Source organism: Clarias gariepinus, chromosome 8 (genome assembly GCF_024256425.1).
Source record: "Clarias gariepinus isolate MV-2021 ecotype Netherlands chromosome 8, CGAR_prim_01v2, whole genome shotgun sequence".
Taxonomy (NCBI): Eukaryota; Metazoa; Chordata; class Actinopteri; order Siluriformes; family Clariidae; genus Clarias; species Clarias gariepinus.
The window spans coordinates 7,844,567-7,916,655 of record NC_071107.1 but is presented as its reverse complement, the minus strand read 5'-3'; the positions used below and the strand labels follow the sequence as shown (position 1 = coordinate 7,916,655).

The 72,089-nt window shown below is 37.2% G+C and overlaps 2 protein-coding genes across 2 annotated transcripts; both read left to right on the top strand.

Moving 5' to 3' along the window:
* The first annotated feature begins 17,928 nt into the window (after window positions 1-17,928).
* Window positions 17,929-39,446, top strand: LOC128528828 (uncharacterized). The gene is made up of 61 exons (XM_053501980.1): window positions 17,929-17,976; window positions 18,077-18,172; window positions 18,283-18,384; window positions 18,929-18,995; window positions 19,129-19,262; window positions 19,406-19,524; window positions 21,059-21,120; window positions 21,220-21,290; window positions 21,410-21,476; window positions 21,601-21,737; window positions 21,850-21,968; window positions 22,290-22,351; window positions 23,679-23,749; window positions 23,869-23,935; window positions 25,290-25,426; window positions 25,547-25,665; window positions 25,986-26,047; window positions 26,146-26,216; window positions 26,336-26,402; window positions 26,525-26,661; window positions 26,785-26,903; window positions 27,220-27,281; window positions 27,381-27,451; window positions 27,571-27,637; window positions 27,738-27,874; window positions 27,998-28,116; window positions 28,435-28,496; window positions 28,596-28,666; window positions 28,786-28,852; window positions 28,977-29,113; window positions 29,237-29,355; window positions 29,870-29,931; window positions 30,031-30,101; window positions 30,221-30,287; window positions 30,407-30,543; window positions 30,655-30,773; window positions 31,092-31,153; window positions 31,253-31,323; window positions 31,443-31,509; window positions 31,610-31,746; window positions 31,869-31,987; window positions 32,306-32,367; window positions 34,910-34,980; window positions 35,095-35,161; window positions 35,281-35,417; window positions 35,533-35,651; window positions 35,973-36,034; window positions 36,133-36,203; window positions 36,323-36,389; window positions 36,509-36,645; window positions 36,757-36,875; window positions 37,200-37,261; window positions 37,361-37,431; window positions 37,551-37,617; window positions 37,737-37,873; window positions 37,986-38,104; window positions 38,424-38,485; window positions 38,584-38,654; window positions 38,774-38,840; window positions 38,963-39,099; window positions 39,436-39,446. Exons 5-61 carry the CDS (start codon window positions 19,196-19,198, stop codon window positions 39,444-39,446), a joined length of 5,094 nt encoding a protein of 1,697 aa, XP_053357955.1. The 5' UTR covers window positions 17,929-17,976; window positions 18,077-18,172; window positions 18,283-18,384; window positions 18,929-18,995; window positions 19,129-19,195.
* A 5,157-nt stretch (window positions 39,447-44,603) lies between these two features.
* On the top strand, window positions 44,604-47,052 carry LOC128528606 (uncharacterized). The gene is made up of 7 exons (XM_053501559.1): window positions 44,604-44,760; window positions 44,882-44,924; window positions 45,302-45,480; window positions 45,626-45,753; window positions 45,857-45,918; window positions 46,025-46,280; window positions 46,395-47,052. Exons 1-7 carry the CDS (start codon window positions 44,718-44,720, stop codon window positions 46,503-46,505), a joined length of 822 nt encoding a protein of 273 aa, XP_053357534.1. The 5' UTR covers window positions 44,604-44,717; the 3' UTR covers window positions 46,506-47,052.
* The last annotated feature ends 25,037 nt before the right edge of the window (window positions 47,053-72,089 follow it).

The following is a 72,089-nucleotide window of genomic DNA, read 5'->3' as shown; positions in this document are numbered from 1 at the left end:
CTCTAAGGTGATATGCGCTGCAGAGATCCAGTTTCATGAAGAATTGGGCCCCCTGCAGATGGTAGACATCAGGGGCAGAGGTAGCGCTTCTTAATAGTGATGTCATTTAGCCCTCTGTAATCAATGCAAGCCCGTTGGGTCCCATCTTTCTTGGCCACGAAGAAGAAGCCAGTCCCTGCATCTGATGAGGATGGCCTAATGATGCTGGTGGCTAATACCTTGAACATATATTTATCCATGGCCTTCCATTTGTGTTGGGAGAGTGAAAACAGACACCCCCAGGAGGAGCTGTGCTGGGAAGAATGGGAATTAACCAGTCATAAGGATGATAAAGGGGAGAGAGCCTTCCTGAGACTTGGTAAACAGGGCCTTGAGGTCGATGTAGTCATGTGGAATGACAGAGAGGTCAGGAAACTTTTCAGTTGGCCTGAGGCTAGGGTAGGGCAAAGGGCAGATTGCAAGCAAGAGGCCAGGCAGAGGTGGCTCCATTCGAATGGTGTTGTTTCTCCAGTCTATGTGTGGGTTGTGGCGGACAAGCCATGGACACCTGAGAACCAGCTGGCACTGAGCCTTGTTCATGATGAGGAAGGAAATCTCTTTGGAGTGGTTTCCAGAGAAGGGTTGGGGGTTGGGTAGACGAGGTTCATGCCGAGCTGGGAGTGTGAGAGTCGAAGGGTGTGCAGAGAATACCAGACAAGATTTGGGATATCTGTAGGAGGCTCTTCTGCTGAGAGCCCTGCTGGACAATGGTCTGTTGAAGCTTGGCCTCAGATCGACTATTAGCTCGGAATCTGAGCTAGGTTTGACGACCCAGCCTGGGGTGAGAAGCGTCTGCTAGGTCTGTCATGGCCGCAGTGTGTGTCACTGGTGGAGACAGGGAAGGAAAGAACCCAATAGAAGACACTATAGCAATGAGGAAGAATGAGCGTTGTTTGCCTGGTAAGGGTCAATAATCAAAGATCCAGCTGCGAAAACAATCAAGTCCGGAGATGTTCAGTACTGGTTTTGCTGAATCTCAGCTCTCACATTAATTAAGATGTTTATGGCATATGTGAGATGAGCCTTTGTGTCCTTTTTGGTCAGCATTGGGTTTTACTCTCACATGGATGCCATTTTTGCCCAGTCTCTTTTTTATTATTGCATGAACACTGAACTTAACTGAGGCAAGTGAGGCCTGCAGTTCTTTAGATGTTGTTCTGAGTTGTCGTTTTGCTCTATTGTCTATTTTGGTAGGCAAGGCAAGACATTATTTGCATATGTTTAAAAATTTTGCATGTGCTTTTTCATTATATTAAGTAAAATTTCCTGCTTTAATGTTCAATATTTAATACATTATAGAATACATTAAACTGACTACATCTAACAATTAATTTGACATAATTTTGACATAAGCGGAAACCATGTGGTCTTAAACATGGAAGCCATTTTGTAAATAGTTATGATTTTTATCTAAATTGTTATTGGTATTACTGTCATTGGTGTTACCAGGAAAAGAAGTAACACCAGTTACAATATGTATTGCTTTTAAATAAGTTCTAGGTGTAAAAGAAGAAATACATTTTAGGGGATTTTTATCACCCAATCATGGGTTGTAGCACAGCTGTTATCTTCACACATTCATATATAAATAGGAATAAAATTCATGAAACAGATAAGTCTGGCCATAGCACAGAGAGACAGTGCTGGTTAAAGTGGTAAATGAGCTACTACTCATTATAATGCTATGGTGTCTGATGACCCCACTACACTAGAACCTAGTGAAATCTTCCTGGTTTCACTGATCTCAAGTTAAGTTCAAGTTCAAGTAGGCTTTTTTGTCATTACAACCATATACAGTTAGTACACAGTGAAACGAAACAACGTTCCTCCAGGACCAAGGTGCTACATGCAACATAAATTTACAACATAAATTAACAGAGACACTAAACTAGCTAACCAAGAGGCCTAGTTAACTGGCTAGCAGAGATAGGACAGAGAGACTAAACATAAATTACAACATAAATTAACAAAAACTAACTAGCTAAGTATAACATTTTTATAGACATCATAAAGTGCCCGTGCAAATGTGCAAACAAGAGCAACAACAAAGTGACAGTGCGCAACCACGACATAACAGAACATAAAATATGGTGTTAAGGTAGTGGGTAAACGTAAACATTTTCTTAAAACAGCAGCAAGAATTGAGGAATTAGTGCAAAAATTAGTCCAGTAATGATCATTGTGCAAAAAGATAAACAGTGAAGCATTTACAGGTTGGTGTGTACGATAATTTGGTGGTGTAGGTCAGTGTGTCTGCACTTGTGTTGATTAGTCAGTCCAGTCCCAATATTTTGAGGTAGTTGAGTTAAGCTGTGTGATAATGTTTGTGTGTGTGTGTGTGTGTGTGTGTGTGTGTGTGTGTGTGTGTGTGTTTATCAGTCCAGTCCCTTTTTGTTGAGGAGACGGATGGCTTGTGGAAAAAAGCTCTTGCACAGTCTGGATGTGTGTGCCCGAATGCTTCGGTACCTTTTTCCAGATGGCAGGAGTGTGAAGTGTGTGTGAGACGGTGTGTCCGATCAGCCACAATGCTGGTGGCTTTGCGGATGCAGCGTGTGGTGTAGATGTCTTCAATAGAGGGGAGAGAGACCCCGATGATCTTCTCCGCTGTTCTCACTATCAGCTGTAGGGTTTTGCGGTCCGATATGGCACAATTCCCAAACCAGACAGTGATGCAGCCGCTCAGGATGCTCTCGATAGTTCCTCTATAGAAGGTGGTCAGGATCGGTGGTGGAAGCTGGGCCTTCCTCAGTCTTCTCAGAAAGAAGAGACGCTGTTGGGCTTTCTTGTGTAGGGAACTCTCTCAGGTATGCTCTCACCAGCATACCTGAGTATACTTCTAGTGTTTTATATTTCAGCAGGCCTACTTTAATCAAAGGATGCAGGCTGCTTGTTGTATGTCTACTATAAAAACATCAGCAGGGAAAGAAAAAATAAAAAAACAAGTTAAGGAATAGCCTTCCACTTAACATCCAGGTTTGAGCCTTTGTTTCAGAGAGGTACTTGAATGGGTAATGCCAATGTTGGCATATATCTTATCTTAGCAATATTTCTAAAATGGAAGTCTACATGAGCTTTAAATCTAAGACTGGAATGAATAATCACACTGAGGTCTTTTACTGCTGCACATGATGAAAAAAAGGCGATGCAGAGTTAGGATTATTACACTCACACTTACACTTATTACACTGTAAAACGTACCAGTAGAATCAACTTTGACGTTTGAATAATGACATATGTTACTATTTTACTAAATATCTATTCAATTATTGACGCAAGATATGTTGGGTGTTGTCTGTTTTTATTTTTCCAGTGTTATCAAACTCTTTGTAAGACTACCTGTGAATAATTCCTAGAGAGGGTGGGGCATGATTTTAATTATGGGAGTGCTACTCGTTTCGTCTCTGACACAGTTGTGACATGTATTTGAATTGTTTGTATTGATTTGCATATTGATAGTTTATACAGAGCAAACTACTTTAATATTAAATATCGGAACAATCAGTAAGACTGTTGTGTAAAAAGATTACCTTAGTTAACTGACTCTTTCCCTGTATGTACTTTTGTCACATAACTATGTTTTTTTAGCATTATTGAGAAATTCTGCTAGTCAATTTATTGTTAGAATACACTCACAGCAAAACAACTTACGTTAGGGTGTAACAAAAGTGTCTCCTCCCAAAAACGTCAACAGCCCATTTAAACATCCTGTAATTAAATCCATTTAACTTGATCTTTTCAATACGCACCTTGCAATACTTGTTTCCTCAACAGAACACTCTTACTGTATTACATAAATAATTAAAATAACATGTTCAGAAAATGATAAAGTAATACAAGTTTTTGTTCACAGACAGGAAAATGCACACAATTAACCTCGATATAATAGATAATTTTAGCATATGGTTAATCATTTATTTCAATCTTTTACTCTAACACCCTCACTATATTTAGTGGTGACTGAAATCGGGACTAATATGGAACGTTATAGCCACCTGTTTGATTCAAGATGTGTACTGAATACATCACTTTTCCTGTTTGTCAGCCTTTCAGTCAACTGTGAATATGAAGGACTTTACTGCTCCACCCCAAACAGATAATTTAGAAATGCCATTTTTTCCAGATAAAGAAGAAAAAGGAACAATTTACCAGATAGAGAAGGAAGAAGGATGCATTGTGGTCTTACATATAGTCAAGGGTAAATGTGAGAGCTGTATAGCATATGTCATGAGTAATAATATTAAAATAAAAAATTTAATGGAAATGATAATAACAAGTGAAATTATGGAAAATGCAGTACAAATTATGTGCAATTGTATTTATGAATTGTGACAACAATATAAATAGGAATAATTGAAAAGAAAACAACAACAAGTAGTTGCCAGATAGAAAAGGAAAGAAGCATAGTGTTCATGATCTAAATTTATAATCATAATTCTAAAAGTAAATGCAAAATTTTTACTTTAATCATCTGACTTGTTATGAAACACAATGAAATAGAATGTCATACAAACTTGTATTTATCACAATAAAAAGCATGGCAACTTTTACAATATTGTTGGCTACCAGCCATATTAAAAATGGCTTTATTATTTCTAAATCTTTGTGGGTTGTCATCCTATTCCAGTATGCACAACCTTTTTATACAAGTTATATAAATTGCCCACTAGGTCAACAAATGTATTTCTGTTCTGTGGTGTTCTTTTATTTTGTTACTGCATTCTTCAAATTTTTTTTGTCACTGATCTCAACAATTTGGACATACACCTGTTATTATTCAGATGAGCAAGGACAGATAATTTGTTTGAGCGACGCAAAATAGGGAGGGGCCAATGCTGTTGACGTTAAACTTCTTAATCTTTTCCACTCCTAATGTCAACCTGCAGGTTTTATTAAATCTCCTTCCAAAACTCTGAAGGAAGCTTTCTTTAAGAGATATCACTGAGTGCGTTACAGTGGACATATTATCCTTTGAGACTGGATGGTTATGACTTTGGAGAATAAACTAAGGTAAAATAACTGCCATATTTTGTATCTATTTAAATTCTTACTTTTGATGTTTTAATTCATTAATATGTGTTGTTTTTTATTTGTCCAAATAAAGCACATTGAACTTACAAATAGCTTATTCACTGTAGAGCAGCAGTTATCTGATACACAACAGTTATTGGTTTTTCCAGCTATTGCATACCACCAACCTTGCAAGCTTAAAATGATAATATGGAAAATGAGGAAAAAACTATGAAAATATAAAGTTTAACTAGTGTTGCTTTGTCTGCTTACACTTCTTGTTTTATTTAAAATTAAAGAAGCATTCACTACTATTTAATAGAAAACTACAGAATTTTAGCACATAAATGTGCTACACATATTATCTCATAGCCGGTACAGAAATCTCAATCTGTGTGACTAAATACGCAACTAACTAAAGGTGTTATCATTAAGTCACAGCTTATTTAATGATGACAATATCGGACTCAATAAACTAAGATATAATATCACTGTAAATTTATAGGTTTGCCTTCCCTAAAAATCATGGCACCAGAAAAATTACAGTCCTCACCATATGTAAGTAAAATTGATGTTTTGTTCTCTTTAAAATCACTGAAATATTTCTACAACTACACGAGTTGATTGTTCTTTTAACATTAATCAAAAGGTTATTTTGCAATTCATTTTTGATAATTTGATCAAGTTAACATTTAATTTTGGTGGGTAATTTCTTAATGATTTCTGTTGTATTCATTAGAAAAAAGTTTAGCTTTGTCTCAGGGCCTAACTAAACACTAGACAAAGTTGTTAACCCACTATATGCTTGGTTTATGAAAGAACATTTATGGTCTTTATTAGGCTACCTTTTTTCTTCAGCAGTGTATTACAATATATGTTTAAATGGTAGGAGATTTAGTTTAAAAAACACAACATGCAGGTTTTAGCTTGGCATTAATATTATTAGATTAATATTATTATATCATATTAGTATTATAACATATTAATATTACTTGATTATACCATCATTATTCTATAAGAGCTTAATTGGGAAACAATTTAACTCTTTTAGAAATAATCAATAAAAAACATCATGTGCATTAAAAATATTTAGAATTGTAATATGTTTTATTTGCAACAGTATGTATATGGTGTGTGCTTACCTGGACTGGTGCCAAAGCGTAAGTACATATTGTTTCTTTTTCGTGTGTATCTGGATGAATGTCATAATCATTGTGCACAACACAAAAATAATTTGGGAATTAGGACTGTGGGGAGTGGGTTAAATATCTACATTTAAGAGTACAATATCTCAATATTTCCTTTAACAAAATCCCTCATTTAATATTGATTGATTGCAGGACAAAAGAACATCAGAATCTGGAGACGTCTAAAATGGAACAAATAAGTATGAAGGGTAATTTTACCCAAAACAAAAATGTACCGAACAAAACTAATAGAGTGACTTTACAGCAACCTACAGCTTTACATATTTCAAATCCTACAAGAGCTAAATCAGCTTCTACCAACATTAATTCAAAAACAACCAAAGCAGCATTCAGTGCTGCAAAAGGTACTACTACAAAAACAAAGGTACCTTCCAACAACGTCTCAATAAAAACGCCATCACAAGCATCACAAAAAGAAACTACAGCAGCTTCAAGGATTATTAGTAATTTGCCAAAGAAGACTGCCTACATTAAGACTACTTCTCGAAAGTATGTTCACATTCATTATTTATTTAACAGCTCATTAAAATAGATGATTACTAATCCTCACTGTAATTTGTTAATTTTTGTCTCTAGACCTACGGTCACGGTAAAGCTGCTGTTCGACTGTGCATTTCCTATTCCAAGTGAAAGTCTGGTCCTCAATGCTATTGCAAACTTGCTGCAAGCTCGATCTGCTAACATCCCAGATTCTGTGAAAATACTGGGCTTCTATTACAATAGTATGTTTTATTTCTAATCTACAAATGTCAAATTATCTGTCAAGGTATAAAACTGTGTCAACCATACTATTAAAAAAAGAAAGAAATTGATGTTGGATTTGTTTCACAGAACTTTCAGTCAACTCTTACGAGCTTGTTCTCATAATCAGCATTGATATCATACTGCCAGAGAACCATGGCCTTAGGAAAAATATATACATGCAAATCCACACATCCATTGACAACACAGTGAGTAAACATGACCACATGTGTAGGATTTTGATTTGTAGAATATTGTATTTAATAAGCATGTATTAAAATGAAATTGATTTGTTAAATCAATTATAAATTTGAGATTTAAAATTCATAAATGATCTCTGAAATAATTGAACTGATTATTTGGTTTGACTATTGATTATTTGGTTGGTTTCACTGAAGTCTATGCTTTTCACCTCCAGCTAAACACTCTATTAAATGAGCCTGGATCAGAACCATTTGATCCACATAGCTCCTACTTTATGTAAGTTTAAATTTATTGAATCATGTTGTTCATTAACTTGTATGATTGTTATATTAAACTGTTGCTGCTCTTTCACAGGAATTTGGAAATTGATATAGAGTACAGATTTGGATGTGGGAATAGTAGACAACCAATCGGCTTTAAAAAAGAACTCAGTGGTATGTTACACCACACATTCTTGCCCTATAAATGGAGAACACAATGTTAAATAACTGTTGTAATACTTCTACATTTTATTATTTATTTTTTATTTATTTTATTTTTATCTTTTATTTTAACTACAGCAGCTTCTGCAGCAACTACAAGAAGTATAGTGACAACCAATAAGAAAAGGTACGCTCAACCTCTGATAAACATAGACTATATGACCAAAAGTATATGGAAATGACCTTTACACCCATATTTCCTTGTTGCTAATTCATATTTATTCTGTCTGTACCGTTATAATGTGCTCAACTTTTCTGGGACAGCTTTCCACTACATTTTGGAAAATGTCTGCCAAATGTTGTAAATGTTGGAGCATGGCTGTGGGGATTTCTGTTCATTTAACTACAGGAGCTGATGTTAGGTTGTTGTGGCTCCTGTTAAATGTTTTCATGAAGCTGGCTTTGTGGATCTCATAGGGGTATTGTCAAGCTTAAACAGATCTGGGTTTCTAAATTCCAATGAAGTGAAATTGTAAATCTACAGTGTACAGAGGGATGTACTGTGTGTGCTTCCTACTTTGCATCAACAGTTTTGGGGAGGCACTATATATGAGTGTGATTGTTAGGTGTCTGTAATTGAGTAATACTAAATTATTTTATTGCACAATAATGGGTAATTTAATGTATTTTGGAATCAGTTGTCATGTTTTCTCCTGTTTCAGACTCAGAAAATTGGTGACTAACATTGAAGTTGAGTTTAGGAACCTGTCCTTTGTACCTAAGAAGGATGCAGTTCTAAAAATTGCACAAGCTGCAATGAACACAAACAGCAGAAAAGTGCGAGATGTTGGAACACAAACGAATAATACTGTTAGCCTACAGAATATCACATACACACGTAAGTTTTAAAATCCTAATGTGTAAAAAACAACAATATTTTTAATTGACTGGGAAGTGCCATGATAGATAGCATTGGCATCTCACAGTTCCTGGCTCTCTGATTCCTTCCTAAGCTAAGGTTATTGTCTGTGTTATGTTTCAAAGATTCAGCTTATACTTTGTGGGCTTTCTCACATGTCCCAAAAACATGCAATAGGTCAACTGGGTATGCTAAATCATCCCTAGATGTGAACAAGAATGTAAATATCTGGGAATTTTCCTGTAATGATTGACATTCCATTCAAGGTGTATTCCTGCTGCCCTGACCAGCATTAAACTCTTTCTAAATATTATGTGACCTTAATAATAGTAATAATATTTTAATGTTATTGTTTGTCAAAAACATCTTAAATATTAGTATTAATTGGTATACTTTTTAAAGATAAGAATTTTTTTCTTTTTGTAGAAAAAACCAACAACTCATACAGTGTAAACTTTGCATTTGTTCTCAACAATTCGAGTATTTCTTCAAACACTAGTCAAAATGAAACTTACAACATCATACAAAACACAACAAACAACCTGGTGAGTTGAATATACTTTACTGGTCACAAACATTCCACATTTTTTATTAAAAAAAATAATAAATAAATGTGACAGTTTTGATATATTTAAACAACATTTGACATTTATATTTAGCTGAGTACAATATTAAATGGGGGAAATCACATAAACCTTACCTACCCACAAGCAGTCATCAGGTAAGTGATAAATCTTGAGCCTCTATTACTTTTTCCACACCAAAAAAGCTGACATATCTGACATATGATTGTTCTGTTTTTTTTTTGTTTTTTTTTAGTGGAAACTCTACCGTAGTTGTGGCATTACAACTGTATGTAGTTAATGGAAGTGATATCCAACTCCAAACTCCAAGTGCACTTCTTACACAGTTAATCGCTGCCAATCAACAGCCATTCACTACAACTACTACTACTACAACAAATACTACTACTACTACTACCAGTCCACAGAATGGTGTAACCACAACAATTGCACCAGCTGTGGTTCTCAGCACCTCATCTGGCATTCCCTGTGAGAGTTTATCACTAATATGAGTATTCTGTTGAGCTATCAAACTGCAAATTTTACTGCTGTAAAAGTGACAAACTATACCTGTTAGAGTAAGCTTTCTTTAACTACATATACATTTACCTGAACAAATTATAATGTTTTTTTCTTTTCGCCCTAAATAAACAGCTACAACTCCAGTGCAAACTACTACTACAGTATCTACATCCACAATGTATGAAAGATTTTTAAAGAGTTTAACATTTATGTTAATATCTGAGATGTATACATTTTATATAAACATTTCCTCATTTGCAATGTGATGTTGTATTTCCCTAGTGGATCAGCCAGTATCTTAGTCAACCTAGTGGTCAACACCTCCCTTTCTGCACCCAGTATGATTGTTGTGCTCAGTGCTCTCCCAGGACTGCAGCTCCCTCCAAATACCACGCTGGACTACACCCTTCAGGGTACATTCTATATTCTTATCGCACAGTATATTTAAACCTAAAGAGTTCAATGTCTGTGTGTGTGTGTGTGTGTGTGTGTGTGTGTGTGTGTGTGTGCATTGCGATGGATGTACCCCGCCTTGTGCCCTTAGCCTCCTGAAATAGCCTCCAGGCCTCCGCGACCCTAAATACAGAATAAAGTGGTATAGACGATGAGTGAGTGAGTGAGTTCAATGTCTCTCGTTAAAGAAATTATACTTATATAAATTTGATTCATTACACAGGAAATTTAAAGGCCTATACAGTTAACCTTAGATTTGATGTCAGCAATATCAGCATGCTGATAAACACTAGTGAAAGCAACTCCTTGCAACAACTGGAAAGCATCATCAATAACACTGTGAGTATACAGTATATTACCATGTGCTTGCTGAATATAATCACTTATACTGCAAGTTTGATGTTAAACCTATTTCTTATGTTAAACTTACCTTTGTGTATAAAATAACTCATGGAAAAGATGAAAACATGATAAGTTAACAACAAATCATTAAATATTGTCAGAACATGCAGTTTCTTGTTGTAGAAAGCCTGATGCTGTGCATTGCCATTTGACAGGATAATTTAACTATAAAATCTAAATATCAAAATGTTTCTGCCCAGGTAAACACACTTCTAAACAATGTTGGTGCAAGTACATCTACACCGATGTCTTCCAGCTTTTTGTAAGTCCATCCCGAAAACTGCAGTTCTGACATTACTCTGTAAAATTGTGATTGTGAAGTCATTTGTATTTTTGTTTTTATATTTTTGTATGACTATAACAGGACTACAGGGAACCAGGTTACTGGCAACATGGAATACCGTATTCCAAGCTCGCCTAGTCAGCCTACAACTGGTAGGTTCCACCACAACTTAATAACCTTCTTCAACAATATTTTATGTAATTTTCTTTTCTAAAAATTCTGGACAATAATTAATTTTATTATCTTGTCTCTTAAACGTGTGCTTTAGGCCCATCTACAACTGTTCATATGACTACAACTTCAGCTCAGAGTACTACTACAGTACTAGACTCCACACAAACTCCAAGCTCCTCCAGTCAATCTACAATTGGTAGGTTCCACCAAAATATGAAAACCTTCCTCAAAAATCTCCTGTGTAGTTTCTCCTTTAAAAAGGTTTTGAACATGCTAATGTTCTGTCTTAATATTTTATCATTAAAACCTGTGGTCCAGGTCCATCTCCAACAGTTCATACAACTACAACTCCAGAGCAGACTACTACTACAGTATCTCCGTCCACACAAACTCCACGCTCGTCCAGTCAGCCTACGATTGGTAGGTTACATCACAATATGATAACCTTACTCGACAATACCCTGTGTAATTACTCCTTCAAAAGATTTTGGACAAGCTAATGTTCTGCTTTAATATTTTATCACCAAAACCTGTGGTTTAGGCCCATCTCCAATGATTCATACCACAACAAATCCAGCACAGACTATTACTACATCTTCGTCCACAATGTATGAGGAATTTTTTTAACACTTTTTAAAATAAGTTTAACATTTCCATTAATAGCAGAGATGTATTCAGTTTGTATAAACATATTCTGTGTTTCTTTAGCAATGGATCAGCAGTTATCTCAGTCAAGCTGGTGGTCAACACCTCCCTTCCTGCACCCGATCTGGGTCTTATGTTAAGTGCTGTCACAGCAATGAAAAACGCTCAAAACAGCACTTTGCTGGACTACACCATTGATGGTATGGTCTTTCTTTTTTATCACACAGTACATTTAAACCTAATCAGTTAAATGTTTCTCCCTTAAGAAATCTATAAATCAGTCAATCATACTAATATACATGTGATTTATTTCACAGGAACTTCAAACACCTACACATTTACCATTAAATTTGGCATCAGCAACATCAGCATGCCGACAAACACTGGTCTTAGCAACGCCATCACCCCACTGCAGATCATCAATAACACTGTGAGCATATATTGACATGTGGTTAGCGGATGTCATCCCTCATATCCCAAGCTTGATGTTTAACCTATTTCCTACGTTAACTTAGATCATTACAGCCCAAGGGTTTCTGTAAAAAATAACTCAACAACTTATTCCTTAATATAATAGGAAGAATAGAAATCATATTTCATCATTTTAAAAGTACAAGTGGAAAGCATGTTGAGTTTACAATAAACATTAAATACTTTTAGAACAATAAGTTTCTTGTTGTAAAAAGCCTGATGCTGTGCATTGACATTTGACAGGATAATTTAACTATAAAATTTTAATCACAGAATGTTTCTCCTTAGGTAAACACACTTCTTAACAACGTTGGTGCAAATTCATCTACGCCAACAGCTATCAGCTTTTCGTAAGTTTATGCTGAAGACTGCAGTTCTGACATCACTCTGTAAAATTGTGATTGTAAAGTCATTTGTTTTTTAAATAATTCTGTATGACTATAACAGGACTTCAGGGAATCAGATTACTGGCAACATGGAATACCATATTCCAAGCCCGCCCAGTCAGCCTACAACTGGTAGGTTTCACCACAATTTAATAACCTTCTTGAACAAAATTCTATGTAGTTTTCTTTTCTAAAGATTCTGAACTTAACTACGATGAGTCTTATTACCTTGTCTCTAAAATGTGTGGTCTAGGCCCATCTACAACTGTTCATCCGACTACAACTCCAGCTCAGAGTACTACTAAAGTATCTCCGTCCACACAAACTCCAAGCTCCTCCAGTCAGTCTACGATTGGTAGGTTACATCCCAACATGATAACCTTACTCGACAATCTCCTGTGTAGTTTCTCCTTCAAAAGGTTCTGGAGATGCTAATGTTCTGTCTTAACATCTTATCACTAAAATCTGTGGTCCAGGCCCATCTCCTACAGTTCATACAACAACAACTCCAGCACAGACTACTACTACAGTACCTCTGTCCACACAAACTCCACGCTCGTCCAGTCAGCCTACGATTGGTAGGTTACATCACAATATGATAACCTTACTCGACAATACCGTGTGTAATTACTCCTTCAAAAGATTCTGGACAAGCTAATGTTCTGCTTTAATATTTTATCACCAAAACCTGTGGTTTAGGCCCATCTCCAATGATTCATACCACAACAAATCCAGCACAGACTATTACTACATCTTCGTCCACAATGTATGAGGAATTTTTTTAACACTTTTTAAAAAAAGTTTAACATTTCCATTAATAGCAGAGATGTATTCAGTTTGTATAAACATATTCTGTGTTTCTTTAGCAATGGATCAGCAGTTATCTCAGTCAAGCTGGTGGTCAACACCTCCCTTCCTGCACCCGATCTGGGTCTTATGTTAAGTGCTGTCACAGCAATGAAAAACGCTCAAAACAGCACTTTGCTGGACTACACCATTGATGGTATGGTCTTTCTTTCTTATCACACAGTACATTTAAACCTAATCAGTTAAATGTTTCTCCCTTAAGAAATCTATAAATCAGTCAATCATACTAATATACATGTGATTTATTTCACAGGAACTTCAAACACCTACACAGTTACCATTAAATTTGGCATCAGCAACATCAGCATGCCGACAAACACTGGTCTTAGCAACGCCATCACCCCGCTGCAGAGCATCATCAATAACACTGTGAGCATATATTGACATGTGGTTAGCAGATGTCATCCCTCATATCCCAAGCTTGATGTTTAACCTATTTCCTACGTTAACTTAGATCATTAAAGCCCAAGGGTTTCTGTAAAAAATAACTCAACAACTTATTCCTTAATATAATAGGTAGAATAGAAATCATATTTCATCATTTTAAAAGTACAAGTGGAAAGCATGTTGAGTTTACAATAAACATTAAATACTTTTAGAACAATAAGTTTCTTGTTGTAAAAAGCCTGATGCTGTGCATTGACATTTGACAGGATAATTTAACTATAAAATTTAAATCACAGAATGTTTCTCCTCAGGTAAACACACTTCTTAACAACGTTGGTGCAAATTCATCTACGCCAACAGCTATCAGCTTTTCGTAAGTTTATGCTGAAGACTGCAGTTCTGACATCACTCTGTAAAATTGTGATTGTAAAGTCATTTGTTTTTTAAATATTTCTGTATAACTATAACAGGACTTCAGGGAATCAGATTACTGGCAACATGGAATACCATATTCCAAGCCCGCCCAGTCAGCCTACAACTGGTAGGTTTCACCACAATTTAATAACCTTCTTCAACAAAATTCTATGTAGTTTTCTTTTCTAAAGATTCTGAACTTAACTACGATGAGTCTTATTACCTTGTCTCTAAAATGTGTGGTCTAGGCCCATCTACAACTGTTCATCCGACTACAACTCCAGCTCAGAGTACTACTAAAGTATCTCCGTCCACACAAACTCCACGCTCCTCCAGTCAGCCTACGATCGGTAGGTTCCATCACAATATGATAAACTTACTTGACAATCTCCTGTGTCATTTTTCCTTTGAAAGATTTTGGTCATGTCTTAATACTTTGTCACTAAAACCTGTGGTCCAGGCCCATCTCCAACGGTTCATACAACTACAGCTCCATTGCAAACTCCTACTACAGTATCTCCGTCCACACAAACTCTGCGCTCCTCCAGTCAGCCTACGATTGGTACGTTCCATCACAATATGATAACCTTACTCGACAATCTCCTGTGTAATTTATCCTTTAAAAGATTCTGGATAAGCTAATGTTCTGTCTTAATATTTTATCACCAAAACCTGTGGTTTAGGCCCATCTCCAATGATTCATACCACAACAAATCCAGCACAGACTATTACTACATCTTCATCCACAATGTATGAGGAATTTTTTTAACACTTTTTAAAATAAGTTTAACATTTCATTAATAGCAGAGATGCATTCAGTTTTTCATGAGCATATCCTGTGTTTCTTTAGCAATGGATCAGCAGTTATCTCAGTCAAGCTGGTGGTCAACACCTCCCTTCCTGCACCCGATCAGGGTCTCATGTTAAGTGCTGTCATAGCAATGAAAAGTGCTCAAAACAGCACTTTGCTGGACTACACCTTTGATGGTATGGTCTTTCTTTCTTATCACACAGTACATTTAAACCTAAACAGTTAAATGTTTCTTTCTTAAGAAATTTATAAATTATTCAACCATACTAATATACATGTGGTTTGTTTCACAGGAACTTCAAACACCTACACAGTTACCCTTAAATATGGCATCAGCAACATCAGCATGCCGACAAACATTGGTCTTAGCAACGCCATCACCCCACTGCAGAGCATCATCAATAACACTGTGAGCATATATTGACATGTGGTTAGCGGATGTCATCCCTCATATCCCAAGCTTGATGTATAACCTATTTTTTACGTTAACTTAAATCATTAAAGCCCAAGGGTTTCTATAAAATATAACTCAACAACCTATTCCTTAATATAATAGGAAGAATAGAAATCATATTTCATCATTTTAAAAGTACAAATAGAAATCATGTTGAGTTTACAACAAACATTATACTTTCAGACCAATAAGTTTCTTGTTGTAGAAAGCCTGATGCTGTGCATTGACATTTGACAGGATAATTTTACCATAACATTTTAATCACAGAATGTTTCTCCTCAGGTAAACACACTTCTTAACAACGTTGGTGCAAATTCATCTACGCCAACAGCTATCAGCTTTTCGTAAGTTTATGCTGAAGACTGCAGTTCTGACATCATGCTGTAAAATTGTGATTGTAAAGTCATTTGTTTTTTAAATATTTCTGTATGACTATAACAGGACTTCAGGGAATCAGATTACTGGCAACATGGAATACCATATTCCAAGCCCGCCCAGTCAGCCTACAACTGGTAGGTTCACCACAATTTAATAACCTTCTTCAACAAAATTTTATGTAATTTTCTTTTCTAAAGATTCTGAACTTAACTACGATGAGTCTTATTACCTTGTCTCTAAAATGTGTGGTCTAGGCCCATCTACAACTGTTCATACGACTACAACTCCAGCTCAGAGTACTACTACAGTATCTCCGTCCACACAAACTCCACGCTCGTCCAGGCAGCCTACGCTTGGTAGGTTACATCACAATATGATAACCTTATTTGACAATCTCCTGTTTAATATCTCCTTTAAAAAGTTCTGGACATGCTAATGTTCTGTCTTAATATCTTATCACTAAAATCTGTGGTCCAGGCCCATCTTCAACACTTAAAACTACTACAATTCTGGCGCAAACTTCTTCTACAGTGTCTCCGTCCACACAAACTCCACGCTCCTCCAGTCAGTCTACGATTGGTAGGTTACATCACAACATGATAACCTTACTCGACAATTTCCTGTGTAGTTTCTCCTTTAAAAGGTTCTGGAGATGCTAATGTTCTGTTTTAACATCTAATCACTAAAATCTGTGGTCCAGCCCCATCTCCAACAGTTCATACAACAACAACTTCAGCACAAACTCCTACTACAGTGTCTCCGTCCACACAAACTCCTCGCTCCTCCAGTCAGCCTACGATTGGTAGGTTCCCTCACAATATGATAAACTTACTTGACAATCTCCTGTGGAATTTTTCCTTTGTAAGATTTTGGTCATGTCTTAATACTTTGTCACTAAAACCTGTGGTCTAGGCCCATTTCCAACAATTCATACCACTACAACTTCAGCGCAGAATACTACTATAGTGTCTCCAGCCACACAAACTCCACACTCGTCCAGTCAGCCTACGATTGGTAGGTTCCATCACAATATGCTAACCTTACACGACAATCTCCTTTGTAATTTCTCCTTCAAAAGATTCTGGACAAGCTAATGTTCTGTCTTAACATTTTATCACCAAAACCTGTGGTTTAGGCCCATCTCCAACAGTTCATACCAGTACAAATCCAGCACAGACTATTACTACATCTTCGTCAACAATGTAAGAGGTTATTTTTTAACACTTTTTAAAATAAGTTTAACATTTTCATTAATAGCAGAGATGCATTCAATTTTTATGAGCATATTCTGTGTTTCTCTAGCAATGGATCAGCAGTTATCTTAGTCAAGCTTGTGGTCAACACCTCCCTTCCTGCACCCGATCTGGGTCTCATGTTAAGTGCTGTCATAGCAATGAAAAACGCTCAAAACAGCAATTTGCTGGACTACACCTTTGATGGTATGGTCTTTCTTTTTTATCACACAGTAAATTTAAACCTAAACAGTTAAATGTTTCTTTCTTATGAAATTTATAAATCAGTTAACCATACTAATATACATGTGATTTGTTTTACAGGAACTTCAAACACCTACACAGTTACTCTTAAATATGGCATCAGCAACATCACCGTGCCTACAAACACTAGTGTTAATAACACCTTGACGCAGCTGGAGACCATCATCAATAACACTGTGAGTGAACATCACCATGTGCTTAGTGGACATAATTCTTAAGAATGCATATTTGATGCATGACCTATTTCTTACCTTAATATAAGTATTTACAGCCTCAGGGCTTGTATAAAAATAGACTAATATCAAATTTAATAGGAAGAATAGATATCATATTTAATAATCTTAAAGGTGCAAGTGGACAGCATGTTGAATTTCCAATAAACATCTAATACTGTCAGAACAATAATTTTTTTGTTGTAGAAAGCCTGATGCTGTGCATTGACATTTGACAGGATAATTTAACTATAAAATTTAAATATCGGGATGTTTCTCCCCAGGTAAACACACTTCTAAACAATGTTGGAACAATTTCATCTACACCGACGTCTTCCAGCTTTTCGTAAGTTCATGCTAAAGACTGCAGTTCTGACATCAATCTGTAAAATTGTGATTGTAAAGTCATTTGTATTTTTTAAAAATATTTTTGGATCACTTAAACAGAGCTTTAGGGAATCAGATTACTGGCAACCTAGAATACCATATTCCAAGCTCGCCCAGTCAGCCTACAACTGGTAGGTTCCACCACAATTTAATAACCTTCTTCAACAAAATTCCATCTAATTATTAAATACTATGAGTCTTATTACTTTGTCTTTTTAATGTGTGCTTTAGTTCCATCTACAACTGTTCATACAACTTCAACTCCAGCTCAGAGTACTACTAGAGTAGCTCCATCCACACAAACTACGCACTCCTCCAGTCAGCCTGGTAGGTTCCCTCACAATATGATAAACTTATTTGACAATCTCCTGTCTAATTTTTCCTTAAAAAGATTCTGGTCATGTCTTAATACTTTATTACTGAAACCTGTGCTCTAGGCCCATCTCCAACGGTTCATACCACTACAACTCCAGCACAGACTACTACTACAGTGTCCCCATCCACACAAACTCCACGCTCGTCCAGTCAGCCTACGCTTGGTAGGTTACATCACAATATGATAACCTTATTCGACAATCTCCTGTTTAATATCTCCTTTAAAAAGTTCTGGACATGCTAATGTTCTGTCTTTATATCTTATCATTAAACCTGTGGTTTAGGCCCATCTTCAACACTTCATACTACTACAACTCCGGCGCAAACTTCTTCTACAGTATCTCTGTCCACACAAACTCCGCGCTCCTCCAGTCAGCCTACAATTCGTAGGTTCCCTCACAATATGATAAACTTATTTGACAAACTCCTGTGTAATTTTTCCTTAGAAGGATTCTTGTCATGTCTTAATACTGTATAAATGAAATCTGTGCTCTAGGCCCATTTCCAACGGTTCATACCACTAACACTCCAGCGCAGACTACTACTACATTGTCTCCATCCACACAAACTCCACGCTCCTCCAGTCAGCCTACGATCGGTAGGTTCCGTTATAGTATGATAAACTTACTTGACAATCTCCTGTGTAATTTTTCCTTAGAAAGATTCTGGTCATGTCTTAATACTTTATCACTAAAACCTGTGGTATAGGCCCATCTCCAACGGTCCATACCACGACAACTCCAGTGCAGACTACTACAGTGTCTTCGTCCACAAAGTATGAAGAATTTTTTTTTATTAAATTTTTAAATTGTTTAAGATTTCCATAAATTCAAGATGAATTCATTTTTATTAACATTCCCTAATATACAACATGATGTTGTACTGCTGTATTGCTGTCTCTCTAGCAGTGGATCAGCTGTTATCTTAGTCAAGCTGAAGGTCAACAACTCTACTTCTGCACCCAGTGTAAGTGTCATGCTCAGTGCTGTCATGGCACTGCAGAACTCTCCAAACAGAACTTTGGTGAACTACACCCTTGGGGGTACGTATCTTTTTTATTATTGCATAGTACTTTTAAAACTAAACAGTTTAATGTCCCCCCCTAAAAAAAATCTGTATATCAATCAATTAGAATTTTTATAGAAATGAGTCAATCATACTAATGTCATTTGATTTATTCCACAGATATTTCAAACAACACCTATGTGGTTAACCTTACATTCAGCATCAGCAACATCAGCGTGCCTACAAACACTAGTGACAGCAGCCCCTTGACCCAACTGCAGAGTAACATAAATAACACTGTGAGTATACATCATCATGTGCTTAGCGGGTATCATCCCTCAGACTGCATGTTTGATGTTGAACCCACTTATCCTGTTAAATAAACCTTTACAGACCCTTTCTTAGTGTGGGAAATAACTCATACCATGAAAAATAATGGAATGAATGATTATGATTTTAAAGGTCCAAGTGTAAAGTGTGTAAAATTATCCAATAAATAATTATGTAGGTCAAAAATGTATGTTTCTTGTTGGAGGACACTGGATACTGTGCATTAACATTTGTCAGAATCATTTAAAACTGATATTGTGATGTTTCTGCCCAGGTAAACACACTTCTAAACAACTGTGGAGTGAATTTCTCTGCACCCACGACCTCCAACTTTGTGTAAGTTTATGCAGAAGACAGCAGTTTTCCTATTACTTTGTAAAATTACAATCATGAATATATTTGTAACATAACAATATTATTGTGTCATCATAACAGAAGTTCAGAAAATCAGATTACTGTCTACATGGAATACCAAATTCCAAGCTTGCCCAGTCAGCCTACAACTGGTAGGTTCAACAACAGTTTAATAGCCTTTCTCAACAAATTTCTGTATAATTTTTTCTTGATAATGACAATGAAATTTCTAATAAGTGTCTCATTGATCTTTTGATAAATCGTGTGATCTAGCCCCACTGCCAACGGTTCATACCACGAGAACTCCGCTGCCTACTACTCAAGCGTCTCCATCCACAAAGTATGAGTGATTTTTTTTATTATTATCGATTCGAAAAGACGATAAAACTTTCTATAAATTTTTGGGATGCAATAATTTTTTTATAAAAAATTTCTAATTCATGACGTTATGCTGTGTTTCTCTAGCAATGGATCAGCTGTTATCTTAGTCAAGCTGGTGGTCAACAACTCCACTACTGCACCCAATGTGGGTGTAGTGCTGAGTGCTGTGGCAGCACTGCAGAACTCTCCAAACAGCACTTTGCTGAACTACACCCTTCAGGGTAGGTTTTTTTTTTTTTTTTATTACATAGTACATATAACCTGAAGAGTTAATTGTCCCTTTTTATAAAAGTCAGTTAATTATACTGATGTTTATTTGATTTATTCCACAGCTATTTCAAACAACGCCTATGCAGTTAACCTTACATTCAGCATCAGCAACATCAGCGTGCCTACTAACACTAGTGACAGCAGCACCTTGATCCAACTGCAGAGCAACATAAATAACACTGTAAGTGTACATCATCATGTGCTTAGCGGGTATCATCCGTCTGCGTGTGTGATGTTGAACCCCCTCATCCCTTTACATAAACCTTTACAGACCCTTTCTTTATGTGGGAAATAACTCATACTATGAAAAATAATGAAATGAATAGAAATAAGACTTTATCATTTTAAAGGTGCAAGTGTAAAGTGTGTAAAATTATCCAATAAAAAATTATGTAGGTCCGAAATGTATGTTTCTTGTTGGAGGACACTGGATACTGTGCATTAACATTTGTCAGAATCATTTAAAACTAATTTTTTAATATTGTGATGTTTTTTTAGGTAAACACACTTCTAAACAACTTTGGAGTGAATTCCTCTGCACTCACGACCTCCAACTTTGCGTAAGTTCATGCAGAAGACAGCACTCTCTCATTACTTTGTAAAATTACAATCATGAATATATACTGTATTATAACAATATTCTTGTATTATTATAACAGAAGTTCAGGAAATCAGATTACTGGATACATGGAATACCAAATTCCAAGCTTGCCCAGTCAGCCTACGACAGGTAGGTTTAACTCCAATTTGATAACCTTTCTCAAAAATTCCTGTATAATTTCTTTTGATAATGACACTAAAATTTCTAATAACTGTCATTATGATCTTTTGATAAATTGTGTGATCTAGCCCCACTGCCAACGGTTCATACCACGACAACTCCGCTGCCTACTACTCAAGCGTCTCCGTCCACAAAGTATGAGTGATTTTTTTATTATTATCGATTCGAAAAGACAGTAAAACTTTCTATTAATTTTTGGGATGCAATGATTTTTTTATAAACATTTTTTGATTCACAACATTATGCTGTGTTTCTCTAGCAATGGATCAGCTGTTATCTTAGTCAAGCTGGTGGTCAACAACTCCACTACTGCACCCAATGTGGGTGTCGTGCTGAGTGCTGTGGCAGCACTGCAGAACTCTCCAAACAGCACTTTGCTGAACTACACCCTTCAGGGTAGGTTTTTTTTTTATTTTTTATTACATAGTACACATAACCTAAAGAATTAACTGTCCCTTTTTATAGAAATCAGTTAATCATACTGATGTTCATTTGATTTATTCCACAGCTATTTCAAACAACGCCTATGCAGTTAACCTTACATTCAGCATCAGCAACATCAGCGTGCCTACAAACACTAGTGACAGCAGCCCCTTGACCCAACTGCAGAGCAACATAAATAACACTGTGAGTGTACATCATCATGTGCTTAGCGGGTATCACCCGTCAGACTGCGTGTGTGATGTTGAACCCCCTCATCCCTTTACATAAACCTTTACAGACCCTTTCTTTATGTGGGAAATACCTTATAATATGAAAAATAATGAAATGAATAGAAATAAGACTTTCTGATTTTAAAGGTGCAAGTGTAAAGTGTGTAAAATTATCCAATAAATAATTATGTAGGTCCGAAATGTATGTTTCTTGTTGGAGGACACTGGATACTGTGCATTAACATTTGTCAGAATCATTTAAAACTAATTTTTTAATATTGTGATGTTTTTTTAGGTAAACACACTTCTAAACAACTTTGGAGTGAATTCCTCTGCACTCACGACCTCCAACTTTGCGTAAGTTCATGCAGAAGACAGCACTCTCTCATTACTTTGTAAAATTACAATCATGAATATATACTGTATTATAACAATATTCTTGTATTATTATAACAGAAGTTCAGGAAATCAGATTACTGGATACATGGAATACCAAATTCCAAGCTTGCCCAGTCAGCCTACGACAGGTAGGTTTAACTCCAATTTGATAACCTTTCTCAAAAATTCCTGTATAATTTCTTTTGATAATGACACTAAAATTTCTAATAACTGTCATTATGATCTTTTGATAAATTGTGTGATCTAGCCCCACTGCCAACGGTTCATACCACGACAACTCCGCTGCCTACTACTCAAGCGTCTCCGTCCACAAAGTATGAGTGATTTTTTTATTATTATCGATTCGAAAAGACAGTAAAACTTTCTATTAATTTTTGGGATGCAATGATTTTTTTATAAACATTTTTTGATTCACAACATTATGCTGTGTTTCTCTAGCAATGGATCAGCTGTTATCTTAGTCAAGCTGGTGGTCAACAACTCCACTACTGCACCCAATGTGGGTGTCGTGCTGAGTGCTGTGGCAGCACTGCAGAACTCTCCAAACAGCACTTTGCTGAACTACACCCTTCAGGGTAGGTTTTTTTTTTATTTTTTATTACATAGTACACATAACCTAAAGAATTAACTGTCCCTTTTTATAGAAATCAGTTAATCATACTGATGTTCATTTGATTTATTCCACAGCTATTTCAAACAACGCCTATGCAGTTAACCTTACATTCAGCATCAGCAACATCAGCGTGCCTACAAACACTAGTGACAGCAGCCCCTTGACCCAACTGCAGAGCAACATAAATAACACTGTGAGTGTACATCATCATGTGCTTAGCGGGTATCACCCGTCAGACTGCGTGTGTGATGTTGAACCCCCTCATCCCTTTACATAAACCTTTACAGACCCTTTCTTTATGTGGGAAATACCTTATAATATGAAAAATAATGAAATGAATAGAAATAAGACTTTCTGATTTTAAAGGTGCAAGTGTAAAGTGTGTAAAATTATCCAATAAATAATTATGTAGGTCCGAAATGTATGTTTCTTGTTGGAGGACACTGGATACTGTGCATTAACATTTGTCAAAATCAAAATGATTCTTTAATATTGTGATGTTTTTTTCCAGGTAAACACACTTCTAAACAACTGTGGAGTGAATTCCTCTGCACCCACGACCTCCAACTTCGCGTAAGTTCATGCAGAAGACAGCACTCTCTCATTACTTTGTAAAAATACAATTATAAATATATACTGTATTATAAGAATATTCTTGTGTCATTATAACAGAAGTTCAGGGAATCAGATTACTGGATACATGGAATACCAAATTCCAAGCTTGCCCAGTCAGCCTACGACAGGTAGGTTCAACTCCAATTTGATAACCTTTCTTAAAAATTCCTGTATAATTTCTCTTGATAATGACACCAAAATTTCTAATAACTGTCATATTGATCTTTTGATAAATTGTGTGATCTAGCCCCACTGCCAACGGTTCATACCACGACAACTCCGCTGCCTACTACTCAAGCGTCTCCGTCCACAAAGTATGAGTGATTTTTTTATTATTATCGATTCGAAAAGACAATAAAACTTTCTATTAATTTTTGGGATGCAATGATTTTTTTATAAACATTTTTTGATTCACAACATTATGCTGTGTTTCTCTAGCAATGGATCAGCTGTTATCTTAGTCAAGCTGGTGGTCAACAACTCCACTACTGCACCCAATGTGGGTGTCGTGCTGAGTGCTGTGGCAGCACTGCAGAACTCTCCAAACAGCACTTTGCTGAACTACACCCTTCAGGGTAGGTTTTTTTTTTATTTTTTATTACATAGTACATATAACCTAAAGAATTAACTGTCCCTTTTTATAGAAATCAGTTAATCATACTGATGTTCATTTGATTTATTCCACAGCTATTTCAAACAACGCCTATGCAGTTAACCTTACATTCAGCATCAGCAACATCAGCGTGCCTACAAACACTAGTGACAGCAGCCCCTTGACCCAACTGCAGAGCAACATAAATAACACTGTGAGTGTACATCATCATGTGCTTAGCGGGTATCACCCGTCAGACTGCGTGTGTGATGTTGAACCCCCTCATCCCTTTACATAAACCTTTACAGACCCTTTCTTTATGTGGGAAATACCTTATAATATGAAAAATAATGAAATGAATAGAAATAAGACTTTCTGATTTTAAAGGTGCAAGTGTAAAGTGTGTAAAATTATCCAATAAATAATTATGTAGGTCCGAAATGTATGTTTCTTGTTGGAGGACACTGGATACTGTGCATTAACATTTGTCAAAATCAAAATGATTCTTTAATATTGTGATGTTTTTTTCCAGGTAAACACACTTCTAAACAACTGTGGAGTGAATTCCTCTGCACCCACGACCTCCAACTTCGCGTAAGTTCATGCAGAAGACAGCACTCTCTCATTACTTTGTAAAAATACAATTATAAATATATACTGTATTATAAGAATATTCTTGTGTCATTATAACAGAAGTTCAGGGAATCAGATTACTGGATACATGGAATACCAAATTCCAAGCTTGCCCAGTCAGCCTACGACAGGTAGGTTCAACTCCAATTTGATAACCTTTCTTAAAAATTCCTGTATAATTTCTCTTGATAATGACACCAAAATTTCTAATAACTGTCATATTGATCTTTTGATAAATTGTGTGATCTAGCCCCACTGCCAACGGTTCATACCACGACAACTCCCCTGCCTACTACTCAAGCGTCTCTATCCACAAAGTATGAGTGATTTTTTTTTATTATTATGGATTCGAAAAGACGATAAAACTTTCCATTAATTTTTAAGACGCAATGATTTTTTTATAAACATTTTCTGATTCACGACATTATGCTGTGTTTCTCTAGCAATGGATCAGCTGTTATCTTAGTTAAGCTGGTGGTCAACAACTCCACTAATGCACCCAATGTGAGTGTCGTGCTCAGTGCTGTGGCAGGACTGCAGAACTCTCCAAACAGCACTTTGCTGAACTACACCCTTCAGGGTAGGTGTTTTTTTTTTTTTTTTTTTTTTTATTACATAGTACATATAACCTTAAGAATTAACTGTCCATTTTTATAGAAATCAGTTAATCATACTGATGTTTATTTGATTTATTCCACAGCTATTTCAAACAACGCCTATGCAGTTAACCTTACATTCAGCATCAGCAACATCAGCGTGCCTACAAACACTAGTGACAGCAGCCCCTTGACCCAACTGCAGAGCAACATAAATAACACTGTGAGTGTACATCATCATGTGCTTAGCGGGTATCATCCGTCACACTGCGTGTGTGATGTTGAACCCCCTCATCCCTTTACATAAACCTTTACAGACCCTTTCTTTATGTGGGAAATACCTTAAAATATTAAAAAAAATTAAATGAATAGAAATAAGATTTTATGATTTTAAAGGTGCAAGTGTAAAGTGTGTAAAATTTTCCAATAAATAATTAGGTAGTTCCGAAATGTAAGTTTCTTGTTGGAGGAAACCGGATACTGTGCAGTTGTCAGAAGCATTTAAAACAGATTTTTCTTTACTATTGTGATGTTTCTTTCCAGGTAAACACACTTCTAAACAACTTTGGCGTGAATTCCTCGGCACCCATGACCTCCAACTTCTCGTAAGTTCATGCAGAAGACAGCACTCTCTCATTACTTTGTAAAATTACGATCATGAATTCATTTGTATCATAACAATATTCTTGTGTCATTATAACAGAAGTTCGGGAAATCAGATTACTGGATACATGGAATACCAAATTCCAAGCTTGCCCAGTCAGCCTACGACAGGTAGGTTCAACACCAATTTAATAACCATCCTCAAAAACTCCTGTATAATTTCTCTTGATAATGACAATGAAATTTCTAATAAGTGTCTCATTGATCTTTTGATAAATCGTGTGATCTAGCCCCACTGCCAACGGTTCATACCACAACAACTCCTGTGCCTACTACTCAAGCGTCTCCGTCCACAAAGTACGAGGGATTTCTTTTTTTATCTATTCGAAAAGACAATTAAAATTTCCATTAATTTCTGGGCGCATTCATTTTTTTTATAAACATTTCCTGATTCACAAAATTATGCTGTGTTTCTCTAGCAATGGATCAGCTGTTATCTTAGTCAAGTTGGTGGTCAACAACTCCACTAATGCACCCAATGTAAGTGTCGTGCTCAGTGCTGTGGCAGCACTGCAGAACTCTCCAAACAGCACTTTGCTAAACTACACCCTTCAGGGTAGGTTTTTTTTTTATTATTATAATTTTTTTTATTACATAATACATATATCCCAAAGAATTAACTGTCCCTTTTTATAGAAATCAGTTAATCATACTGATGTTTATTTGATTTATTCCACAGCTATTTCAAACAACGCTTATGCAGTTAACCTTACATTCAGCATCAGCAACATCAGCGTGCCTACAAACACTAGTGACAGCAGCCCCTTGACCCAACTGCAGAGCAACATAAATAACACTGTAAGTGTACATCATCATGTGCTTAGCGGGTATCATCCGTCACACTGCGTGTGTGATGTTGAACCCCCTCATCCCTTTACATAAATCTTTACAGACCCTTACTTTATGTGGGAAATAACTCATATTATTAAACATAATGGAAAGAATAGAAATAAGACTTTATGATTTTAAAGGTGCAAGTGTAAAGTATGTCAAATTTTCCAATAAATAATTATATAGGTCTGAAATGTAGGTTGCTTGTTGGAGCAAACTGGATACTGTGCATTAACATTTGTCAGAATCAAAATTTTTTTAATATTGTGATGTTTCTCCCCAGGTAAACACACTTCTAAACAACTTTGGAGTGAATTCCTCTGCACCTACGACCTCCAACTTCGCGTAAGTTCATGCAGAAGACAGCACTCTCTCATTACTTTTTAAAAATACAATTATAAATATATACTGTATTATAACAATATTCTTGTGTCATTATAACAGAAGTTCAGGGAATCAGATTACTGGATACATGGAATACCAAATTCCAAGCTTGCCCAGTCAGCCTACATCAGGTAAGTTCAACATCAATTTGATAACCTTTCTTAAAAATTCCTTTATATTTTATCTTGATAATGATACTGAAATTTTTAATAACTGTCATATTGATCTTTTGATAAATTGTGTGATCTAGCCCCACTGCCAACAGTTCATACCACGACAACTCCGCTGCCTACTACTCAAGCGTCTCCGTCCACCAAGTATGAGTAATTTTTTTTTATTATCGATTTAAAAAGACGATAAAACTTTCTATTAATTTTTGGGACGCATGATTCACGACATTATGCTGTGTTTCTCTAGCAATGGATCAGCTGTTATCTTAGTCAAGCTGGTGGTCAACAACTCCACTAATGCACCCAATGTAAGTGTCGTGCTCAGTGCTGTGGCAGCACTGCAGAACTCTCCAAACAGCACTTTGCTGAACTACACCCTTCAGGGTAGGTTTTTTTTTTTTATTTATTTTTTTTTTTATTACATAGTACATATAACCTAAAGAATTAACTGTCCATTTTTATAGAAATCAGTTAATCATACTGATGTTTATTTGATTTATTCCACAGCTATTTCAAACAACGCTTATGCAGTTAACCTTACATTCAGCATCAGCAACATCAGCGTGCCTACAAACACTAGTGACAGCAGCCCCTTGACCCAACTGCAGAGCAACATAAATAACACTGTAAGTGTACATTATCATCTGCTTAGCGGGTATCATCCGTCAGACTGCGTGTGTGATGTTGAACCCCCTCATCCCTTTACATAAACCTTTACAGACCCTTTCTTTATGTGGGAAATACCTTAAAATATAAAAAAAAATTAAATGAATAGAAATAAGACTTTCTGATTTTAAAGGTGCAAGTGTAAAGTGTGTAAAATTATCCAATAAATAATTATGTAGGTCCGAAATGTATGTTACTTGTTGGAGGAAACTGGATACTGTGCATTAACATTTGTCAGAATCAAAATGATTCTTTAATATTGTGATGTTTTTTTCCAGGTAAACACACTTCTAAACAACTGTGGAGTGAATTTCTCTGCACCCACGACCTCCAACTTTGTGTAAGTTCATGCAGAAGACAAGACTCTTTTATTACTTTGTAAAATTACAATCATGAATATTTACTGTATTATAACAATATTTTTGTGTCATTATAACAGAAGTTCAGGGAATCAGATTACTGGATACATGGAATACCAAATTCCAAGCTTGCCCAGTCAGCCTACGACAGGTAGGTTCAACTCCAATTTAATAACCTTTCTCAAAAATTCCTGTATAATTTCTCTTGATAATAACACCAAAATTTCTAATAACTGTCTCATTGATCCTTTGATAAATTGTGTGATCTAGCCCCACTGCCAACGGTTCATACCACGACAACTCCGCTGCCTACTACTCAAGCGTCTCCATCCACAAAGTATGAGTGATTTTTTTATTATCATGGATTCGAAAAGACGATAAAACTTTCTATTAATTTTTAAGACACAATGATTTTTTTATAAACATTTTCTGATTCACGACATTATGCTGTGTTTCTTTAGCAATGGATCAGCTGTTATCTTAGTCAAGTTGGTGGTCAACAACTCCATTAATGCACCCAATGTAAGTGTCGTGCTCAGTGCTGTGGCAGCACTGCAGAACTCTCCAAACAGCACTTTGCTGAACTACACCCTTCAGGGTAGGTTTTTTTTTTATTATTATAATTTTTTTTATTACATAATACATATATCCCAAAGAAGTAACTGTCCCTTTTTATAGAAATCAGTTAATTATACTGATGTTTATTTGATTTATTCCACAGCTATTTCAAACAACGCTTATGCAGTTAACCTTACATTCAGCATCAGCAACTTCAGCGTGCCTACTAACACTAGTGACAGCAGCCCCTTGACCCAACTGCAGAGCAACATAAATAACACTGTGAGTGTACATCATCATGTGCTTAGCGGGTATCATCCGTCACACTGCGTGTGTGATGTTGAACCCCCTCATCCCTTTACATAAATCTTTACAGACCCTTACTTTATGTGGGAAATAACTTAAACTATGAAAAATAATAAAATGAATAGAAATAAGGGCCAGGGGTAGCTCAGTGGTTAAGGCGTTGGACTACGGTTCGGAAGATCCCAGGTTCAAACCCCACAACCACCAAGTTGCCACTGTTGGGCCCTTGAGCAAGGCCCTCAACTGCTCAGAAATATAATGAGATAAAAATGTAAGTCGCTCTGGATAAGAGCGTCTGCCAAATACCTAAATGTAAAATAAGACTTTATAATTTTAAAAATGCAAGTTCAAAGTGTGTAAAATTATCAAATAAATAATTATGTAGGTCCGAAATGTAAGTTTTTTTGTTTGAGGGAACAGGAAACTGTGCATAAACATTTTTCAAAATCATGTAAAACTGATTTTTTATTATTGTGATGTTTCTTCCCAGGTAAACACACTTCTAAACAACTTTGGAGTGAATTCCTCTGCACCCACGACCTCCGACTTTGCGTAAGTTCATGCAGAAGACAGCACTCTCTTATTACTTTGTAAAATTACTATTATAAATATATACTGTATTATAACAATATTCTTGTGTCATTATAACAGAAGTTCAGGAAATCAGATTACTGGATACATGGAATACCAAATTCCAAGCTTGCCCAGTCAGCCTACGACAGGTAGGTTCAACACCAATTTAATAACCATCCTCAAAAACTCCTGTATAATTTCTCTTGATAATGACAACAAAATTTCTAATAACTGTCATTATGATCTTTTGATAAATTGTGTGATCTAGCCCCACTGCCAACGGTTCATACCACGACAACTCCGCTGCCTACTACTCAAGCGTCTCCGTCCACAAAGTATGAATGATTTTTTTATCAATTCGAAAAGACGATGAAACTTTCTATTAATTTTTGGGACGCAATGATTTTTTTTATAAACATTTTCTGATTTACGACATTATGCTGTGTTTCTCTAGCAATGGATCAGCTGTTATCTTAGTCAAGCTAGTGGTCAACAACTCCACTAATGCACCCAATGTAAGTGTCGTGCTCAGTGCTGTGGCAGCACTGCAAAACTCTCCAAACAGCACTTTGCTGAACTACACCCTTCAGGGTAAGTTTTTTAAAAAAATTATTATTGCACAGTATATTTAACCCAAAGAGCTAATTTTTCATTTTATAGAAATGAGACAACATACTGATGTTCATTTGATTTATTCCACAGATATTTCAAACAACGCCTATGCAGTTAACCTTACGTTCAGCATCAGCAACATCAGCGTGCCTACAAACACTAGTGACAGCAGCACCTTGACCCAACTGCAGAGCAACATAAATAACACTGTAAGTGTACATTATGATGTGCTTAGCGGGTATCATCCGTCACACTGCGTGTGTGATGTTGAACCCCCTCATCCTTTTACATAAATCTTTACAGACCCTTACTTTATGTGGGAAATAACTCGTACTATGAAAAATAATTAAATGAATAGAAATAAGACTTTCTGATTTTAAAGGTGCAAGTGTAAAGTGTGTAAAATTATCCAATAAATAATTATGTAGGTCCGAAATGTATGTTTCTTGTTGGAGGACACTGGATACTGTGCATTAACATTTGTCAGAATCAAAATGATTCTTTAATATTGTGATGTTTCTTCCCAGGTAAACACACTTCTAAACAACTTTGGAGTGAATTCCTCTGCACCTACGACCTCCAACTTCGCGTAAGTTCATGCAGAAGACAGCACTCTCTCATTACTTTTTAAAAATACAATTATAAATATATACTGTATTATAACAATATTCTTGTGTCATTATAACAGAAGTTCAGGGAATCAGATTACTGGATACATGGAATACCAAATTCCAAGCTTGCCCAGTCAGCCTACATCAGGTAAGTTCAACATCAATTTGATAACCTTTCTTAAAAATTCCTTTATATTTTATCTTGATAATGATACTGATATTTTTAATAACTGTCATATTGATCTTTTGATAAATTGTGTAATCTAGCCCCACTGCCAACAGTTCATACCACGACAACTCCGCTGCCTACTACTCAAGCGTCTCCGTCCACAAAGTATGAGTAATTTTTTTTTATTATCGATTTAAAAAGACGATAAAACTTTCTATTAATTTTTGGGACGCATGATTCACGACATTATGCTGTGTTTCTCTAGCAATGGATCAGCTGTTATCTTAGTCAAGCTGGTGGTCAACAACTCCACTAATGCACCCAATGTAAGTGTCGTGCTCAGTGCTGTGGCAGCACTGCAGAACTCTCCAAACAGCACTTTGCTGAACTACACCCTTCAGGGTAGGTTTTTTTTTTTATTTTTATTTTTTTTTATTACATAGTACATATAACCTAAAGAATTAACTGTCCATTTTTATAGAAATCAGTTAATCATACTGATGTTTATTTGATTTATTCCACAGCTATTTCAAACAACGCTTATGCAGTTAACCTTACATTCAGCATCAGCAACATCAGCGTGCCTACAAACACTAGTGACAGCAGCCCCTTGACCCAACTGCAGAGCAACATAAATAACACTGTAAGTGTACATTATCATCTGCTTAGCGGGTATCATCCGTCAGACTGCGTGTGTGATGTTGAACCCCCTCATCCCTTTACATAAACCTTTACAGACCCTTTCTTTATGTGGGAAATACCTTAAAATATAAAAAAAAATTAAATGAATAGAAATAAGACTTTCTGATTTTAAAGGTGCAAGTGTAAAGTGTGTAAAATTATCCAATAAATAATTATGTAGGTCCGAAATGTATGTTACTTGTTGGAGGAAACTGGATACTGTGCATTAACATTTGTCAGAATCAAAATGATTCTTTAATATTGTGATGTTTTTTTCCAGGTAAACACACTTCTAAACAACTTTGGAGTGAATTCCTCTGCACCCACGACCTCCAACTTTGCGTAAGTTCATGCAGAAGACAAGACTCTTTTATTACTTTGTAAAATTACAATCATGAATATTTACTGTATTATAACAATATTCTTGTGTCATCATAACAGAAGTTCAGAAAATCAGATTACTGTCTACATGGAATACCAAATTCCAAGCTTGCCCAGTCAGCCTACAACTGGTAGGTTCAACAACAATTTAATAGCTTTTCTCAACAAATTCTTGTATAATTTCTCTTGATAATGACACTGAAATTTCTAATAACTGTCTCATTGATCTTTTGATAAATTGTGTGATCTAGCCCCACTGCCAACGGTTCATACCACGACAACTCCGCTGCCTACTACTCAAACGTCTCCATCCACAAAGTATGAGTGATTTTTTTATTATCATGGATTCGAAAAGACGATAAAACTTTCTATTAATTTTTAAGACACAATGATTTTTTTATAAACATTTTCTGATTCACGACATTATGCTGTGTTTCTCTAGCAATGGATCAGCTGTTATCTTAGTTAAGCTGGTGGTCAACAACTCCACTAATGCACCCAATGTGAGTGTCGTGCTCAGTGCTGTGGCAGCACTGCATTACTCTCCAAACAGCACTTTGCTGAACTACACCCTTCAGGGTAAGTTTATTTTATTTAATTTTTTTATTGCCCAGTATGTTTAACCCAAAGAGCTAACTGTTCATTTTTATAGAAATGAGTCAACAAACTGATGGTTATTTGATTTATTTCACAGATATTTCAAACACCACCTATGCAGTTAACCTTACATTCAGCATCAGCAACATCAGCGTGCCTACAAACACCAGTGACAGCAGCCCCTTGACCCAACTGCAGAGCATCATAAATAACAATGTGAGTGTACATCATCATGCGCTTAGCGAGACTCATCTCTCAGATTGCATAAATGATGTTGAACCCCCTGATAAGTTCTTGCATAAATCCTTACAGAACCATTCTTTTTTTGGGAAATAATTCATATTATTAAATGTAATGCAATGAATAGAAATAAGATTTTATGATTTTAAAGGTGCAAGTGTACAGTGTATAAAATTTTCCAATAAATAATTATATAGGTCTAAAATGTATGTTTCTTTTTGCAGGAAATTGGATACTGTGTATTAACATTTGTCAGAATTATTATTATTTTTTTTAAATTGTGATGTTTCTGCCCAGGTGAACACACTTCTAAACAACTTTGGAGTGAATTTCTCTGCACCCACGACCTCCAACTTCTTGTAAGTTCATGCAGAAAACAACACCCTCACATTACTTCGTGAAATTAAAATCATAAATTCATTTGTATCATAACAATATTCTTGTGTCATTATAACAGAAGTTCAGGGAATCAGATTACTGGATACATGGAATACCAAATTCCAAGCTTGCCCAGTCAGCCTACATCAGGTAAGTTCAACATCAATTTGATAACCATTCTTAAAAAATCCTTTATAATTTATCTTGATAATAATACTGAAATTTTTAATAACTGTCATATTGATCTTTTGATAAATTGTGTGATCTAGCCCCACTGCCAACAGTTCATACCACGACAACTCCGCTGCCTACTACTCAAGTGTCTCCGTCCACAAAGTATGAGTGATTTTTTTTATTATCGATTTAAAAAGACGATAAAACTTTCTATTAATTTTTGGGACGCATGATTCACGACATTATGCTGTGTTTCTCTAGCAATGGATCAGCTGTTATCTTAGTCAAGCTAGTGGTCAACAACTCCACTAATGCACCCAATGTAAGTGTCGTGCTCAGTGCTGTGGCAGCACTGCAGAACTCTCCAAACAGCACTTTGCTGAACTACACCGTTCAGGGTAAGTTTTTTGAAAAAATTATTATTGCACAGTATATTTAACCCAAAGAGCTAATTTTTCATTTTATAGAAATGAGACAACATACTGATGTCCATTTGAATTATTCCACAGATATTTCAAACACCACCTATGCAGTTAACCTTAAATTCAGCATCAGCAACATCAGCGTGCCTACAAACACTAGTGACAGCAGTCCCTTGACCCAACTGCAGAGCATCATCAATAACACTGTGAGTGTACATCATCATGTGCCTAGCGGGTATCATCCCTCAGACTGCATGTTTAATGTTGAACCCCCTCATCCCTTTACATAAATCTTTACAGACCCTTTTTTAGTGTGGGAAATAACTCATATTATTAAACCTAATGAAAGGAATAAAAATAAGACTTTATGATTTTAAAGGTGCAAGTGTAAAGTATGTCAAATTTTCCAATAAATAATTATATAGGTCTGAAATGTAAGTTTTTTTGTTTGAGGGAACAGGAAACTGTGCATAAACATTTTTCAAAATCATGTAAAACTGATTCTTTAATATTGTGATGTTTTTTTTCCAGGTAAACACACTTCTAAACAACTTTGGAGTGAATTCCTCTGCACCCACGACCTCCGACTTTGCGTAAGTTCATGCAGAAGACAGCACTCTCTCATTACTTTGTAAAATTACTATTATGAATATATACTGTATTATACCAATATTCTTGTATCATTATAACAGAAGTTCGGGAAATCAGATTACTGGATACATGGAATACCAAATTCCAAGCTTGCCCAGTCAGCCTACGACAGGTAGGTTCAACACCGATTTAATAACCATCCTCAAAAACTCCTGTATAATTTCTCTTGATAATGACCCTGACATTTCTAATAACTGTCTTACTTTTGATAAATTGTGTGATCTAGCCCCACTGCCAACAGTTCATACCACGACAACTCCGCTGCCTACTACTCAAGCGTCTCCGTCCACAAAGTATGAGTGATTTTTTTATCAATTCGAAAAGACGATGAAACTTTCTATTAATTTTTGGGACGCAATGATTTTTTTTATAAACATTTTCTGATTCACGACATTATGCTGTGTTTCTCTAGCAATGGATCAGCTGTTATCTTAGTTAAGCTGGTGGTCAACAACTCCACTACTGCACCCAATGTGAGTGTCGTTCTCAGTGCTGTGGCAGCACTGCAGAACTCTCCAAACAGCACTTTGCTGAACTACACCCTTCAGGGTAAGTTTATTTTATTTAATTTTTTTATTGCCCAGTATGTTTAACCCAAAGAGCTAACTGTTCATTTTTATAGAAATGAGTCAACAAACTGATGGTTATTTGATTTATTTCACAGATATTTCAAACACCACCTATGCAGTTAACCTTACATTCAGCATCAGCAACATCAGCGTGCCTACAAACACTAGTGACAGCAGCCCCTTGACCCAACTGCAGAGCATCATAAATAACAATGTGAGTGTACATCATCATGCGCTTAGCGAGACTCATCTCTCAGATTGCATAAATGATGTTGAACCCCCTGATAAGTTCTTGCATAAATCCTTACAGAACCATTCTTTTTTTGGGAAATAATTCATATTATTAAATGTAATGCAATGAATAGAAATAAGATTTTATGATTTTAAAGGTGCAAGTGTACAGTGTATAAAATTTTCCAATAAATAATTATATAGGTCTAAAATGTATGTTTCTTTTTGCAGGAAATTGGATACTGTGTATTAACATTTGTCAGAATTATTATTATTTTTTTAAAATTGTGATGTTTCTGCCCAGGTGAACACGCTTCTAAACAACTTTGGAGTGAATTTCTCTGCACCCACGACCTCCAACTTCTCGTAAGTTCATGCAGAAGACAACACCCTCACATTACTTCGTAAAATTAAAATCATAAATTCATTTGTATCATAACAATATTCTTGTGTCATTATAACAGAAGTTCAGGGAATCAGATTACTGGATACATGGAATACCAAATTCCAAGCTTGCCCAGTCAGCCTACATCAGGTAAGTTCAACATCAATTTGATAACCATTCTTAAAAAATCCTTTATAATTTATCTTGATAATAATACTGAAATTTTTAATAACTGTCATTATGATCTTTTGATAAATTGTGTGATCTAGCCCCACTGCCAACGGTTCATACCACGACAACTCCGCTGCCTACTACTCAAGCGTCTCCGTCCACAAAGTATGAGTGATTTTTTTATCAATTCGAAAAGACGATGAAACTTTTTATTAATTTTTGGGACGCAATGATTTTTTTTATAAACATTTTCTGATTCACGACATTATGCTGTGTTTCTCTAGCAATGGATCAGCTGTTATCTTAGTCAAGCTAGTGGTCAACAACTCCACTAATGCACCCAATGTAAGTGTCGTGCTCAGTGCTGTGGCAGCACTGCAGAACTCTCCAAACAGCACTTTGCTGAACTACACCGTTCAGGGTAAGTTTTTTGAAAAAATTATTATTGCACAGTATATTTAACCCAAAGAGCTAATTTTTCATTTTATAGAAATGAGACAACATACTGATGTTCATTTGATTTATTGCACAGATATTTCAAACAACGCCTATGCAGTTAACCTTACGTTCAGCATCAGCAACATCAGCGTGCCTACAAACACTAGTGACAGCAGCCCCTTGACCCGACTGCAGAGCATCATAAATAACACTGTAAGTGTACATCATCATGTGCTTAGCGGGTATCATCCGTCACACTGCGTGTGTGATGTTGAACCCCCTCATCCCTTTACATAAATCTTTACAGACCCTTACTTTATGTGGGAAATAACTCGTACTATGAAAAATAATGAAATGAATAGAAATAAGACTTTATGATTTTAAAGGTGCAAGTGTAAAGTGTGTAAAATTATCCAATAAATAATTATGTAGGTCCGAAATGTAAGTTTTTTTGTTTGAGGGAACAGGAAACTGTGCATAAACATTTTCCAAAATCATGTAAAACTGATTTTTTAATATTGTGATGTTTCTTCCCAGGTAAACACACTTCTAAACAACTTTGGAGTGAATTCCTCTGCACCCACGACCTCCGACTTTGCGTAAGTTTATGCAGAAGACAGCACTCTCTCATTACTTTGTAAAATTACTATTATGAATATATACTGTATTATACCAATATTCTTGTATCATTATAACAGAAGTTCGGGAAATCAGATTACTGGATACATGGAATACCAAATTCCAAGCTTGCCCAGTCAGCCTACATCAGGTAATTTTAACATCAATTTGATAACCTTTCTTAAAAAATCCTTTATAATTTATCTTGATAATGATACTAAAATTTTTAATAACTGTCTTATTGATCTTTTGATAAATTGTGTGATCTAGCCCCACTGCCAACAGTTTATACCACGACAACTCCGCTGCCTACTACTCAAGCGTCTCCATCCACAAAGTATGAGTGATTTTTTTATCAATTCGAAAAGACGATGAAACTTTCTATTAATTTTTGGGACGCAATGATTTTTTTTATAAACATTTTCTGATTCACGACATTATGCTGTGTTTCTCTAGCAATGGATCAGCTGTTATCTTAGTTAAGCTGGTGGTCAACAACTCCACTAATGCACCCAATGTAAGTGTCGTGCTCAGTGCTGTGGCAGCACTGCAGAACTCTCCAAACAGCACTTTGCTGAACTACACCCTTCAGGGTAAGTTTATTTTTATTTTTTTTTATTGCCCAGTATGTTTAACCCAAAAAGCTAACTGTTCATTTTTATAGAAATAAACAACAAACTGATGGTTATTTGATTTATTTCACAGATATTTCAAACACCGCCTATGCAGTTAACCTTACATTCAGCATCAGCAACATCAGCGTGCCTACAAACACCAGTGACAGCAGCCCCTTGACCCAACTGCAGAGCAACATAAATAACAATGTGAGTGTACATCATCATGTGCTTAGCGAGACTCATCTCTCAGATTGCATAAATGATGTTGAACCCCCTGATAAGTTCTTGCATAAATCCTTACAGAACCATTCTTTTTTGGGGAAATAATTCATATTATTAAATGTAATGCAATGAATAGAAATAAGATTTTATGATTTTAAAGGTGCAAGTGTACAGTGTGTAAAATTTTCCAATAAATAATTATATAGGTCTGAAATGTATGTTTCTTTTTGCAGGAAATTGGATACTGTGTATTAACATTTGTCAGAATTATAATTTTTTTTTAAATTGTGATGTTTCTGCCCAGGTGAACACACTTCTAAACAGCTTTGGAGTAAATTTCTCTGCACCCACGACCTCCAACTTCTCGTAAGTTCATGCAGAAGACAACACTCTTTTATTACTTTGTAAAATTAAAATCATAAATTCATTTGTATCATAACAATATTCTTGTGTCATTATAACAGAAGTTCAGGGAATCAGATTACTGGCTACATGGAATACCAAATTCCAAGCTTGCCCAGTCAGCCTACATCAGGTAATTTTAACATCAATTTGATAACCTTTCTTAAAAAATCCTTTATAATTTATCTTGATAATGATACTAAAATTTTTAATAACTGTCTCATTGATCTTTTGATAAATTGTGTGATCTAGCCCCACTGCCAACAGTTTATACCACGACAACTCCGCTGCCTACTACTCAAGCGTCTCCATCCACAAAGTATGAGTGATTTTTTTTCTTATCAATTCGAAAAGACGATGAAACTTTCCATTAATTTCTGGGCGCATTCATTTTTTTTATAAACATTTCCTGATTCACAAAATTATGCTGTGTTTCTCTAGCAATGGATCAGCTGTTATCTTTGTCAAGCTGGTGGCCAACAACTCCACTACTGCTCCCAATATGAGTGTCGTGCTCAATGCTGTCATAGCACTGCAGAACTCTCCAAACAGGACTTTGGTGAACTACACCATTCAGGGTAGGTTTTTTATTATTATTGTGGCACAACACATTTAACCTAAAGAGTTAATCGTCCATCTTTTTAGAATTCAATCATACTGATGTTCATTTGATTTATTGCACAGATATTTCAAACACGGTCTATGCAGTTAACCTTACATTTAACATCAGCAACATCAGCGTGCCTACAAACACTAGTGACAACAGCCCCTTGACCCAACTGCAGAGCATCATCAATAACACTGTGAGTGTACATCACCATGTGCTTGTGGATATCATATCTCAGACCTTATATTTCATGTTTCACCTATTTCTTACTTTATTGTAAATCATTACAATCCCATTCTTTGTGTAGAAAATATGTAAAGATTAGAAATAATATCTGATGATTTTAATTGTATATGTGGAAAACACTTGCGTTTCCATAAAATAAGTCAATAGTCTCTGATCAGTAAATTTCTTGTTTTAGGAAGCCTGATGATTTCCATTGACATTTGTCAGGATAGTTTAACTCCAAAATTTAAATACTGTGATGTTCTCCCTAGATAAACACACTTTTAAACAACTGTGGTGCAAATTCATCTGAACCAACGACCTCCACTTTCTCGTAAGTTCTTGGAGAAGATAGCAGTTCTGACTTTGCTGTGTCAAATTGTAATTGTACAGTCATTTGTATCATTTAATACAATATTCTTTTGTCATTATAACAGAAGTACAGGCAATCAGATTACGGGCTACATGGAATACCAAATTCCAAGCTCCCCCAGTCAGCCTACAACTGGTAGGTTCCACCACAATTTGATAACCATACTCAAAGTCCTGTGTGATTTCTTTAGCTAATGATTTTATTTTTCTGTCTTATTCCTCTTTTTTTTTTTGACAAAACCTGTGGTTTATCCCCATCGCCAACGGTTTATACCACTACAACTCTAGCGCCTACTACTGCAGGATCTCTGTCTACAAAGTATGGATAATTTTTTTTATGGTTTTGAAAGAAAGATTAACATTTGTATTAATATCTGAGATGCATTTAATTTTTATAACCTTTTCTTGATATACAACATAATGCTATCTTTCTGTAGCAATGGATCGACTGTTATCTTTGTCAAGCTTGTGGTCAACAACTCCAATACTGTCCCTCCTCTAATTGCTCTTCTGCTGGCATCTCAACCTGTTAAGCTTCCTGACTCTGTCAACGTTTTGAATTCCACCCTTACTCGTATGTTTTTCTTACATTTTTCACCTTTGCTTTACGATTTATATTGTTTCTTTCAATTTTCATTTAACACATTTAAACCTATTGAAATGAATTTAATTCATTCCACAGACATTACAAACACCTCCTATGTAATAAACATTACATTCAGCATCAGCAACATCAGTGTGCCAACAAACCCCGATCTTCTGAATGATACTTACATACAGTTAGAGAGCATCATCAATAACACTGTGAGTGTACACTACCATGTGCTTAGTGGATTTTGTTTCAAGCACATTTATCTTGATCTTTACCTTTCTTACCCTGACATTAACCATGATAGACTAATATAGGAAATAACTACACCTAATTCTAATTGCTTTTGGATTTTTAAACAAAAGAATAAATTCAGAATTTTTATTTTTAACAAGGATAAAATATTGACTAAACAGCCAATTTCCTAGTGTGCATGGTCCGATGATGTCGAATTATGTTTGTCAGGGTAATTAAACTATAAAAATATATAACTTGATTTTCCTTTCCAGGTAAATGAACTTCTAAGTACCTTGAGCAATTCATCTACACTGACTAGCTCCAAGTTCATGTAAGTTCAGACAGATGATTGAAGTTCTGACATTACTCTGTAGAATTATGATTGTAAGGGGACTGAATATCATAAGCATGCTTTATTGTCCTAATAGGAGTTCAGGGAATCAAGTTACTGGCTACATGGAATATCAAATAGCATACACAAATTTGGATGGTAGGTTTCACCAAAATTTTTAAATCTTCTTTATCAAAATACTAATTTCTCTTGCTAATGATTCTGCAATTTTTCATTTCATTTTATTGCTAAATCTTTTTCACTTGTAGACTCCTCCCCAAAGAGTTATACAACTTTATCTCCAGTGCAGACTTCTACAGAATCTCCAATGTATGAGTGTATTTAATTAAAGGATATTTTAATAATATTCACTGTTAACAAATGTGTTGCATCATCAATTTAAAATCATTTCATAAAACTTTCCATTAATTTCTGGCATGCATTTATTATTTTTTTAATTCCTGAATTACAACATTCTGCTGTGTTTTTCTAGGAATAGATCAGCTGTTATCTTAGTCAAGCTGGTGGTCAACAACTCCACTACTGCACCCAATGTAAGTGTTGTGCTCAATGCTGTCAGGGCACTGCAGAACACTCCAAACAGCACTTTGGTGAACTATACCCCTCAGGGTAAGTTTTTTTTTTATTATCGCACAACATATTTAACCTAAAGAGTTAATTGTCCATCTTTATAGAAATCAATCAATCATATCAATGTTCATTTGATTTATTGCACAGATATTTCAAACACGGCCTATGCAGTTAACCTTACATTTAACATCAGCAACATCAGCGTGCCTACAAACACTAGTGACAGCAGCCCCTTGACCCAACTGCAAAGCATCATCAATAACACTGTGAGTATACATCACCATGTGCTTGTGGATATCATATCTCAAACCTCATGTTTTATGTTTCACCTATTTTTTACCTTAATTTAAATCATTACAATCCCATTCTTTGTGTAGAAAATATGTAAAGATTAGAAATAATATCTCATGATCTTAATTGTATATGTGGAAAACACTTGCGTTTCCATAAAATAATTTAATAGTGTCTGAACAGTAAGTTTCTTGTTGTCAGAAGCCTGATGCTGTCCATTGACCCTTGTCAGGATAGTTTAAGTCCAAAATTTAAATATTGTGATGTTTCTCCCTAGATAAACACACTTATAAACAGCTGTGGTGCAAATTCATCTGAACCAACGACCTCCACTTTCTCGTAAGTTCTTGTAGAAGATAGCACTTCTGACTTTGCTGTGTCAAATTGTAATTGTACAGTCATTTGTATCATTTAATACAATATTCTTTTGTCATTATAACAGAAGTACAGGGAATCAGATTACGGGCTACATGGAATACCAAATTCCAAGCTCCCCCAGTCAGCCTACAACTGGTAGGTTCCACCACAATTTGATAACCATACTCAAAGTCCTGTGTGATTTCTTTAGCTAATGATTCTGAACCTTTTATTGTTCTGTCTTTTTTCTTTTTTTTTGACAAAACCTGTGGTCTATCTCCAATGCCAACGGTTTATACCATTTCAATTCCAGCCCCTACTACTACAGGATCTCCGACCACAAAGTATGGATGATTTTTTTATGGTTTTGAAAGGAAGATTAACATTTGCATTAATATCTGAGATGCATTTATTTTTTTTTAAAAACTTTTCTTGATATACAACATAATTCTGTATTTCTTTAGCAATGGATCAACTGTTATCTTCGTCAAGCTGGAGGTCAACAACTCCAATACTGTCCCTGGTCCAATTGTTCTTCTGCTGGCATCTCAACCTGTTAAGCTTCCTGACTCTGTCAACGTTTTGAATTCTACTCATAACCGTAAGTTTTTATTAAAATTTCTACCTTACCTTTACTATTTATAATGTTTCTTTTAATTTACATTCAACGCATTTTAACTTATTAAAGTGAATTTGTTTTATTCCACAGAAATTACAAACACTTCCTATGTAATTAACATTACATTTAGCATCAGCAACATCAGCGTGCCAACGAACCGTGATCTTCTGAATGATACTTACATACAGTTAGAGAGCATCATCAATAACACTGTGAGTGTACACTACCATGTGTTTAATGGATTATGTTTCAAGCACATTTATCTTGATCTTTACTACATTTCTTACCCTAACATAAACCATGATAGACTAGTGTAGGAAATAACTACACCTAATTCTAACTGCTTTTGGTTTTTTAAACAAAATAATAAATTCAGGATTTTTATTTTTAACAAGGGTAAAATATTGACTGAACAGCCAGTTCCCTGATGTGCATGGTCTAGTGATGTAGAATTATGTTTGTCAGGAAAATTTAACTATAAAAATATATATCTTGATTTTTTCATTTCCAGGTAAATGACCTTCTAAGTACCATGAGAAATTCATCTACACCGACTAGCTCCAAGTTCATGTAAGTTCAGACAGATGATTGAAGTTCTTACAATACTCTGTAGAATTATGATTGTAAGGGGACTGAATATCATAAGCCTGCTTTATTGTCATAATAGGAGTTCAGGGAATCAAGTTACTGGCTACATGGAATATCAAATAGCATACACAAATTTGGATGGTAGGTTCCACCAAAGTTTTCTTTAAAAACTTCATCACAATACTCATTTCTCTTGCTAATGATTCTGCAAGTTTTGATTCTATTTCATTGCTAAATCTTTTTCACTTGTAGACTCGTCCCCAAAGGGTTATCCAACTTTACCTCCACCAAAGACCTCTACGGAACCTCCAATGTGAGAGTGTATTTAATTAAGAGATATTTTAATAATATTCACTGTTAACAAATATGTTGCATCATCAATTTAGAATCATTTGATAAAACTTTCCATTAATTTCTTGCATGCATTTATTTTTTTAAATAAAAATTTCCTGATTCACAAAATAATGCTGTGTTTTTCTAGCAATGGATCAGCTGCTATCTTAGTCAAGCTGGTGGTCAACAACTCCACTACTGCACCCAATGTGAGTGTCATGGTCAATGCTGTCACAGCACTGCAGAACTCTCCAAACAGGACTTTGGTGAACTACACCATTGAGCGTATGTTTTTTTTCTTTATTATTGCACAGTACATTTACCCTAAAGAGTTAGTTGTTCCTCTCTATAAAAATCAGTCAATCATACTGATGTTCATTTGATTTATTTCACAGATGTTTCAAACACCGCCTATGCAGTTTACCTTACATTCAGCATCAGCAACATCAGCGTGCCTACAAACACTACTGACAGCAGCCCCTCGACCCAACTGCAGAGCATCATCAATGACACTGTGAGTGTACATCACCATGTGCTTAGCGGGTATCATCCCTCAGACTGCATGTTTTATGTTGAATCTCTTTATATGTTTACATAAATCTTTACAGACCCTTTTTTAGTGTGGGAAATAACTCATACAATTATAAATAATGGAAGGAATAGAAATAAGACTAAATTTCCTGATAGAATGTAGAAATAAGATTATGATTTTAAAGGTACAAGTGTAGAGTATGTAAAATGTTTTAATAAATAGTTATGTAGGTCTGAAATGTAAGTTTCTTGTTGGAGGAAACTGGATACTATAGATTAACATTTGTCAGAATCAATTTGAACAATTTTTTTTTTTAATATTGTAATGTTTCTCCCCAGGTTAACACACTTCTAAAGAACTGTGGCGTAAATTCCACTGCACCCACGACCTCCAACTTCTCGTAAGTTCATGCAAATGATTGAAGTTCTGACATTACAGGGTATGATTGTAAAGTTATTTACAGTATACATCACAATATCGTTTATGATCATATCAGGAGTTCAGGAAATCAAGTCATTGGCTACATGGAATACCAATTTACAAGCTCCCCCAGTAAGCCTACAGTCGGTAGGTTACAATATACTATAATAATCTTCCTCAACAAAATCTTGCGGAATTTCTTTTAATAATGATTCTAAACTTTCTACTGTATTTTCTCATTACCTTATCACTAAAACTTGTGGTCCAGCCCCAACTCCATTCCTGACTACTACAGGAACCCCCAACACAATGTAAGTGTAATAATTTATAGATTCTACATTTATAAATTAAGAGAAAAATGCATACTAAATTGTTTTTTCTAAATGCAATGCAGGTGTGTAAACCACAGAACTGTAATAGCTCTGTAGTAGTTATTATTTCTTTCTGTAACATGAATACATTTGAATTAATAGTTTGTAATTAAAAAAAGAAATGTAATAATTTCATAAAATAATTAAAAGAATCATACAATCGCCTTTACTCAATGTCAAATATACATATTTTTTTTTATATAAATCTAATATCATTTTGTGATCACTTTGTTTAACCTCACTAAAAGGTTCTCCTTGTCATCATTTAAATCTTAATGTACTCTCACAGAACTGTCTTTTGTTCTCATCTGTTTCAGACTTGGAACTGTACTCATTAACATCTCTTTGATCTTTGAGAATTTGATCAACCTTCCTACTCGGGACATGGTCCTTAAGGCTGCTATTGTGAACTTAAAAACAAAACTCAGAACAGCACGTGATATTACGGCCCAAAAGCTGAATGAGCCTATTGTTACAAAGAACCTCACCTATTATTGTGAGTCTCTTTGCATGGAGTTTTCTAGTCTTTGATTAAATTTGATTTAAACAAATATTGTCCATCGATAACAAGAAATTTTTTTTATTTTTCTTATCTACAGTATTTATTTTGTGTTTCTTTTCTCAACTCATCTCTTATTTAGCAACGGGGAGCAACTCATTTCTTTTAAATGTGGAATTCAAGATCCACGATGTTTCTTTTTCTGCTCAGTGTAATGCAAACATCGACAACAGCACCTACACTGCAATACAGCAAGAAATCAACGCCCTGGTTAGTTAGGATAATTGTTCTAGGTCACAGGTTACTTTTCCACATTTGTTATAAAAATACTATTTTCCCCCCTCTAATCTGGTTTATTAATATTTAATTTCAGATGACTGCATTGCTGAGTGCTCCACAAACCACAACGATTAGCTTCCCATCCGCAAACTACACGTATGTAATGACCCCTCTCCTTTATTCTATGACCAACGATTAAAGCATATAGGCAAAAATTTATTATTTTAATATTATATTTTTTTTTCTTTTTTGTTGCTTTTAGGTGTAACAAAACTCAACTAGAGATCGTGGCTAATCAAACTTATAGGTATAAAGAGGGTGATATTCCATTCCCAAGTTCTTTTCTTTATACACTACTCAAAGAAAGTGGTCTGGTATACTATACCATGGCTCCTCTTGTGACCATTCAGCCAACTCCAAACCCTGAAAATGGCACCTCCAATGTTGCATGGATTCTGGGATTCATTATCCCTATTGCTATATTGCTCATTCTTTTGCCATGTTGGATCCTACTCTGTGTAAGAATACTTTAATATTTATTCAGTTAGTAATTTATTCAAATTTAAAATTACTTATTATATCCAAAGTTGGCATTATAAAGTGAAAATCTCTTTCTTTATTTTTCCCTGCAGTGTATTCTTTGTGGGTGCTGTGCAGGAGTTAGAAAACGCTGGAGCAGACGACGGTCATACAATGTTCGGTCATATGATGCTCAGTATCAAACTCACAACAGCCTCTTCTAAACCTTAATAAGACATTCTCACGTGTAGTTTTCAATTTACACTTTCTTAGTCTTTCTTTATGGACAAAAGCAGATGCTTTAAGACATGATTTTTCATACTACATGTATGTAATTAAGTCAATATTAAATCTGTTAATTCTCTGAAGTATCTCTAACACTTTAATGCTTTCTACTTTGTATTGCATCCTGTTCCTGTATTGCTGGAATTATACAGGATATATAAATAAATTAAATTCAACATTTAGGAATATGCAATATTACAAGATATTTTAATTTATTTTTCTAATTTATTTTCAAATAGTATTTCATGTTAATTTATTAAATTACTCAAATAGAAATAGCACTGTACATTTCATTTCAAATAGTGGGATGTTATATCTGTACAACTGTATTATTTACCTAAATAATTAGTATGCACTTTATCAGTATGTCAAATAACCACTGTGCCAAATGTTCTATTATGTACTCATGCTATGTATTATCAATGTCTTTAAAAATATATTATCCTCATTAATTGCCAAAAAATACCTCACCTTAATGTTTTCTTTTCTCTATGATTAAGTTCTATGATCATTTTGTTTAAAATTGTTAGGTAAAATCAATTATAAGCAACACTGTCTTATTCTGGATTATATATAAAAAAAAACAATAAAATATATCTAAAAATTAAACAATCAATAAACAGTCATAGTCAATAGAATTCTGGGGAAAATCAAACCAACAAAAAAATGATACACAATGGCAAACTATTGCATAATATAATCAGCAATGCATGAAATGCAAATAGCACACATAAATTTAAACATGGACTAGAGCCATTGGTTGGTAGAGTGCCCAAAGTTAAATGTTAAATGGTGTTAAAAATAAAAAGTTTATTGTGAACCATACTATTGAAGAATTGCATGAAATGCCTGCCAAGCATCAATGATAGGCTTCACAAACACACACACACACACACACACACACAAAACATGCATGATGTCTGTTTTTTCTTTCTCTTTGTTTATAGAAAAAAAGTGGGATATAAGAATTGATCCATTTAAGTATGCCCAGTCAATTCCACTTATCATTACTTACAGACTGGTCACAAAATCTGGCAAAAGCCTTGTAGCCATACACAGTATAAAATGTTAAAATACATATAACTGTTTTATAAAAGCAAAATTAAACTTGAGACCATGCTGCTGTGCATGGCTATGACATCCTTGTGACAATCCTTGGTTTTCAGTACAACACCTCTCATGTGATATTGCTTAAATATAATCTGGTCACAAATAGTGTTAGCATTTGCAAGAGAAAAAAGTGCTTGGTGTCATTAACAATAACAGTAACCCAGAGAGTTAAGTCTAAGCAGAAAGCTCATTTATTTAGCTATTTGTTTATTTATTTTTGTAAATAGATTTGTATAAGATAAAGGTGCAGATCAGAGGGGCTTACAGAGACATTTTTGTTGCCCCACTCTCTCTGATTAAGTTCAAGTTTAAGTAGGCTTTATTGTCACTTCAACCATATACAGTTAGTACACAGTGAAACGAAACAATGTTCCTCCAGGACCAAGTTGCTACATGCAACATAAATTTACAACATAAATTAACAGAAAACCTAAACCAGCTAACTAAGAGGCCTTACTAATTGACTTAACATAAATTACATCATAAATTAACAAAAACTAACCAACTAAGAAAGACTATCTACAGGATTTTTTAGAGACAACAGACAACATAAAGTGCACATGCAAATGTGCAAACAAAAGCAACAAAGTGCCAGTGCGACAACATAACGTAATAATGTGTTGAGGTGATGAGTTGAGGTAGTGACAAGAATTAAGAAGTTAAGAAGTTAGTGCAAAAAGTAGTCCAGTAATAAATATTGTGAAAAAAGAGCATTTACAGGTTGGTGTGTATAATAGTTTGGTAGTGTAGGTCAGTGTGTTTGCCCTTTGTGTTGATTAGTCAGTCCAGTCTCAATGTTTTGAGGTAGTTGAGTTAGGCTGAGTGATAATGTTTGTGTGTGTGTGTTTATCAGTCCAGTCCCTTTTTGTTGAGAACGTAGATAGCTTGTGGAAAAAAACTGTTGCACAGTCTGGATGTGTGTGCCCAAATGCTTCGATACCTTTTCCCAGATGGCAGGAAGGTGAAGTGTGTGTGAGAGGGGTGTGTCCGATCGGCCACAATGCTGGTGGCTTTGCAGATGCAGCGTGTGGTGTAGATGTCCTTAATAGAGGGGAGAGAGACCCCGATGATCTTCTCTGCTGTTCTCACTATCCGATGTAGGGTCTTCTGGTCCGATATGGCACAATTCCCAAACCAGACAGTGATGCAGCTGTTCAGAATGCTCTCGATAGATCCTCTATAGAAGGTGGTCAGGATTGGTGGTGAAAGCTGGGCCTTCCTCAGTCTTCTTAGAAAGAGGAGACGCTGTTGGCCTTTCTTGTGTAGGGAGCTGGTGTTGAGGGACCATCTGAGGTCCTTCTCTAGGTGGACACCCAGGAATTTGTTGCTTTCGACAACCTCCACAGAGGAGTCTGTGATGCTCAGCGGAGAATGGTCGCCTTTTGTCCTCCTGAAGTCAACAACCATCTCCTTTGTCCTGTCAACATTCAGAGACAGGTTGGTCTTTACACCAGTCCGTTAGCCTCTGCACTCACTCTCTGTACGCGACTCGTCGTTCTTGCTAATGAGACCTCGTGTCATCAGCAAACTTAATGATGTGATTCGGACTGTGTGTTGCTACACAGTCGTGAGTCAGCAGTGTGAACAGCAGGGGACTGAGCACACAGCCTTGTGGGGCCAGTGTGGTGGTGCCGGAAAGTGCAGTTCTTGATCCGTACTGAAAGAGGCCTTCCAGTCAGAAAGTCCAGGATTCAGTTGCAGAGGGAGGTGTTCAGGCCCAACAAGCTCAGCTTCCCGATCAGTTGTTGGGGGATGATAGTGTTGAATGCTGAGCTAAAATCTATGTACGGCATTCAAACATATGAGCCCTTCTTGTCCAAGTGTGTGAGGGCAAGATGGACTGTAGTGGAGATGGCGTCGTCCGTTGAGCGGTTAGGACGGTACGCAAATTGCAGTGGGTCCAGTGAGGGAGGCAGCAGGGTCTTGGCTCAAAGCACTTCATGATGGTGGGTGTAAGTGCAACGGGACGGTAGTCATTGAGACAGGACACAGAAGACTTCTTGGGCACGGGTACGATGGTGGTGGCCTTGAAGCACGTGGGAACAACGGCGCTGCTCAGAGAGATATTGAAGATGTCGGTAAGAACATCTGCCAGCTGTTCCGCACATTCTCTGAGCACTCTGCCTGGGATGTTGTCTGGTCCAGCAGCTTTACGTAGGTTGACTCTTCGTAGAGTTTTCCTCACATCAGCTGTAGTGAGACACAGCACCTGGTCGTTCGGAGAAGGGGTGGTCTTCCTCGCCGCCACGTCGTTTTGCCTGTCAAACCGAGCGTAGAAGTTGTTCAGTGCATCTCAGAGGGAGCCATCACCGTCACAGGCAGGTGATGTCGTCCTGTAGTGAGTGATGGCTTGTAAGACCTGCCACATGTGCCGTGTGTTGCCGCTGTCCCTGAAGTGATTGTGGATTCTCTGGGCGTGTGCACGCTTTGCCTTTCTGAAAGTTGAGAAAGTTTGGTCCTTGCTCTTCTAAGCGCAACCTTATCTCCTGCTTTAAAGGCAAAATCTCGGGTCCTTAGAAGTGCACGCACTTCCGCAGTAATCCAAGGATTCTAGATGGGTTGTGAGGAGATGCTCTTGGAGACAGTGACGTCATCGGTGCACTTGTTGATGTAGCTGGTCACTGATGACGTGTACTCCTCCAAGTCAGTGAAGTTGCCGTAAGTTGCAGCCTCCCTAAAGAGATGGCTCCCGCTGGCCAGGTTTTTACCTGCTTCAGAACCGGTTTTGAACGCCTGACAAGTGGTCTGTAGGCTGGAATTAGCATAACAGAGATGTGGTCTGAGTAGCCCAGGTGGGGGCGGTACTCTGCCCAATATGCGCCGAGGATGTTTGTGTAAACAAGACCCAGCGTGTTTTTCCCCCTCGTTGCAAAGTCCACATACTGATGGAATCTAGGAAGCACTGACTTGAGATTTGCATGGTTGAAATCTCCAGCAACAATAAACAGTTCATCCAGGTGTGTATTTTGCAGTTCACTGATCTTTGTATACAGTTCCCATAGCGCTTTCTTAGCATTAGCGCTAGGTGGAATGTACACTCCGATAATGAAAACAGTGGTAAATTCCCGTGGTAAATAAAAAGGTCTGCATCTAACAGTCACAAACTTCACCAGCAATAAGCAATGGCTAGAAACTAGCACAGAGTTCTTGCACCATTTCGTGTTGATGTAAACACACAAGCCGCCCCCGCGAGTCTTATCGCACAGAGCTGCATTTCTGTCGGCACGAAAAGAGGCTAACCCATCTAGCTGAATAGCCGCGTCCGGTACTCTGTCGCTGAGCCATGTCTCCGTGAAAACAAAGACACAGCAGTCTCTAACCTCATGCTGTGTAGCCTGCTGGAGTCGGATGTAATTCAGTTTATTGTCCAGCGAGCAGTCGTTGGATAAGATAATGGACAGAGAGCCTAGGGTTTGTTTTAGCCTAGCACAGACTCCTGCTTGTTGCGCTACCGCTTCCGATGTCCTCTTCTCCGGCCACCGGCATCAGGCCACGCCGAGGCCTCGAGGCCTGATTCACGCAGCAAGCCGAGGTTGCGTAGCTTTCCCCGTAGCTTATCGTGGATGTCGTTAACCAGGTTATTTAGGTACAAAAGTGTCAGGTGGTTGTTTGTACGGACACCAGTCGAGACGATATTCATACTCGGAGGAAAATAAACGCGCTGCCATCTTGGATCATTCATGTTTTTTTGTGTCCTTTATTTTTGTGTTTTCTTCTGGCTCTCCCCTTCACTCATAGATGTCCATGCTGTCATAGTTAGTCCTGCTGGAGTCCCTGCTTGCACTCTGCACTAAAATACATTGACCTTATACATTATGTGGCTGACATCGATTCAAGATGGCGCCGGTAAGGTCGGCTGCCATCACGACTGCTCCGACCACCTTTTCTCTGTTTTTGTTTTTTAAGTTAGTTTTTAGTGTTTTAAAATCGGCAAAATTACCACCATGGAGTACATTAGTTATGATAGAGACACTCTTGTTTCTATTGGTATACAATGTACTCACAATTCGACGTTTTTAACTCCGGATCCGAGCTGGCCGAGTGAGATTCTGAGGGAAAACAAAGGACGCGACGTTCAGTCACTGAAAAACAAGCTCGATGACCTCAGGGCCAGGATAAAGTTCCAGAGAGACATTCGGGACTGCAATCTCCTCTGCTTCACCGAGACATGGCTGAACCCAGCGGTGCCGGACCACGCCATCCAGCTGGCCGAGTTCTTCTAGGTTCACCGCATGGACAGGACGCGGGATTGGGGGAAGTCAAGGGGAGGCGGCATGTGTTTAATGGTGAACAGCAGCTGGTGCAACAGCGTGAGCGTTGTTTCTCTCACACGCTCCTGCACACCAAATCTGGAACTACTGTCCATCATGTGTCGTCCTTTTGATCTACCTCGGGAGTTCACATCAGTCATAATCAGTGCTGTTTATATTCCACCACAAGCGGACACGGACACTGCCTTATGCAAGCTGCATGAGGCACTCACACAGCACCAAACACAACACCGGGCCAAACTCCAACAGACTGACTCTAGGAGCCTGTGGCAGGGATTAGGAACAATTACGGACTATAAAACACCAACAACTGGTATGACGAACGCGGACGCGACTCTGGCAGACGAGCTGAACACTTTCTATGCTCGCTTCGAGGCTGCAGCTAAAGACGCTAGCGATGCTAATGCTAACGGCTGCAGGCAGGAAGTCACTGCCAGCACCGGAAGCGCGTTCATCATCACCGAGCATGACGTGAGGAGAGCCTTCAAGAGAGTGAACACCAGGAAAGCAGCAGGACCAGACGGCATCTCAGGCCGGATCCTCAGAACCTGCGCAGACCAGCTAGCACCTGTGTTCACTGAGATATTCAACATCTCTTTATCTCAGTCGGTGATCCCCACATGAGTCCATCATTGTTCCTGTCCCAAAGAAACCACATCCTGCTTCTCTCAATGACTATCGCCCTGTAACCCTCACTTTAGTAGTGATAAAGTGCTTTAAACGCCTGGTCAGAGACTTCATCATTTCTTCACTACCAGACACACTGGACCCACTACAGTTTGCATTCCGCCAGAACCGTTCCACAGACGATGCAATCTCTCATCTCCTCCACACATCACTTACTCACCTGGACACTAGGAAAGGAAATTATGTTAAAATGCTCTTCATCGACTACAGCTCTGCATTTAATACCATAATTCCCTCCACACTCACCACCAAGCTGGAGCACCTGGGACTCAGCTCATCCATGTGTCAGTGGATCTCCAATTTTCTGACTGGCAGACCACAGGCAGTAGGGATGGGCGGACATCTCTCAGCCTCACTCACTCTCAGCACTGGAGCCCCCCAGAGTTGTGTTCTGAGCCCCATGCTGTACTCTTTGTACACCCACGACTGCGTGGCCACTACCAACTCCACCCCATCATCAAGTTTGCTGACGACACTGTCATGGTGGGCCTGATCACCAACAATGATGAGTCGGCCTACCTAGAGGAGATTGTAAATCTGGAGAACTGGTGCCAGAGGAACAATCTCCTCCTGAACGTCAGCAAGACAAAGGAGCTGATAGTGGACTTTAGTTCAAAGCAGGAGAGGAGCTACCAGACCCCCATCATCAATGAGAACCCAGTGGAGAGAGTGGACAGCTTCCGATACCTCGGTGTTCACATCACGCAGGACCTGTCATGGTCCTGTCACATTAACACCGTGGTAAAAAAGGCCCGGCAGCGTCTCTACCACCTCAGATGCTTGAGAGACTTTAGACTGCCCTCTAAGGTGCTCAGGAATTTCTACTCCTGTACCATAGAGACCATCCTGACAGGAAACATTACAACCTGGTTAGGAAACAGCACCATGAAGGACAAACGAGCTCTACAGAGGGTGATGCGATCAGCTGAGCGCATCATCCGCACCGAGCTCCCTGACCTACAGCAAGCGGTGCTGGACCAAGGCCAGGAAGATTGTGAAGGACCTCAGCCATCCCAACAATGGACTGTTTTCTCTGTTGCGGTCTGGGAAGCGATTCCGCTCCCTGAAGGCCAACACAGAGAGACTGAGGAGGAGCTTCTTCCCGCAGGCGATAAGGTCTCTCAATCACATCACACCACACAGGAGTAATGTCTTTTAAACATTGACAATGACTGGACAATCATGGACACATTCATGCAATACATATTTACATATCTGAAGCCATTGCACATGTCACTTTATACAATACATGTTTACCTGCCATTGCACATGAAACTTTGCCACTCTGACACTTTAAGACATTTCAATGCCACTTTAAAACATTTAAAAAAAAAAAAATATATATATATATATATATATATATATATATATATTCCCCCATATTCCTATATTCTATTTTTGTGATATTTTACATGCCCTTATTTGTACAGTTGTTAATTTTACTAGTTACATTTGTTTTTCTTTGTATTTTATTTCTTTATTAATATTTATTCCTTATATATAGTTTTTTATTTTCTTTTTAAGGTCACAGGTGGTCCTATAAGCATTTCACTACATATCGTACTGTGTATGACTGTGTATGTGACAAATAAAATTTTAATTTGAATTTGTTAACATACATAACATACTCACTCTCTCTCTCTCTCTCTCTCTCTCTGTTGAGCTAACTGTGGAATTTCTGGGTTGCCAACAATCTCAACTTCTTTAGCCCTCCAGACATATCTGACGTATCAATGTGTCCCACTTCTGGTGGAAGCGCTCTGGCTGGCGGTTGCTGAGGATGGTTCTGTCTGCTTAAGATGTCTATGGAGATTAAGGATGGTTCCACCCAATGACCATGAAGATGACCCTAAACATGGCTGATGTGGGCAGTTTTTTCCTGCAATGGATAATGACTACAGTTTCTAAATGGTGTAGGAGTAAAATTCCCACAAACAGTTTTGTACCAGAACCTCTATTAATGTTAATGGACTTTAGATTTACTTGAACACACTTCTCATTATAACTACACACCAGGTATACCAGGGACTGTTTTATGGTTATACTTTCTGATATCACCCAAATGAGGATAGGTTCATCTAAAGATTTCTTTCTATAGTCCACTCAGGGAGTCTTTCATTGCCACCGTTTACGGAGGCAGATCGGTCTCATTAATAATTCACACAAAAGACAAGAATGTTTATGTGCGTAACCCAATTCACATGCGTAAAACCCAATTCAAGTGCACGAAAAAAAAAATCACAAAAAACACATTCACGTGACAAAAAAATATACATATTCATAATATACAATTCACATATGTACAACTCTGTAAAAATTTTTGAATGTTTAAAAGTTACGAGTACATCATGGGCTGTGCATGTGAAAATCGACGTGTGTGAACATCGCTGGATTTGTGTGTGTGTTTTTGAGACATTGCTGGCACATTGGAGCGTCACTCATACTCTTTAGCCAATCAGACACGACCTTACTATTCAGCCAATCACAGCCCTGCAGGAGCGCTCGAGTAGCTCAGCTTTGCACACCTTTTGCGCAGTCGGAGTTAATTACAACAGAAATCAAGTTTTACCGACTCAAACCAAGAACAGGATGCACGTCTAAGTTATTACTTTATTTCACAATGTTTAAATAATGAACTTCGCTTTAAATAAAGGTTGTATCAATTGTATCAGCAGCATTACATAGCAGCTGGCAAATTTCTTCGTTTTTGTTTGGTGATTTATTTTCTACATTCTACAACAATACTGGGGATTTCAAAACTATAAAATGACATATGGAATTAGGAAATTACGTAACAACAAAAAAAAAACAGTTAGTAGTTAGCTGCTGATACAATTAATACAACCTTTATTTAAAGCTAAAGTTACTTTTAAAATGTTGAAAATTTTAAAAACTCTATTTTGGTTTGTATAGACATTAGTGTTTAACTTAGAAATAAAAACTTTTATCCCAGTACCTCTGATAATTTGAATTATTGTAAGGAAATCATATTGTAAAAAATAATGGTGACTGAAGAGACTGTTTGTGAAACTGTTTAATAAAACCTATAAATGACACCCGCTCTCTGTGACGCACCAAAGCAAATTTGCAATCATGCAGCTTTAATCCATTATGTTATACACATTTGAGCTGTTAATGAAATAAAAGCAAATCTGGTGGCATTCAGATATAACAGAATATCCTGTGACCCACAGAAACATCTATTCTCCAAATTAATAACTGTGACTGTCTTGATTGACAAACATCTAATGAGGGTGAAGTGTTTATAAAGATGATAAAGTGGTTAACTGTGTTATTTTCGGCGATGTTCATTATATAAACATAATGAAATAAAGTAATAACTTAAACATGCATCCTGTTCTTGGTTTGAGTCGGTATAACTTGATTTCCGTTGTAATTAACTCTGCGCAAAAAGCAACGACTGCGCAAAAGGTGTGCAAAGCTGAGCTACTCAAGCGCTCCTGCAGGGCTGTGATTGGCTGAATAGTAATGTCGCATCTGATTGGCTAAAGAGCACAAATAACGCTCCAACGTGCCAGCAAAGTCTTAAACACACACACACAAATCCAGCGATGTTTACACACATGAGTCGAACACTACATACACCCTAAAAATGCTGGGTTAAAAACAACCCAATCTGGGTTGTTTTTAACCCAGCTGCTGGGTAAATATTGGACTAACTACATGCTGAGTTAATTTAACCCAGCAAAATGGGTTATTTTTTTTACCCAGAAAAATGGGTTAAATATTCAACCCAAATGCTGAGTCATATTTAACTATAATGCAGGGTTAATTCTACCACATGAATTTGTTAAATGTTCTAGCCAGATGTTGGTTCATTTTAACTGGAATGTTGGGTTAATTCTACCTCACAAATAGGTTATTATTATTTTCATGTTTTACAGTATTAGTTTTATGTTTTACTACCTGTGTCATATTAAATGGTTAAATTACTTTGATATACTGGTTTATTACAAAAAAAAACTTAAAAGTTTTGCAAACCATACATATAAACAACATCCTATTAAATGTTCATAGAAAAAACATTTATTTTTCAAAAGCACAAGAGCAGATAATCAACACATCAACCGCCCCAAGTAGTGTGCATTGCTCCAGAGCCTGTCCCACCAGAATGACGAATGCCTGAGAGCAGCGCTGGGCATTATCTCCCAACGTCAGGATGTAGGGGTACAGCCTACTTCAGCCTGCTGGAGGTATTTCACCATGTTTGTGCCAACCTTAGAAAGAAATGAAAGAAAGTTAAAAATTTGTTGAATAACAAAGATTAAACTGAATAAGACTAACAGCTTCTGACAGCGATGTACACTGTCCTGTTGGTATATATGTATCAATCTAATAAACTTAAACCTACACCATCCTCCCTATTCTGGGATTCTAAACAGTACTTAGCGGAAAACAAAAGACTGCTTGATCGAGTTAACCTCCTGAACTATCTGCATCACATGGTGGAAACCTGAAATTAAGACAGAGAAGTCTAGAGGTGAGACATGATCATTAATGAGTATTAAAATTAATAAATGACAGATTTAGTGATATTTTCATAAACTATTTATTTACCACATCAACAAACAGCATGGCAGCACAAAATATTTTTTTAAACATGGTAACCTTTAAAAAGTGAAAGGAGACAGAGAAAGAAAGTTGAGAAAGAATAACACTTAATTGAATTTTTGATGCCATTTTACACACAGTACATGGCACAAGAACTGATAACACAACAAAACACAGAGATCACGTCGCTGGAGTGTCATCCAGAGACCTGGGCTGCCACAACCAGCTAAATCGTAACACAAATGCACAGAAATCAATTATTTTTCTACAACAATTAAATAGATTTAACATCTTTCTTCGACATAATTTCAGACTGCACACATGGTAAGCTTACTGGGCTTACAGAGACTTAATATTTTTAGACTTAATATTTACTATAAGCGATAATGGATTTCTATACATTTAACATCAAATGACCACTTTGGTTGTAAGATTCAGATAATTATTTAAAAGCTAGACATTTAAAATGAGAATAAGAAAGAGAAGTATTTCTTTGTGCCCCCCTTTCCTTGTTAATGCCCTACCTGGCCCCCTGGCAAAACTTTGCTAGACCCGCCCCTGCACAGTTACCAGCTGTCAGCTATGTAGAAAAGGATCCTGGTGTTATTTGTCTCTCAGAAACAGTTCATAACTTCCCTTCAACTCATTCATGTCACCTAAAAGATAAACCTGTTTCTCCATCACCTGTTCAACTCTAATGATTCAATAAGGACATCTCCTGGTTTCACCTTTATGTTTCTCTCTCACATATCCAAACCGATCATGACTAGCAGCTTTTATGGCTGTGGCTCCAGCAAACAGCTAATAAACCGATCAGCTGATCAACAGGAGAAGGAGGGGGAGAGAATGAGAGAAGCCGAGGCAGCTGCGCAGCGTAAAGACACAGGATAACTCCAACTTTGTGTTTTTTTAATTTTTTTCATTCTAGCTGAAATACAGGACATGTAGGTGCATGTTATTCACAAGTTCTGACGCGTGTCTTTAGTTACACAGTGTCACTGACGACATCAGACGTTTCGTTGATTTCTTTGTCTCTTGTTTATTTTCAACATCAAAAACAACGGTTGTTACAGTTTCTTGCATAAATCCACTGTAGTCACGACGAGTCGCTTGCTGTGTTCTGTAGCTTCGATAGATTACAGTTACAACAACTTATTTTACTGTATTCCTTTTAGCTTACTGTCTCACGGTCAAAAGCTTGTGTGCTCCACACCTTTCTGTATCCTTCCGTGTCTTAACAACAACTACAACTAACGTGCGTGATAGACATGGAACTGCATAACTGTGGGATGATGTCACAGAACAACCCATGAAGTGATGTCACAATACAAATTATATTTATGATACTTAATGCTTAATGCTTAACTAATAAACTGAAATAAGATAAACATAACAACAAATCACAAGAATGAAATATGGCCCTTACATTTCCAGCCCCTAATTGACAGGCAGGAAGACTGACAATTACACACATTTTTTGTTTTGTTGTTTTTTCCTTTTTTTTTTTACAATTGGGCCACAACATTTACTATTGGATTAAAATTTGAATTAACTTTCTTAACACTTTAGAATTAACTTTCTTAACACTTTAGACATTTGTTAACGGTTTAACTTAAGGTATTCATATCGCTGCGTACCAAATGAAAGGAACATGACTACTTTATAAGGTAATTAACAGTCCATTTCACATATCAGGCACAGCTTATCGATGGGTCTTTCCAGGGTACTGGTTTTAGTTTTGACCAGTACACGTCTCACAAGTCCTTTTTTATCAGGGAACACTTTCGTGATCCGTCCGACGACCCATGAATTTCTTGGAGAAGACTTATCAATTATTAGAACTACGTCTCCAGCCGAGAGGTTTTTTTCTCACCTGAGACCATTTTTGGCGCTCCTGAAGCAAGGGCAAGTATTCACGCACCCATCGCTTCCAGAATAGGTCGGCAAGGTACTGAATTTGCTTCCACTTGCGACGTGCGTAAGTGTCCTCTTTTTTGAAAAGACCAGGAGGCAAGTTTGGCTGTTTTTTCATTAGCAGCAGGTGGTTAGGTGACAGGGGCTCCAGGTCTGTGGGATCGTCTGTAGCGGTGGTAAGGGGATGGTCATTCATTATAGCTTCCACCTCACACAGAAATGTGTGCAAGCTCTCATCGTTTAGTGTTTGTTCTTTTAGTACAGTCCTCAAGATTTTTTTAACTGACCTTATCTGCCTTTCCCATATTCCACCGAAGTGAGACCCAGCAGGAGGATTAAATATCCATTGTATCCCCTTTTGCATGAGGACGCCTTAAATTTTTGACTGATTCCACTGTTGGATAGCTTTACGCAATTCAGTCTCAGCGCCTATGAGGTTTGTTCCATTATCACTTCTCATAGCTGACACCTGGCCTCTTCTGCACATGAAGCGTCAAATAGCATTTAAGCAGGAGTCTGTATCTAATGACTGCGCGACTTCAATGTGCACGGCTCTTGTTGTCAGACAAGTAAACAATACGCCATATCTTTTAACATTACTTCTACCCCGTTTGACCTCGAAGGGTCCAAAATAGTCTACCCCTACGTTAGTGAACGGTGGGTGATCTGGTGTTATTCTATCGCGTGGCAGTTCTGACATTTTTTGTTCACTATTCTTCGCTCTGATCTTTCTGCATGTCACACAACTGGACAGAAACTTTCTCACAAGGGAATTTGCTGTCGGAATCCAGTATTTCTGCCGCAATTTTGAAAGCATATAATTCCTTCCACAATGTCCGACCTGTTCGTGAGTGTTTCTTAAGATTAGGGTTGTAATGTGTGAGTCTTTGGGTATAATGACGGTGTTTTGCGTGCTCAGGCATTGCCGACCTACCAAGACGTCCTCCAACTCTTAGCACTCCATCCTGCAGTACTGGATCTAGTTTGGAGAGACAACTGTTTCCTTTTACGGATGCATTACCCTTTTGTAACATGGAAATTTCGTCTTTTAATTTTTGGTTTTGAACGAACTTAATGACTTCGTTTTCTGCCATTGTTAAGTCCTTAATTGTTAGAGACTTATGGTTTTCTGTTATTGAGTTGTTTGCCTGTCCCTTGATCCTTTTTGTTCTCTGTTTAAGCATATCTTTAACGCAAAGAATCCAGGCAACGGATCTTTTTAACTTACACCAGTCAGAGTGATAGTTAATCAGTTTACTCACGGCATCTGTGCTCTCTGTAGTTTTTACGAGATTCGCTAAGGCTGAGTGTTTAATCTCAATGTCATCCTCTTTCGTCGACAGATCGTAAATGTTTTCAGGCCATTTACTCTCTGGTGTTTTAAGAAAGGGGGGACCATGGAACCAATTGTTGTTTTTCATGAATTTTTCACAGGAAACTCCTCTGGAGGCAGCATCAGCTGGGTTTTTTGAAGTGTTGACGTACCTCCACTACTGTGGCTTGGTTGACTCTCGTATGATGGAGATTCTGTTAGCGACAAAGGTTTTACAGCGAAGTTTTTCATTAATGTATCTCAAAACAGTTGTGCTGTCGGTCCAAAACACAGAGTCCAGCAGTTCTATTTCCAGTTGACCTTTCAACATTTTCTCGTTGTTTACGGCGACCACTGCCGCTGTCAATTCCATTCGGGGGATAGTAGTTTGTTTCAAGGGCGCTACGCGAGAATTCCCTATCATGAATGCACAGTGTGTAAGTTCATCAGCATTTACTAACCTAATATACGAGACAACTCCATATCCCATTTCACTTGCATCTGAGAAGTGGTGAAGTTGTGCTGTAGTTGTGACTCCAAAGTCAACTGGTTTTACGCATCTTGCTACACTAAACTCAGACAATTGATGCAACTCGTGTAGCCAGGCCCTCCATCGTTTTATAAATTGTTCGGGAATGTCATCGTCCCAAGCGAGTCTCTCTTTACATAACTGCTGCATTAAGATCTTAGCTGGCAGTATGACTGGTGCAAGGAAGCCTAAGGGGTCATAAATTGAACTAGTGACTGACAAGATTCCTCTTCTAGTCACAGGCCGCTCTTTTAAACTAATCTTGAACTTGAGCGTGTCTGAATTAATACACCACAGCACCCCTAGAGCCCTCTCAACAGGGAGTACGTCTTTACTCAAATCTAAGTCCCTCATGTCTTTAATTCTCTCACCCTCAGGGATGGAAGCTAGCAATGTACGACTATTACTTGCCCACTTGGTGAGGTGAAACCCTCCACTTGCGCACAGTTTGGTGAGATTACTATATAGCGCAACTGCTTGACTATGACTAGAGACAGACTTCAAGCAGTCGTCTACATAAAAGTTTTTAAGTACTGTGTTGACTGCCTCGGCAGATGCATTGCTGCGGTTTTCTTCTGCTGTTTTCCTAAGGGCGAAGTTAGCTACACTTGGAGATGATTTTGCACCAAACAAATGAACAACCATTTTATACTCAACCAAGTCCTGACTCACGTCTCCGTTCGGCCACCACAGAAAACGCAACAAGTCTGTGTCCTTTTCCGGAACTCTGACCTGATAGTACATGGCTTCCACATCTGCCATCATGGCAACTTCTTCTTGTCTAAAGCGTGCGAGCACCCCAATGAGTGAGTTTGTCAGGTCGGGTCCCTGCAGAAGCTCGCTATTTAATGATATTCCCTGATAGCTGGCAGCACAGTCAAAGACTACCCTTAGCTTTTTCTTTTGAGGATGGTACACACCATGGTGAGGTATGTACCACACTTGCCCGTCTTGTCAACTTAGGTGGGGTGTGGGGACCTTGACTGCGTGACCCTTTTCAAACATGTCGTTCATGAAGTTTAGATACTCTTTGTGAAAGGAGCGGTTATGCCTAAACTTCCGTTTGAGGTTCAGTGCGCGCTGCATGGCTGCGCTTCGGTTATTGGGCATTTGAGTAGCTGCTTTCTTAAATGGGAGACCGATGTAGAGGTGATTATCGGTAAATTGCAGGGAGTTAGTTACAGAGTCTAAAAACTGATAGTCCTCTTGTGACAACTCAGCTTTGTCATCACAGTTCCGTTCAGGAAAATCATGGTTGTACTGTTGTATCAGCATTTGTTCTACACTTTCGATGGAGACTCTGTTGACTGCAACGCTCACTTGCTCATTGTCACATGTGCCTTCCTCGACCGACTCTCGAAGAGGTCCATTTATGGTCCATCCGAGAGCAGTCTTTACTGCATATGGCCCATTGTGCCTGCTGTTAATTACTCGCCATGGTTCTAGGAGCCTGTGCTCTTTGTTACCTATGAGAATTTCAACTCCAGCATTAATGTAAGGCAGTTTTACTTCGCTGAGGTATGGCCACTTATCAATGTCGTGCTGTTGTGGAATATTTTCCACTGAGACTGGGATACTCTTTTGTGTGAACACTTTGGGGAGTTCAATAAAGGTGTTTTCTTCCAGACTGCTAACCTCTAGGTCAGTAAGCACGTAACTTTCTACTTGTTTCCTCGCGTTCATGGTGCTTAACATGATGTCAATTTTTTTACCTTGTATGTTTAATCGCCTTGCTAATGACTCTGTACAAAAGGTAGCAGAGCTACCTGGGTCCATAAAGGCGTATACTTTTACTGTCTTGTTGCCTTTCTTGGACTTTATTTTAACAGGTACTATGGAGAGAATACAGTCATCTCCAGCCCCGATACACGCACTCGTTTCGTGACTCGCTGCAACAGGCAATGTTTGAACTGGTTCGGTTTCGTCAGCCTTTGCGATCGCTTGAGCTGTGTCTTTTGCTGCAATGTGTAGCATGCGAGGATGTTTCTTTGAGCACAACTGACAGGTAATTTTCTTCGTGCAGTCTTTGCTTAAATGTCCTTTTACTAAACAGCCAAAGCAGAATCCATTCTTTTTTAGAAAGTCCAATTTGGCCTTATATGTCTCATTGTTAAACTTGTGGCATTCGTCTAGGGTATGATCTTGCTCACAGGATGCACAAGGTTTAGTGAAGGCACTAATAACTAATGCACCACTACTCTTTACTGTGATTGAGTCTCTATGATTTTTACCAACCTGTTTTACACCGGTCGCAAAGCTGCTGCCCCTCTTTTCTTCAATTTTTTGCTTGAATCCTGGAGAGGATTTGCTGCTGTGTTTTTTACCACTAGTCGAAACGTTCAGGTCTCCAAAAAGTGGGTTGGACATTACCTTTGCTTCTCGTTCTACGAATTTCATCAGCTGCACGAACCTAGCTCTTTCCTGATTGGGCTCCTCGTACTTGAATACGTGGCTTCTCCATTTTCCACACAATTTGTAGGGCAGTTTTGAGGCAACACCTCTCAAGTTGGTAGCATTGTCCAGCTCATCCATGTAATCGATGCTTGACATGGTATTGTAACATTTTACTAGGAACAGGGAGAAAGTTTTTAGCGACTTTCCGTCCTCTGACTTTATTTCCGGCCAGTTGAGTGCCTTTTGCATCAGCGTTGTAGCGATTATTTGTCTATTTCCGAAATTGTCATGTAACAGTTTCATAGCCTCTGCGAAGCCACGATGTTCTGGCATAAGCAGGCAGCTTCTTACTAGGTCCTTAGGCTGTCCTTCAGTATACTGCTTGAGAAAGAACAGCCTTTCATGATTGCTATCAGTGTTGGTTTCGATGGCATGTTTAAAAGCTCTTACGAAGGACGTGAACTCAAGAGGGTCACCATAGAATGGAGGAACGTTGCGCGGAGGTAAGGAATGTTGCCTCTGACTCTTTGCAAACATTTCTGTAAGATCTGCCTGAAGTGGCATCCTACCCTGAGGCTCCACTATGTCAGTGTTGTAAAGTGAGTGTTCGTTACCTTGGGTGGGCCGTTCCATTAGGGTGCTTGACATTATGGGTTGGGCACTCACTGGCATGCTTAAGTGGGTTGCTCGGAGGCGTGATGGCAGCTCGAGGTATTCCGTTGCCGAACTGTGGTTGCAGTGGTCGTTTTGCTCTGGTTCCGGGGGGCGTGCACCACTCGTTTCGACGACCACGCTCCGTCTGGCAGGATGTTGTTTTTTGCGGTTCTGGTAAGAATTTAGTTCAGCATCGGCCATTGCAAGCGCCGTTTCCATTTCCAGCCTTTCCTTTTGTGCCTTTAATTGTGCTTGTTTAGCCTTTAGTTGTGCTTTCAATTGCTCTTCCTCAATCTTTAATCTTGCTTTCAATTGCTCTTCCTCAGCCTTTAATCGTGCTTTCAATTGCTCTTCCTCAGCCTTTAATTGTGCTTCCTCCAGCTCCAGCGCCTGCCGATCTCTCAAAGTTGCTGCTTTAGCCAGCAAAGCTGCTCTGTTGGCTTCTGCCTTTTTTAGTCGAGCTTCGGATGCTGCTGACGTTAAGGACCTCTTGGATGCCGCTGACGTTACGCTTCCGTGCCTTTGGGGGGCGGGCGTCTTACGCTCCGCCATTGACACACTGTCGTTTAGCGAAACTCCATCGTCAACTGTTTGAGACAACTTAAAGCGATTACTAGTGTCCGCGATCCACGACTCCACTCTTACCATGAATTCTGAGCAGCGCGTTAATCTAGGGTGAAACCAGTGGTGCTGATCGGTTTCACGCTCTTCATCCTTTGCGCACGATCGCACTGTTACATTACTTTCAATAAAGTCATTTAGCAGCGCTTTGTATTGGCGGCGCTTGGCTTTAACGTCATGCAAATTACAAGCATTGTCCATAAGCGCCTCTAGTTCATTGTATAATACAGTCAACTGACTCCACTTGCCTTCTCTGGCGCTCTTCAGTTCGTCGAGCACCATCACCTGCTCAGATTCGGCGATAACGGCGTTGTCCTCGCCGTGTGACATGGTGAAGTTTAAGGCAGGCAAGTCCTCTTCTCGCTTTCGGTTGATGCGCGTTTTTGAAGTCGCACGCGCGCTCTTCACAATCTTAAATCACTTATCTTCATTTCTGCGACGGAGACAAGCTTTTGACTTTAATGTAGGTGCATGTTATTCACAAGTTCTGACGCGTGTCTTTAGTTACACAGTGTCACTGACGACATCAGACGTTTCGTTGATTTCTTTGTCTCTTGTTTATTTTCAACATCAAAACCAACGGTTGTTACAGTTTCTTGCATAAATCCACTGTAGTCACGACGAGTCGCTTGCTGTGTTCTGTAGCTTCGATAGATTACAGTTACAACAACTTATTTTACTGTATTCCTTTTAGCTTACTGTCTCACGGTCAGAAGCTTGTGTGCTCCACACCTTTCTGTATCCTTCCGTGTCTTAACAACAACTACAACTAACGTGCGTGATAGACATGGAACTGCATAACTGTGGGATGATGTCACAGAACAACCCATGAAGTGATGTCACAATACAAATTATATTTATGATACTTAATGCTTAATGCTTAACTAATAAACTGAAATAAGATAAACATAACAACAAATCACAAGAATGAAATATGGCCCTTACAGGACAAATTGCGTTCCTTTTCACCTTAATACGTAACGCGTAATATTTTCTCTGAATACGGGACGATTACGTTTTTTACGTTTGGCAACCCATACTAACTAACTTTATCAATAATTCACTCTCAGTAACATCATAGCACCAGCATAGAAACTCTGTCATCATGCTAACTAGTATACAGGAGGAGTTATTGTAACTAACTGTAAAAAGTTAGCAAGCACAACGAAAATAAGCTACACCTACTTGGTTTATAAGTTTTTTTTATGGTTTTACTTGGTTTTACTTAGGCTACCTCAAGTTCAGTTCTGCCACTTGGCCAGGCGGCCGCCTCGGGTTTCTCCTCCTCCTGCCTCCCCTTTCACTCTTCAACCTGCGGCTGCTGGCCTCCATCTCTTGCTAATTTTACTGAAGTGGAAGCTCCACTATAGCCACCAAACAACTGTGATATTTTAGCACATTTGGCAGCATCTACCTGAAGGGCTAGTTTCTTTTTAGCCCTAATTGTTTCGGCTCCTCGTGCGGTTTTTTGTTCTCCATTTTTGTTCAGCAATGATATGTGATTGCTGAGCCGTTGCAAGGGGAGGGTGCATCTGACCTCCTCGGCTGTAATTGGTCCAGCCCAGAGTCGATCATGACCAATTGGCCAATCCGCCACCTTTAATAGTTTATAATGTTAAAAAAAAAAAAAAAAAAAACCATCAGCGGCCGGCCCACAAAAGAGAAAAATCACGATGGGCCCACTGGGCAAATGCCCGTTATGCCCTATGGCCAGTCCAGCCATGCAGTCGGTGGACAAGTCTCTTTAGTGTCCTGCATTTTTAGGACTGTGACCTTAAATGCCTACTTTCTGTAAGCTGTTAAGGTCTTAACGACCATTCCACAGGTGCATGTTAATTAATTGATTATGGTTAATTGAACATGCATGGAAAACATTGTTTAAACCCTTTACAATGAAGACCTGTAAATTTATATGGATTTTTACAACATTATTGTTGAAATACACAGTCTTGAAAAAGGGACGTTTCTTTTTTTGCTGAGTATATTATTATTATTATTATCATTATTATATAATTTTAAAATGTTTTACATTGTATAAATAAACAATTTCTAATTTTTCATAATTTATTATTTCAGTAGTTATGTAGAGCACAAACTGGCCTTTCATTATGTGGCTGATGTAAATATGTTAAAATTAATGTGTGACTTATGTTAAAATATACATACAAACTCCAGAAGAGAAGCAGACAAAATGGAGAATAAACAAACCTATTAGATTGGATTGAACCCAGAACAGAGTTCATGAAATTCTTGGGAAGGTGTCTATAGCAAAACAACTAAATTACAACACTCAAAAAAGACCTTTTATTTGGGAAAACATGGAAACATCTACATTTAGGAGTGTTAGTTTGGAAGGTGTAATTTAAATATGAAGCCACCAAGGGGGGTCCTTGGGGTGCAGGATGTACAGAGGGTGGCGGACTACGGCCGCGTTCCATTTCACAATGTACGTCAAAGGCTGCTCTATATTCCCTGCTCCCTGTTCAGAGAATGTCAGTTAAGGGAACTTAACTGCAACATGCAAGGTCACCAGCGCAGACGTCACTTCTTCTGTGCATTACCCTGGTAATTTAAGGACCTTGGATATACCTGATACATGCTGCTGCTGTGAAAATCTCACATTATGGAAATTAAACATTAAATATTTACTGAAACAAAAAATTACGCTATTATAAAACTATACTATTAAAATGTGTACAACTTTTTTTTAAAATTGTAGAATAATTTACAAAATGTATAGAGAAAATATTGTGCATTTTTACAGATTGCTAGCTTATATAATAGTAAGAATTTATTAATAACATTATAATACGTTCCAGAAGTGGGCTTGTATTCCAAAACACTCGTAAACCAAATTTAATTATCCCATAAAAAAAAAAAAAATAAACTTTTTTATTTAATAATAAATATTATACTAATTATTAATTAATAATACTAATTATTCGTTCTACAGCCCAAAAAAATAAATACATAAAAATAATTAATCCAAAATATTAAGTAAAAATAAAACAAATTAACCTGCACTTTACCTTTCAAAAAAGTAAAAAAGAAATCCCAGCAGATAAGCATTTCCCTTTGTGCATGCAGGCGCTGTGTATGTGTGTGTGAGGCTAGAGTTAGTGGAGACTCTTGCTTTCAGCCCCTTCTGTCTCCCCCTCCTCATATTACACATTAAAACTTGTTTAAACACACTCACACACACATTAACGGAAAGACTATTGTTCTTCTCTAAATTATTAAAGTTAAATTAAATTAAATTATTAAAATTTATTTTAATGTTGCTCGCGACAGCAAAACAGCCCGTTAATTCATGCTCGTGTAATAATGAGATAGACAAACTGGCAATGCCTGATCTTTTATTTTCTGCATTGTCAGGTTATAGTACAAACTTTCGGGTACAAACTACTAAAGAACAAAACTCTCTAAAAAAAGGCTCTATATCCTAACTTAAATCTCGCATTCGCTTTTACACACACCGGACTGTTTTACCCACAATGCATCTCCCGCACTGGACTACACTTTCGTAAACAGCGGTCATAAATCAACATCTCTCTCACGCTACACTGTTTTATCTAAAAAAAAGCAATAAACATCGCTAATGACACTCGTGTGAGCGCAAACTAATGCGCGAGTGTGTGTCTCTTGCCTTCATTTCTGTGTGCGCGTGTGTTTTTGTGAATTCGGATTTTACACACACACACACACACACACACACACACACACAGCTGGCACAGTGTCTAATTACGCTCGCGCGCGCGCGCACACACACACACACACACACACACCCCGCGATGAGGAAGAAAATAGATTTTTAACCTCTGTATAGAGAATTTCTTTTGCCTTACTCGCGCGCACAGATGTGTGTTATAGGAAACAGTACACGCGCTGTACACACGCGCTTCCGAACACAAAATAAAATGTGTTTTACACACACACGTGGTCACAGTGTTATAGTAAACAGTACACGCGTGCACAGATGTTGATTATACCAGTAAGAGACGAGCACTAAAATCCAGCAGGGGAGACGATTCTGCAGCGCAAAAGAGAGAAAAATCGTTGGCTTAGTTGTGATCACGTAACGCTCGGCATCGAAACAAGAAGCGCATACGTGAAACATGATATTCAGTGCTCGTAAATCAAGACAATGCTCGTTTTTCAAGTTAAATTTTTTTGCGGAACACTCGCAAACCGCGTTAGTTGTAATCCGAGGTTCCACTGTATTTCTTTTTTTGTAAGAAGCAACCTAAAGTTAACTGTTTTTACAACAGCGATCCACAAGACAAGCAAAAATGTTTAATAAATTTTGACTTGGAAAATGAGCAAGTCTTGGTTTACGAGTGTCGAGTATCATGTATTAACATGAACTGAGCCAACGTATTTTCTCACACTTGCGCTGCGGAATTGTGGGTAATCGTCTCCCCTGCTGGGTCTTAGTGTACGTCTCTTACTGGTATATTCAACATCCGTGCACGAGTGTACTGTTTACTATAACACTGAACATGGGTGTGTGCGCGTAAAACATTTTATTTTGTGTCTGTATGCATGTGTGTGCACAGTGCACACACGCATACACACACACACAGACCCCTCTTTTCGCCTTCACAGACACACACACTCTTTCTTTCTGCTCTACAAAGAAACACTGCTCTGTCGCGATTCTTTTCAAAGGTAGAGTGCAGGTTAATTTGTTTTATTTTACTTTACAGCAGTGATTCCGTTACAGAGTATGTCAATCAATCAAGTGTTTGAGAGATTTCTTGTTTATTTTTCTGATAAAGCTGAGAGCTTAGATTCTCACACACACACACACACACACAGTGCCTGCATGCACAGACGAAAAAACATCTGTCAGGATTTATTTGTACTTTTTTTAAGGTAAACTGCAGGTTAATTTGCTTTATTTTTACTTTATATTTTGTGTTAATTATTTTTATGTATTTATTTTTTGGCCTGTGAAACGAATAATTTAAGTTTCCATTATTTCTTCCCAAAAATTTATGAGAATTTTAAAGATATAACAAAAGCGGACATCTCTATGGCTGAATTAGATATTGCTATTTCTCAAATGCCTAGCAGAAAGTCACCTGGTTCAGACGACAACGGTTTTATGAATTCTTTCAGGCCAATATTAAGGATTTGATATATGATGCTTTTAAGGAGTGTATTAATAATTCTGTTTTGTCTGTTTTGCAAAGTATAATTACGCTGATACCCAAACCAAAAAAAGATAAACTGTCCTTAGACCCGTTACACTTCTTTGTTGTGATTATAAGCTGTTTTTAACTTGTCTATGCTAATTGATTAAAGACTGAAATGCTTGATTATAATTTACTGTTCTCGCATAAAAGCTTTTATTCTTTATTTTAAAAGATTTTTTTTTCTTTAGCCTTTGATTCTTTTACCTTTCTGTTCAAGACTTTATTGGTTTTGGAACAAATTTTGCAATATTATGTAAATGCTTTAATAATAATAAATAATAACATAAATAGTAGTGTATCTCTCAGAAGCGGCCTTTCGAGGAGGTTCTCAGTTAAACAGGGTATCTGACAGGCATGTGCAAAATTTTTATGCAAAATTTAATCTGCCCTCTTTTATTTATCCTTCAGCTGCAGAATTGCTGACAATATTTATTAAGCACTCCTCAGCTATATAAGATATTGAAATTTATCAGGGGAACTTCATAATCAGCCAATTTGCTGATGATACAGTGCTTGTTCTAAAAAACTGCTTTCAATAGCAATTGATAAAATAAGCTATTTTTCTAAAGCATCTGGACTGACTTTAAATCTTACAAAGTGTGAACTTGTGTCTGTTCATGATTGTGACTATTACCATAGCTAAAATTCCAGTAAAAATAAGGTAAAGAACCTTGGTCTTGAGATTTTAAAGAACCTATATGACATTGAGAGTTTAAATCTTACTTCTGAACTAAAAGCTGTTCAAAAATCATTGAATTATTGGCCTATGATTTCTCCATATTGAGTTGAAGCTTTTTGTCTAAAATAGAACGTTTATTAAAGCGTATAAAAACTTTTCTTCATACAATTTGTTATTATACAAAATATCAAAATAACAGTGATATTTTTATTAACAGGAAGTCTCTATAAAGCTGATTGGTATAACAGTGGTGTAAAATTTGTTTATGATTTATTAAGCTTCAGTGGTCAAATATTATATTACCAAGATTTTATCAGAAGGTACTGGATTAGTACATGCAAAGGGAATTGTTGTTGTTATTAGCAATGAGTATAGAGTGGATAGAGTACAGTTGGTTTTACATTTGACATTTCTATAGCAAAAAAGTTATTGAATTGTTGATTGAATTGTCATTTTTTGCCACTCATAGTAGACTGTACCAAAGTACATTCATTTTTATACATACCTTTACAATTATTATTTTTTTAAATAATAAAAAACACCCCGACTCTCATTTAACAAATTATCTGTTTATTGGCACAATAATTGTCTGTGTAATCATTATTATTAAATGTACATTAAAATAATTATTAATCAACTAAACAAACAAATAAATAAACAAATAATCCATACTATAGCCTAACATGTAGTTTAATATGTAGTAGTGTAATATGTTAGATGTCCTGTGAGGTATTTCTCTGTAATCTTGTGTTTTCTTCTGTAAACAAACGGTTGGGTCTTGGTCATGCACTTTTTAGATGGTCCCTTAGTGACTCCATCGCTATAAAGTGCTGGTAAGCAGCGGTTCCAAAAGATTTAGCTCCAGCAGGCTGTAACAGGAGAAAATCTACAAATATATTTATTTGTAATAGCTTCTCTGTTATCTCCAGAGTAAGAAAATATGCGATTTGTTATTTTTGTGTGTTTATTTTTTTGATAATGTATGAATGAATGTGGGGCGAATGTCCAATATAAAAATCAACTTTACCACGGTTCACCTCCATTGTTAAAATTTCCCCCCTTGGTCGTTGAGTGCGAGTGACGTCACTCGCCATACAATCACCCCCCACAGTATAGACCCACCCCTGATTTCTATAACACGTTGGAAATACAATTGCAAATGAATTGCGATTGCGTTTGAGTTTTGGCAGTCTACATACGCAGCGCAGCGAAAGTGAAAAAGCAGACGTGGTAATCGATTTTGCTATTCAAATATGACAGGCTCATAACTTGTAAGACATGGGAAATGCAACTCCAAATGGACGTCTCTTTTTAATTTTTTTATTTGGCAGTCAGTGTTCTTTGGCTAAAGCAAAAAAAGCAAACGGTAATGCAAAATTTGCAGTTGCATTTGAATTATGTCACACTTTATGCGTCCACATATGGGAAACGTAATTGCAAATGCAATTTGCAATTCCTTTTGAAAAATCTCCGGGATTTTCCTCTATAGTCTTGTGTCTTACTTGTATTGTAAAAAATAATATTGAAGTTTCTATAAGGAAAAAAATCATTATCCTTTTATTTATCTTGTCCTATTGCTTTA

Bases quoted from the DNA above. Each gene is read 5' to 3' on its own strand.
- LOC128528828 (XM_053501980.1), top strand. From the start codon at position 19,196: ATGCTCAGTGCTGTCATGGCACTGCAGAACTCTCCAAACAGAACTTTG. The intron at 25,427-25,546 runs GTAGGTGTTTTT...TTTATTCCACAG, and splicing joins GCTGAACTACACCCTTCAGG to CTATTTCAAACAACGCCTAT. The intron at 27,452-27,570 runs GTAAGTTCAACA...TGTGTGATCTAG, and splicing joins GCCCAGTCAGCCTACATCAG to CCCCACTGCCAACAGTTCAT.
- LOC128528606 (XM_053501559.1), top strand. From the start codon at position 44,718: ATGGAATACCAATTTACAAGCTCCCCCAGTAAGCCTACAGTCG. The intron at 45,754-45,856 runs GTTAGTTAGGAT...ATTTAATTTCAG, and splicing joins AGCAAGAAATCAACGCCCTG to ATGACTGCATTGCTGAGTGC. The intron at 46,281-46,394 runs GTAAGAATACTT...TTTTCCCTGCAG, and splicing joins CATGTTGGATCCTACTCTGT to TGTATTCTTTGTGGGTGCTG.